This window comes from Triticum aestivum, chromosome 6D (genome assembly GCF_018294505.1).
Source record: "Triticum aestivum cultivar Chinese Spring chromosome 6D, IWGSC CS RefSeq v2.1, whole genome shotgun sequence".
Classification (NCBI taxonomy): Eukaryota; Viridiplantae; Streptophyta; class Magnoliopsida; order Poales; family Poaceae; genus Triticum; species Triticum aestivum.
Window position 1 is genome coordinate 291,524,158 of NC_057811.1, and position 72,089 is coordinate 291,596,246.

The 72,089-nt window shown below is 45.4% G+C and overlaps 1 protein-coding gene across 1 annotated transcript; it reads left to right on the plus strand.

Moving 5' to 3' along the window:
* The first annotated feature begins 24,913 nt into the window (after positions 1-24,913).
* On the plus strand, positions 24,914-26,832 carry LOC123141498 (BAG family molecular chaperone regulator 1-like). Its single transcript, XM_044560623.1, has 2 exons — positions 24,914-25,190; positions 26,192-26,832. Exons 1-2 carry the CDS (start codon positions 24,932-24,934, stop codon positions 26,416-26,418), a joined length of 486 nt encoding a protein of 161 aa, XP_044416558.1. The 5' UTR covers positions 24,914-24,931; the 3' UTR covers positions 26,419-26,832.
* Positions 26,833-72,089: the final 45,257 nt, after the last annotated feature.

Sequence of the window (72,089 nt, forward strand, 5' to 3'; positions counted from 1 at the left end):
AAATATGTGAATAATGAGCATGATTGCAATGTAGTTAGTATGAATTCTTTGAATACCCATGATGCTAATGATATGCAAAGCCACAAGCTTGGGGAAGCTATGTTTGATGAAGATGATATTTTTTGCCCCCCAAGCTTTCATGAGAAAATTTACTATGATGAAAGCATGCCTCCTATCTATGATGATTATTGTGATGACACGTATGCTTTAAAGAATAATGATAACCATGAAACTTGTCATCTTGATCTTAATTTTCAATCACATGATAGTTATTTTGTTGAGTTTGCTCCCACTACTATTGATGAGAATAAATTTGCTTACGTGGAGAGTAGGAAAATTTCTATGCAAGTAGATCATGAAAAGAATGCTTTAGGTGCTGGTTATATTGTTGAATTCATTCATGATGCTACTGAAAATTATTATGAGAGAGGAATATATGCTTGTAGGAATTGCAATAATATCAAGTTTCCTCTCTATGTGCTTAAAGTTTTAAAGTTATGCTTGTTTTGCCTTCCTATGCTAGTTGATTATTGTTCCCATAAGTTGTTTGCTCACAAAATACCTATGCATAGGAAGTGGGTTAGACTTAAATGTGCTAGTCATATTCTTCATGATGCTCTCTTTATGTTTCAATTCTTATCTTTTTTGTGAGCATCATTGAAATCATCATGCCTAGCTAGGGGCGTTAAACGTTAGCACTTGTTGGGAGGCAACCCAATTTTATTTTAGTCTCTTGCTTTTTGGTTCTGTTTAGTAATAAATATTTGATCTAGCCTCTGGTTAGATGTAGTTTTATGTTTTAATTAGTGTTTGTGCCAAGTAAGACCTATAGGATCTTCTTGGATGATAGTTATTTGATCTTGCTGAAAATTCCATAAACTTTTTGTTCACGAAAACAATTGTTTGAAATCACCAGAACATGATAAAATACTGATTCCAATTTCAGCAGATCAATAAACAAATTATCTAGGTCGTCCTATTTTGGTAGATTTTTCTGAGTTCCAGAAGTTTGCTTTAGTTACAGATTACTACAGACTGTTCTGTTTTTGACAGATTCTGTTTTTCGTGTGTTGTTTGCTTATTTTGATGAATCTATGGCTAGTAAAATAGTTTATAAAACATAGAGAAGTTGGAATACAGTATATTTAACACCAATACAAATAAAGAATGAGTTCATTACAGTACCTTGAAGTGGTGTTTTGTTTTCTTTCGCTAACGGAGCTCACGAGATTTTCTGCTAAGTTTTGTGTTGTGAAGTTTTCAAGTTTTGGGTAAAGATTCGATGGACTATGGAATAAGGAGTGGCAAGAGCCTAAGCTTGGGGATGCCCAAGGCACCCCAAGGTAATATTCAAGGACAACCAAGAGCCTAAGTTTGGGGATGCCCCGAAAGGCATCCCCTCTTTCGTCTTCGTTCAACGGTAACTTTACTTGGAGCTATATTTTTATTCACCACATGATATGTGTTTTGCTTGGAGCGTCAATTTATTTTATTTTGTTTTGCTTGCTGTTTGAATAAAATATCAAGATCTGAAATTCTTAAATGTTAGAGAGTCTTCACATAGTTACATAATTATACAACTACTCATTGACCTTCACTCATACCTTTTGGAGTAGTTTGTTGTTTGCTCTAGTGCTTCACTTATATCTTTTAGAGCACGATGGTAGTTTTATTTTGAAGAAATAGATGAACTCTCATGCTTCACTTATATTATTTTGAGAGTCTTAAACAGCATGGTAATTTGCTTAAATTGGGAAATTAATCCTAATATGTTTGGTATTCAAGACTAGTAAAAACTTTCTTATGATTGTGCTGAATACTAAGAGAAGTTTGATGCTTGATGATTGTTTTGAGATATGGAGGTAGTGATATTAAAGTTGTGCTAGTTGAGTAGTTGTGAAATTGAGAAATACTTGTGTTCAAGTTTGCAAGTCCCGTAGCATGCACGTATGGTAAACGTTATGCAACAAATTTGAAACATGAGGTGTTCTTTGATTGTCATCCTTATGAGTGGCGGTCAGGGACGAGCGATGGTCTTTTCCTATCAATCTATCCTCCTAGGAGCATGCGCGTAGTGCTTGGTTTTTGATGACTTGTAGATTTTTGCAATAAGTACGTGAGTTCTTTATGACTAATGTTGAGTCCATGGATTATACGCACTCTCAACCTTCCATCATTGCTAGCCTCTTCGGTACCGTGCATTGCCCTTTCTCACCTTGAGAGTTGGTGCAAACTTCGCCGGTGCATCCAAACCCCGTGATACGATATGCTCTATCACACATAAACCTCCTTATATCTTCCTCAAAACAGCCACCATACCTACCTATTATGGCATTTCCATAGCCATTCCGAGATATATTGCCATGCAACTTTCCACCGTTCCGTTTATTATGACACGCTCCATCATTGTCATATTGCTTTGCATGATCATGTAGTTGACATCATATTTGTGGCAAATCCACCGTTCATAATTCTTTCATACATGTCACTCTTGATTCATTGCATATCCCGGTACACCGCCGGAGGAATTCATATAGAGTCATACTCTGTTCTAGTATCGAGTTGTAATCATTGAGTTGTAAATAAATAGAAGTGTGATGATCATAATTTTATAGAGCATTGTCCCAAGTGAGGGAAAAATAAAAAAAATAAAAAGGAAAAAAATCCATAAAAAAAGAAGGCCCAAAAAAAATGAGAGAAAAAGAGAGAAGGGACAATGTTACTATCCTTTTTACCACACTTGTGCTTCAAAGTAGCACCATAATCTTCATGATAGAGAGTCTCTAGTTTTGTCACTTTCATATACTATTGGGAACTTTTCATTATAGAACTTGGCTTGTATATTCCAACAATGGGCCTCCTCAAATGCCCTAGGTCTTCGTGAGCAAGCAAGTTGGATGCACACCCACTTAGTTTATTTTGTTGAGATTTCATACATTTATAGCTCTAGTGCATCCATTGCATGGCAATCCCTACTCCTTGCATTGACATCAATTGATGGGCATCTCCCTAGCTCGTTGATTAGCCGCGTCAATGTGAGACTTTCTCCTTTTTTGTCTTCTCCACATAACCCCCATCATCATATTCTATTCCACCCATAGTGCTATATCCATGGCTCACGCTCATGTATTGCATGAAAGTTGAAAAAAGTTTGAGATTACTAAAGTATGAAACAATTGCTTGGCTTGTCATCGGGGTTGTGCATGATGAGAGCATTCTTGTGTGACGAAAATGGAGCATGACAAACTGTATGATTTTGTAGGGATGAACTTTCTTTGGCCATGTTATTTTGAGAAGACATGATTGCTTAGTTAGTATGCTTGAAGTATTATTATTTTTATGTCAATATTAAACTTTTGTCTTGAATCTTATGGATCTGAATATTCTTGCCACAATAAAGAGAATTACATGGATAAATATGTTAGGTAGCATTCCACATCAAAAGTTCTGTTTTTAACATTTACCTACTCGAGGACGAGCAGGAATTAAGCTTGGGGATGCTTGATACATCTCCAACGTATCTATAATTTTTGATTGTTCCATGCTATTATATTATCTGTTTTGGATGTTCATGGGCTTTATTAAACACTTTTATATTACTTTTGGGACTAACCTATTAACCCAGAGCCCAGTGCAAGTTTCTGTTTTTTCCCCTTGTTTCAGTGTTTCGCAGAAAAGAAATATCAAACGGAGTCCAAACGGAATGAAACCTTCGGAAAAGTTATTTTTGGAAAGAAAGCAATACGGGAGACTTGGAGTGCACGTCAGGGGATCAATGAGGAGGGCACGAGGTAGGGGGGCGCGCCCACCCCCTGGGCGCGCCCTCCACCCTCATGGGGCCGTCGTGGCTCCCCTTACCGACTTCTTTCGCCTATATATTCCCATATACCCTAAAACCTCCGGAGAACAGAATAGATCAGGAGTTCTGCCGCCGCAAGCCTCTGTAGCCACCAAAACCAATCGGGACCCTGTTCTGGCACCCTGCCGGAGGGGGAATCCCTCTCCGGTGGCCATGTTCATTATCCCGGCGCTCTCCATGACGAGGAGGGAGTAGTTCACCCTCGGGGCTGAGGGTATGTACCAGTAGCTATGTGTTTGATCTCTCTCTCTCTCTCGTGTTCTTGAGGTGATACGATCTTGATGTATCGCGAGCTTTGCTATTATAGTTGGATCCTATGATGTTTCTACCCCTCTACTCTCTTGTAATGGATTGAGTTTCCCCTTTGAAGTTATCTTATCGGATTGAATCTTTTAATGATTTGAGAACACTTGATGTATGTCTTGCGTGGGATACTTGTGGTGACAATGGGGTATTCTATTGATCCACTTGATGTATGTTTTGGTGATCAACTTGCGGGTTCCGCCCATGAACCTATGCATAAGGGTTGGCACACGTTTTCGTCTTGATTCTCCGGTAGAAACTTTGGGGCACTCTTTGAGGTTCTATGTGTTGGTTGAATAGATGAATCTGAGATTGTGTGATGCATATCGTATAATCATACCCACGGATACTTGAGGTGACATTGGAGTATCTAGGTGACATTAGGGTTTTGGTTGATGTGTGTCTTAAGGTGTTATTTTACTACGAACTCTAGGGCTGTTTGTGACACTTATAGGAATAGCCCAATGGATTGATCGGAAAGAATAAATTTGAGGTGGTTTCGTACCCTACCATAATCTCTTCGTTTGTTCTCCGCTATTAGTGACTTTGGAGTGACTCTTTGTTGCATGTTGAGGGATAGTTATATGATCCGATTATGTTATTATTGTTGAGAGAACTTGCACTAGTGAAAGTATGAACCCTAGGCCTTGTTTCCGAGCATTGCAATACCGTTTACGCTCACTTTTATCATTAGTTACCTTGCTGTTTTTATAATTTCAGATTACAAAAATCTATATCTACCATCCTATCGCACTTGTATCACCATCTCTTCGCCGAATTAGTGCACCTATACAATTTACCAATTTATTGGGTGTGTTGGGGACACAAGAGACTCTTTGTTATTTGGTTGCAGGGTTGCTTGAGAGAGACCATCTTCATCCTACACCTCCCACGGATTGATAAACCTTAGGTCATCCACTTGAGGGAAATTTGCTACTGTCCTACAAACCTCTGCACTTGGAGGCCCAACAACGTCTACAAGAAGAAGGTTGTGTAGTAGACATCAAATGGCGGCTCTCTCTCTCTCTCTCTCTCTCTCTCTCTTCTCTATTTCCCTTTCTTCTCCCACAAGATCATAGTGTATCTGAGACTAGTGCTTGTGATTTCTATGAAATAGTGAGTGTAATAGATCAGGAATGTAACATCCAAATAAAATGGTACGACACGAGCAACACAACTACGTTTCACATTAAAAAAAGGTATCAAGATCTTTTGAAGTTGTCATCTCTGAGTCTAGATGTGCCTACCAATATTCATTGAAAAAAAACTATGAAGCTAAACAAGTTAGACTAACATCAAAGATTTTGAATAACGACATGAAATGTTTACTATAGTCAATGGTGGAGCCAATCTATTCTTAAAGCATGGGCAAGACCTAGCCAAGTTGATCAACATTTACACAAACTGTTTCTTAGTTTAACCAAAATATTATCTATAGACTTCCAAGGGGACGTATCGACGGTCACCGAATGTTGGCTTTGCTACATACCCCACATGGAAACCTAAGATAGTTGGACATACCATGCAAGGTAAGATGTCGCACCACTACTTACTTGTTAGATTTCTTGGGTTCCATGCGGGGTCAAGTAGGGTAGGAAAAAATGAGAGAAACACTAACCCTCAAACAACCTATTCACAGGGAAAAAAACTCAAACAACCTTGGCACCACCATTACCAACCGAGGCTAGAAAAAGGGAACAACAATACATTGGAGTCAAAGTTGTGATCTAATGGATCAAAACACCGTTGACTCCCTGGTGCAGGCATCGGCCGCAATGGCCACACCCGAGCAGAGATAGATCCTGACATGGGTGAAATATAATCTAGGCTCCAAGAACTGATCCAGGTTTCTCTCGCCTCCTGCCACTGGATGAGCTGTTGGAGTGAGAAGAATCACCTGAAATTTAAAGAACAATGAAGACGATGCTTCAATGGCTAGGATTTCATGACTCACCCTGGCTCCAAGAGTTCATCCATGCTTTCTTCGCTTCCGTCACTGGGTGAGCCGCTAGTGGTTAAGGAGAATCATTTGAAACTTAGAGGACAATGGAAACAACACTTCAACTACTAGGATTTCATGCCTCGTTTTTTTTACCACAAAACATGATGATTTTCTTCCTTTAATACGTTAAGCCATTTCTTAGGAAATAGTTAATAATTAAAATTAAAATTTGAATCCGTGAGGATTTGAACCTGGTGCTAGAGTTGTGCATTCACTCTCACACTTAGATGAGCCAAGCTCGTCTCTTAACTGAATCGATTCATGCCGTCCTTCGTACGAGAAGAGCGAAGGGGAGTGGGGGATGAAGAAATTCAGGATGGGAATGGGTCGGCCTGCTCCATCTTGGGCATGGTCCTTGTCTGCGCCTCTGTTCTCTTCAGGGACATGGACCCGACCTAATGGTCCAATGCGGAGTGGTCTCACGTCCCATTAGGCAGCATGGTCTGACCCATTTTAATACTTGTTTACACAAGAACAAGGAGCATTTACACGGCAACATTATTTCAACTAGCATCATTTAGATGTAAGGATTTTTAGTAAGTTAAGATATCTAGAATTTATTTGTTCAAAGAATAAAAAGGAACATATGTAGCTTAGTTTTTATTTCCCCCATTAAACATCTGCATCATAAGTTAACATACTTGTAACTCTGAATAAAAGCAGTCTTGGTCAATAGGTTGAATATTTCCTATAAGCACAAGGGGCAAAGGCATGTGCATTGTAATGGGCAGATGCTGACTGGCTCCCCAAGCCCAAGTATCTTTCCCATCGTGAGAAGAAATCGCCCGATCCAAAATATACAGAGGGACCATTATCCCCTTCCTCAACACTTTCCCCGTGATGCTCCTGGCGACTCTGGGGCTTTGCTGCATGTCCCTCCCCGCCTCTCTCCTCACCCCTCTCCTTGGCCCTTTTGTCGGTAGTGGCAGTGAGGTCCTCGATGATGTCCAGGAACACTCCAAGGGAAGAAGAACAACCCACCATAGTGTTTTTTTCAAAAAGGCAAGCCTAGTGATGCTACCAACAAGGACAGGGTCCTTCGGCCATATAACTCCATGAGATTCTCCCTAGGAAGTGCCAAGTCTTTCCGAAACCGAGCCCTGCTGCGACCAACGACATTTGTTGACGCGTCGAGTGCCTGCTAGCAATGTGCAGGAGCCATTGGGCCAGACCCGAGCCCCCATGGGCTTGCAGTTGGGTCGGGTCCGTGGCGAGCATTACAACGAAGCTCCCGTTGGGTAGTGCATTGCGGTGGGCTCCAATGTTCTCGAGTCCAATACAACGCACATGTTTGTTGTGAGCAGCAGCTCAGACGAGTCGAGATGTTGCGGTGGTGACAATAGTGGCCTTGTGTGTGGCAGATCTGACATCAGGCGGTTGCGTGACCATGTTTGGTGGGTGTGGGCGAACATGTGGCTTCCGGAGCAATCACCTAGTGCTGATGAGGATGGGATGCGTTAGAGGTCTCCCGTCTACATCAAACAGTATGGCATCTGCCTTTGTTCATATGGAGGATGATTGTGGCAACTACCATGAGGGCATGGTGGATGGTGCAGCTTGAGGCACGCCGGTGTGGAATGGTGGCAATCAGATCCGCATCGCGACATGACCGGTGATAGGGCAATGATGTTCCGATCTTTTGATGAGATGATAACTATCAATTTGCTGGGGGTCAACTTTGACGATCCGAGTACAAATGTGCACTGACGTTGCACCTTAGCAATCGCTAAACCAATCTCCTAGAGGTTACTAACGGTGCCGGGAGCATGACCACGAAGGTCTATTCCTTTAAGCAATTCAAGAACGAGCAACAATATGATAAAAAGCAATCTGAATATTGCAAATATAGATGAAGTATTGATTAAAGTGGGGTTCGAAAAGCGGTCTTGGCATGGTCGTTGAACACAAACGAAGTACACAAAGTTGCAATGGCTAACTTTTAACTAAACAAAAACCCAAAGAAAATGCTACTAGATTGATCAACTTATACAGGACTAAGGGATGATGACCAAGGGGGTGGAAGCACGTCCCAAGGAAACGAAAACCTAACCCTGTGTCATACAAGGCCCATGGGCCCACGTGGAGGTGATAGAATAACTGTTGACTTGAATTTTGTCTCGGATTTTGCAACAGCGTCGCATCATTTTTTTCTTAGCTCCACACCCGGAAGAATTTAAAGGTGAATGAAATTGTGTTGGAACATACACGAGATAAGCTTTCCAAAAAAAGTATTCACCCAGTCCGGATGCAAAAGTTCCAAGCGTTTGAAGTCGGTATGTCTGTGTAGTCCGAGTTTGAGTCCAGAATGTGGGGGATTTGTTCTGTAACTTCTCTTGAGCCAAAAGTGCGCAGGAGGACTTTTTGGAAAACACCTAATCATTTCATTTTCCTTTTGTCTTCACACGTGCTTTGTACAAGTGTCCAATAATTCTGTAATTAGGCATGAAATAAAAATAGATGAAGTACTTTTGTTCTGGATGAACTCAATAATTATTGCATATTTTTATTAGAAATCACCTCACAAATTAATATGGACATATGTAATATTTTTGGTCGTATCCATGGTAACCATGTCCTCATCAGCTGACCTTCCAATGGGCTTGGTGATGGTCTATGGTGGTATTACATTCCACCAATCCTTTAGCCCATTTGGGTTTTGCATGGAGTAGTAGCTGATGTGACTTCGAGAAAACCCTTCTTTTATGATGTTGATTGGAACACTGCTTTATATCTTCCTCTGTGTGTGTGTGTGTGGGGGGGGGGGGGGGGGGTTGAAAACCGTTGGTCGGGCCCAACAGACAAACTTATGCTATTACCCTATTGAAGGTGTTGTATCTTTACTGGTGTGCTGGCCTTCAATGGTTGATCTTGGCAACCAACATGAAAATCCTTGTCCTGGTCGTATCCCTCCGAACGCAACAACGGTGACTCGAGGGTGTTTATCCCTTTTTGAGGCGTGTCGTTGAAAAAGTCTGACTTAGTCGTAGGTGTTAAATTCATTTCTTGTAATGGTTTTGTCATAGGTGTTATGTCTTGTTTTTTGATAAAGGTGTAACACCCCGGATGTAACTTTCCATATTTGTAACTCCAACTCTTGCCATTTTCGGCTATGTGTTATGATATTCCCTCCGTGGTCGGGTTTTGTCTTTCGTTTTGCATTTTGTTCATGTCATGCATTTCATATCATGTCATCATGTGCATCGCTTTTGCATACGTGTTCGTCTCATGCATCCGAGCATTTTCCCCGTTGTCCGTTTTGCAATCCGGCACTCCCACCTCCTCCGGCGCACCCCTCTTGTTTCTTTTCGTGAGCGGGTGTTAAACGTTCTCGGAATGGACCGAGGTTTGCCAAGTGGCCTTGGTATACCACCGATAGACCACCTGTCAAGTTTCGTTCCATTTGGAGGTCGTTTGACGCTCCAACGGTTAACCGCAAAGTCCTTTTGTGTGTTGCAGCAAACCTCCCTTCAAACAGCCCAAAACTCCTCTAAGTCACTTCCATGCTCTAGGTCATTCGATCACGATCGTGTGGGCGAAAACCGCGCTCCATTTGGACTCTCCTAGCTCCCTCTATCTATTTAAACACCTCCCCCCTCCAAAATCTCGGGCAAAAACCACCCTAACCCTAGCCCCGCTCCCTCCGCGCCGCCGGACGTGTCCGCCCGGCGCCGGACGAACCAGCCGCCGCCGCCCGCAGCCAGCCGCAGCGCGCCACGTGGCCCCGCGCCGTTCCCCACGCCGCCGGCCCGCCGGGCCCGTACGCCGCCCCCGCGGGCCCGTGCCTCCTCGCCCGCGGCCCGAGCCGCGCGCCCGCGCTGCCCGCGCGCCCCGCCGCCGTTCCATATCTGCCGCCGTTCGCCGCCATCCGGCACCCCGAGCCGGCGCAGCCCCGGCCACCCGTCGCCGGCGCCGCCCGTGCCCGCACCCGAGACGCCGGCGCCTCCCTCCTCCGCCGCCCGTGGACGCCGTCGCCCCCTCCAACCCCGGCGGCCTCCTCCTTCCTCTCCACTCCCGCTCCGGCCACAGCAGCTCTGGCGAGCTGAGCCCGTGCCGACCTCGATCCGATCTGGATCCAACGAACCCTAGGGTTGACCTCTCCCCCTCTGTTTTTTTCTCCAAGTCCCGACTAATTTCATATTCTGTTGCATAATTCATCATGGCATAATTCTCTGCATATAGCTTTATTTCATGAGTGTAATATATAGAAATGTTTGTCTCTAGATGCTCTTCATTTTGTTCCATTGTGCCATGTTCATTTGAGTCCATCTTGATGCCCAAATCTCTGGTGCAAGAGTGCTAGTTGCTGTGACTGCTGTTACTTATCAGAACTTGAGGATTTGTTATTTTTGTTGCATTTAATGTGTGCATCTTATGGGCATGAGCTCTACATGTGTTTTGATTTATGCCATGTCATCTTTACAGAGGTATATGCCATGTATTTTTGTGATCTCTGTGGTGACTAGCACAAGCATGCAAACTAGGCTTCGTAATGTTTCTGTTTTCAGGGACTTGGTAATTTTACTGTCTGTGACTGCTGTTATTTTGTTGCTATGTATCCATGCGGCTACAGAGAGATCCATGCTCCTTTTGGAGATGCTCAGTAAGGATGTTTTGTAGATATTGTTGTAGATGATCCATTCATGCCCTTGTTTGCAATTATGGAGTGCATAGCATGACTTAATCTTGCTCTACTTTTGCTATAAAATATTTCTGGCAGATTGTTAACATGATATTCAATATTGCCAAGCTTGTTGTAGTTGTTTCATACATGCTATGTATTTGCTCTTGCCATGGATAGCTTCATAAACATGCCATCTTGCCGCAGGTATGCTTGTTTTGTCGTGCATTGCTTTGTGGTGAGTGAATCAATCTCACCAAGTTGCCCTCATAATTTCTGTTTCTGCCATGCTCTGTTTTCTGCTAAGTCTGAAACCTGTTAACGAAACTTGCTATGTTTACATGGTTGCCATCATATCTTCTGGTCCTTTTTGGTTTATGGTCAGTAAGGGACTTTTGTACTATACATTTAGTAGATTCATTCCATGCTTTGTTTTGCCATGTTAAGTTCCTGTAGCATATTGATTTCGTGCTCTGAACATTGTTACCTGATGATGTTTCAGCCATGTCCAGTAATTTCACCAAGTCTGTGAACCTGTTATCTTTTGCACTTTTGCCATGCTTGTTTGAGCCTGTTGTGGTGTGATCTAGCCATAGCTCAGTGTTCATCTTTTGTCAAGCATCTCCTGTATATTACTGACATATGTTTTGTTGCTATGTTGGAGTGCTGTAGCACAGTTTCTTGATGTATTCTAAGTGCTATCATGCTGTTAATCGCAGATTCGTGTCATTCTTGTTTTGCTTGCCATTTGCAAACCGTGCATCCGTTTCCGGTGATCTTTATATCGTTTTCAACCGAAATCATCTCATCTTTCCAGTGGCATGCTTGGTTTGCCAAGTTACTGCCTTGTTCATCATTGTTCTTCCGGAGCACGGATATGCATCGCATATCATATCTCGCATATCATACATGTTTTGCATCATGTTGCTTGTGCTTTTCTCATGATTGATTGTGGTTCCGTTGCTTGTGTTCTTGTTTTGGGTAGAGCCGGGAGACGAGTTCTTGAACGAGGAACCTGTTGAGTACGCTTACGAGGATCAAGCTTTCGACAACTCTGAGAACCTTGCAGGCAAGATGACCATGCCCTTGAAATCACTTCTATCTTTGCTTTGCTAGTTGTTCGCTCTATTGCCATGCTGCGCTACCTATCACTTGCTATATCATGCCTCCCATATTGCCATGTCAAGCCTCTAACCATCCTTTCCTAGCAAACCGTTGTTTGGCTAAGTTACCGCTTTTGCTCAGCCCTTCTTATAGCGTTGCTAGTTGCAGGTGAAGTTGAAGTTGGTTCCATGTTGGAACATGGATATTCTTGGAATATCACAATATCTCTTATTTAATTAATGCATCTATATATTTGGTAAAGGGTGGAAGGCTCGGCCTTATGCCTGGTGTTTTGTTCCACTCTTGCCGCCCTAGTTTCCGTCATACCGGTATTATGTTCCTTGAGTTTGCGTTCCTTACGCGGTTGGGTGATTTATGGGACCCCCTTGACAGTTCGCCTTGAATAAAAATCCTCCAGCAAGGCCCAACCTTGGTTTTACCATTTGCCACCTAAGCCTTTTTCCCTTGGGTTTTCGCGAGCCCGAGGGTCATCTTTATTTAAACCCCCGGGCCAGTGTTCCTCTGAGTGCTGGTCCAAACTAGAGCACCGTGCGGGACCGTCCCTTGGCAACTTGGGTTATGTTGGTACCTATACGCTTCGCTTATCCGGTGTGCCCTGAGAACGAGATATGTGCAGCTCCTATCGGGATTTATCGGCACATTCGGGCGGCTTTGCTGGTCTTGTTTTACCATTGTCGAAATGTCTTGTAAACCGGGATTCCGAGACTGATCGGGTCTTCCTGGGAGAAGGTTTATCCTTCGTTGACCATGAGAGCTTATAATGGGCTAAGTTGGGACACCCCTGCAGGGTATTATCTTTCGAAAGCCGTGCCCGCGGTTATGAGGCAGATGGGAATTTGTTAATGTCCGGTTGTAGAGAATTTGTCACTTGACTTAATTAAAATACATCAACCGCGTGTGTAGCCGTGATGGTCTCTTCTCGGCGGAGTCCGGGAAGTGAACACGGTTTCTGGGTTATGTTTGACGTAAGTAGGAGTTCAGGATCACTTCTTTGTTATTACTAGTTGACGACCGTTCCGCTGTTTCTCTTCTCGCTCTCATTTGCGTATGTTAGCCACCATATATGCTTAGTGCTTGCTGCAGCTCCACCTCATTACACCATCCTTTCCTATAAGCTTAAATAGTCTTGATCTCGCGGGTGTGAGATTGCTGAGTCCTCGTGACTCACAGATTCTACCAAACAGTTGCAGGTGCCGACGATGCCAGTGCAGATGACGCAACCGAGCTCAAGTGGGAGTTCGATGAGGAACGTGGTCGTTACGATGTGTCTTTTCCTGATGATCAGTAGTGGAGCCCAGTTGGGACGATCGGGGATCTAGCATTTGGGATTATCTTATTTTCATTTGGATTTGACCGTAGTCGGTCTATATGTGTGGATTTTGGATGATGTTTGAATTATATTTATGTATTGTGTGAAGTGGCGATTGTAAGCCAACTCTGATTATCCCATTCTTGTTCATTACATGGGATTGTGTGAAGATGACCCTTCTTGCGACAAAACCACAATGCGGTTATGCCTCTAAGTCGTGCCTCGACACGTGGGAGATATAGCCGCATCGTGGGCGTTACAAAAGGGCGCTTTTATTAACTCAAAATGTAGCATCAAGCGTGTACAAAGCATAATGGGTAACACATGACCTCTGCATAATTAGGATGCACACAACCAATGGGGGACAGTCTCACACAAGAAAGAAAAAAACCAACATATTGGCACAAATAAAGTCATAAAAGACCAACATTATGCCTATGTCTAAGGAGGTGGTGGACCGTCCGGAGATTATGATGTCACCCATGTTGGGTGAAAACCTCCCTGACCATCCGCTCCGGCCGCATACACACCACCTTGAATAACGGTTGATACTCCATTCAGTGTAGCATAAACCATGTACGAAGCAGTGTGTACAACGGAAATTACCTGCAAAGGAGCAGAGCTTTTGCCATTGAAAAACAAATCATTTCTACATAGTCACAACGACCATAATAAGGCATACGCACTCCCACCCTTATTAGCATTCTGAACCTATTTGGAATACTGTCCAACCAATGACCAAAAATATTGACAACACTTGTGGGTGGATACAATTGGACACTATTTGGATGATTGATCATGTAGAACGCACAAACTTGCACTGAAAAAAGAGGTGTTTGATTGTCTGGTCGTGAGTACAAAAACTACACTTCTTGCTTCCTTGCTAGTTGCGGCAGGCGATGTTGCCTTTCGTTAGCACAAGTCCCCTTCGAAGATACCACATGAAAAATTTAAATTTTAGTGGAATATTGGACTTGCAAACTTTCATGTTATTATCCACTAGGACCTCTGACTGCATGGCGCATGCACTAGTAGAAAAAGGGTCATCTGTCCCGGTTGGTAAGGGCCTTTTGTCCCGGTTGTTGAACCGGGACTAAAGGGTCGTTACTAATGCCCTAGCCCTTTAGTCCCGGTTCTTACACGAACCGGGACAGATGGGCCTCCACGTGGCCGGTGTGGCGAGCCTAGGCAGGAGGGCCTTTGGTCCCGGTTGGTGGCACTAACCGGGACCAATAGGCATCCACGCGTCAGCATTTCAGGGGCTGGGGTTTTTTTTGAAAGGGGGGGCGGTTTTGGGGGGTTAATTTAGGTGTTTCATATATTGTGTTAGCTAGCTAATTAATAGAGAGAAGTGTCCTCTCTTATCTCGGTGCTTGGTTGACGCTACGTACTATATACGTATAGAGAGGACTAGACACACTAGCTAGTAAGCAAATGAAGGAAACAGAAGATCGTCATGAACATATATATGCATACAAAGAGAAGTGATATCGACCACCTCTCCTTCTCCGAGAGATTGGTCGAACAACAAGTTCTCGTATATCTATCTGACACTACCGGCTACATATATACAATAATTATCTCTTACAAGATAATCTCCTAATTATATATGTACACAGGGTCCACATAGTATTCTCCGTTTTCAGCGATCACGTGCTCAAGGAAGAATGCCGCCAATTCCTCTTGAATTGCTCGCATACGATCTGGTGGTAGGAGTTCATCCCGCATCCGAAAGATCTAATTTGAAGAAGGGGTCAATACATATATATATATATATGAATAAATGAAACTCAACACAAATGATGGTAATAAAATAAAATTGTGAATATTATTGCTTACGCACTTCATATTGTTCGTCAGAGTAACCCCGCTCACAGGTCGTGTAGTGGATGGACTTGCAAACGTAGTATCCACAGTAATTATTCCCGGCTTCCTGCCACAACCACTTTACAAGAAATAGAGGTCAATCAAACTGATAAGCAAGTATGCTAAATGGTATTGATGAAACTAGCGCTTGAATCACTAGGAGATGCGCGGAACATGCTACTATAGTACTTACTTTCGGGTGTCTAAATTGCAGCTTCTACGGCAGTCCCGGAGCTTTTTTGGTGAATTTTCTCCAAACCCTGCCAGACAAAGAAAACAATTACTTGATATCAGGAAATGAACAAAGTTGCTGATATGGTGGATAATGATCGATTTAACTTACTTCTCGAGCATTTGAGTCATGTCCGCATAGTCCTGGGGATCTTTTCGTCTCGAGTCTAAGACGGTTACTAGTCCCTGCTCAAGCTTAATCTCTAGGAGAATATAGTGGAAGCTGCGCACGCATGCATAAGTCATCAAATACATTACTATAACCTGGACTAATAAGGGAAACCGAATATGCACAAGACAGTAACACTCACTTGAAGTTGTAAGGAAAGAGTATTATATCTTTGTTTTCATTTATTACCAACGATCGTAGCAAGTTGGCCTCGGTATTTTCGGCATGATATTTAACCTCAGTTGCATCTATGAGATTTGTGTTAATGAATCCCATATTACCGATTTGTCTTTTCTTCAATTCGGCGATCTTCAATCTGCATAATATAGTGAGGATAATTATAAATACATGCAATGAAAGAGCTGACCTATATAGAGAGACTTAATGACAGAAGTAGTACTACTTACAGACAGTAGCAAGTGATCGTTGATTTATCGAGGGCCTTTTGATTGAAAAACTGGAAGAACTCCTCAAATGGAACATTCAACATTTCAATTCCAACGAGGTCATGCTCCTCTTTAACTCTCAGCGTCAAAGTATTCCTCCCCCCAGACTCTCTGCAGGTTTTCATGTACCAATCATGTAATCTTCGCATCATCGTTGTTAGAGATCTTTCATCTTTGACGAGAGGCTTCCCGTAATGGTATTTGTGTTCGTCCACCTCCAAGAAATCATAATGTACATCGTCGGGCAGGTAATCTCCAAGATTGCTATAACCGGGCACCATCCTTGGATCATTAGCGACGATGTCGCTAGACAACTTGAGCGGGGGGCACGATTGGTTCGCTTGTTCGCCGAGTTGGGCAATTTTTTCCCAGCTCGTCGTTCTTTTAACCTTTGATCACTGACAGTACTTCCCGACCGCTCCGCTTCGACAAATTTCTTTGCAATAATGCGCTCATAGTTGCCTTTCGGCGGAGACTTTGGTGGTTTTGTCAGGGCAGCCAGAGTGCGCTTCGCTTTCACCAGATCTACCTTCTCCTCCGGAGGTGGATGTTTCTTTGCTTTCACCCCTTCAAAGAAGTTCGTCACTTCGGCTCGCACGATCTTCGTGGTTTCCTCCTCGGTCCTCTCGTATGGTAACTTCTCTGGAGTCTTCACAGAAGGACCGAATCTGTATTGCCTCCCGCCTCTAGCTGTACTGCTAGACGCAGGCAGAGCAGACGGAGCGGCTGCGGCTGTCTTCTTTCCTTGCTTACGAGGCGGAGGAGAAGGACTACGACGCGCCGGAGCAGCCTGAGCGGCGGCGGGTCTCTTCCGCCCTTGCTGACAAGGCGGAGAAGGAGGAGGCTGGCTGCTCGGGCGCGCCGGCGCAGGCGGAGAAGGAGGCGGAGTGCCGCCAAGCGCCGGAGAAGGAGGCTGAGTGCCCTGATCACTCTCCGGAGGAGGAGGCGGAGTGCCGCCACGCGCCGGAGAAGGAGGCTGAGTGCCCTGATCACTCACCGGAGGAGGAGGCGGAGGAGGAGGCGGAGTGCCCTTACTCGCCGGAGGAGGAGGAGGAGGCGGAGGCGTCCAGTTCGGAAGGTTGATGAGCTGCTTCCGCCATAGGCATGGAGTCTTCAGAGCAGAACCCAGCCGAGTCTCCCCTTCACCGGTAGGGTGGTCAAGCTGGAGGTCCTCAAATCCCTCCGTTATTTCGTCCACCATCACCCTAGCATATCCTTCTGGAATCGGACGACAGTGAAAAGTTGCGCCGGGTTCAGGAGGTCGAACAGAGCCGACAACCGCCTTGACTTTGAAGTTCTGCCATTGCGTCATAAGGTGGCAATGTTGAGACTCCGTGATAGCATCCACGGGGTAGCTAGCAGGAGTCATCAAGACATGCTCCGGCTGAAGCAGCTCGGTGGAAGCCACGCTGCTTCTCAGCTGAGATGGCGGGGTAGCTTCGGAGGTAGTTTCGGCAGGTCGCTTGCTGTGAGCTACGTCTCGTTCCTCTAGCGATTAAACCCTTTCGTGCAGCTTCTGAATTTGGGTCTGCTCCACTTATTCCTCCTCTCCTGGCATTTGTAATCGCCTGCGTCTGGAAAACCAGCCTTCCACGGAACGGAGCCTGGCGTGCCTCGTGTCCGTCCAGGTGCTCAGGATTCCCGAAGGCCATTGTGAGCTCGTCGTTCTCTCTGTCTGGAACGAACGTCCCTTGCTGCGCTGAATCGATATAGTGCTGAATCCTCTTGACTGGTATTCTCAAAAGCTCATCCGTCCAAACGCACTTCCCTGATACAGGGTCCAAGGTTCCGCCAGCCCCGAAGAACTAAGTCCGGCAACGGTCTGGCCAGTTCATTGTCTCTGGTTCGATCCCTTTATCAAGCAGATCATTCTCAGCCCTGGCCCACTTAGGCCGGGCTTTGAGGTAGCCACCTGACCCCGTGTGATGGTGAAGCTTCTTCTTCGCAGCATTTTTCTTGTTTGTCGCTGACAACTTCTTACTCTTTTCCGATGTCTTGTGGGCCACAAATGCGGGCCAGTGATCTCTGATATGTGCCCTTTCCCCTCTCGGTTGCTGCATCAAAGTGGACACTGCTGTTTTGGTTGGTGCTCTTTTGATCTTGGGCGATCGTGTAAAATGTATTCCCATTTATCTCGTATCCTTTGTAAGTCAATACAGTCAAAGATGGTCCCCTGGACAACGAGTACAACTTATCACAAACAGTGTTGTCACCTCTGAGACGTGTTTCCAACCAATTGCTGAAAGTCCTGATGTGTTCACATGTAATCCAGTCGTCGCACTGCTCCGGGTGTTTGGAGCGCAAACTGTTCTTGTGTTCATCGACATACGGGGTCACCAAGGTAGAGTTCTGTAGAACTGTGTAGTGTGCTTGAGACCAAGAATGCCCGTCCCTGCATATTATTGAGTCCGCTCCTAGCGTGCCTTTTCCAGTCAGTCTCCCCTCATACCGCGATTTAGGGAGACCTATCTTCTTAAGGCCAGGAATGAAGTCAACACAAAACCCAATGACATCCTCTGTTTGATGGCCCATGGAGATGCTTCCTTCTGGACTAGCGCGGTTACGGACATATTTCTTTAGGACTCCCATGAACCTCTCAAAGGGGAACATATTGTGTAGAAATACGGGCCCCAGAATGACAATCTCGTCGACTAGATGAACTAGGACGTGCGTCATGATATTGAAGCAGGATGGTGGGAACGCCAGCTCGAAACTGACAAGACATTGCGCCACATCACTCCTTAGCCTTGGTATGATTTCTGGATCGATCACCTTCTGAGAGATTGCATTGAGGAATGCACATAGCTTCACAATGGTTAATCGGACGTTTTCCGGTAGAAGCCCCCTCAATGCAACCGGAAGCAGTTGCGTCATAATCACGTGGCAGTCATGAGACTTTAGGTTCTGGAACTTTTTCTCTGGCATATTTATTATTCCCTTTATATTTGACGAGAAGCTAGTCGGGACCTTCATACTGAGCAGGCATTCAAAGAAGATTTCTTTCTCTTCTTTCGTAAGAGCATAGCTGGCAGGACCTTCATACTGCTTCGGAGGTATGCCGTCTTTTTCATGCAAATGTTGTAGGTCCTCCCGTGCCTCAGGTGTATCTTTTGTCTTCCCATACACGCCCAAGAAGCCTAGCAGGTTCACGCAAAGGTTCTTCGTCACGTGCATCACGTCGATTGAAGAGTGGACCTCTAGGTCTTTCCAGTAGGGTAGGTCCCAAAATATAGATTTCTTCTTCCACATGGGTGCGTGTCCCTGAGCGTCATTCGGAACAGCTAGTCCGCCGGGACCCTTTCCAAAGATTACGTGTAAATCATTAACCATAGCAAGTACGTGATCACCGGTACGCATGGCGGGCTTCTTCCGGTGGTCTGCCTCGCCTTTGAAATGCTTGCCTTTCTTTCGACATTGATGGTTGGTCGGAAGAAATCGACGATGGCCCAGGTACACATTCTTCCTGCATTTGTCCAGGTATATACTTTCAGTGTCATCTAAACAGTGCGTGCATGCATGGTATCCCTTGTTTGTCTGTCCTGAAAGGTTACTGAGAGCGGGCCAATCGTTGATGGTTATAAACAACAACGCGTGCATGTTAAATTCCTCCTGTTTGTGCTCATCCCACGTACGTACACCGTTTCCATTCCATAGCTGTAAAAGTTCTTCAACTAATGGCCTTAGGTACACATCAATGTCGTTGCCGGGTTGCTTAGGGCCTTGGATGAGAACTGTCATCATAATGATCTTCCACTTCATGCACATCCAAGGAGGAAGGTTATACATACATAGAGTCACGGGCCAGGTGCTGTGATTGCTGCTCTGCTCCCCGAAAGGATTAATGCCATCCGCGCTTAAACCAAACCATACGTTCCTTGGGTCAGCTGCAAACTCAGCCCAGTACTTTCTCTCGATTTTTCTCCACTGCGACCCGTCAGCGGGTGCTCTCAACTTCCCGTCTTTCTTACGGTCCTCACTGTGCCATCGCATCAACTTGGCATGCTCTTCGTTTCTGAACAGACGTTTCAACCGTGGTATTATAGGAGCATACCACATCACCTTCGCAGGAACCCTCTTCCTGGGGGGCTCGCCGTCAACATCACCAGGGTCATCTCGTCTGATCTTATACCGCAATGCACCACATACCGGGCATGCGTTCATATCCTTGTATGCACCGCGGTAGAGGATGCAGTCATTTGGGCATGCATGTATCTTCTACACCTCCAATCCTAGAGGGCATACGACCTTCTTTGCTGCGTATGTACTGTCGGGCAATTCATTATCCTTTGGAAGCTTCTTCTTCAATATTTTCAATAGCTTCTCAAATCCTTTGTCAAGCACAGCATTCTCTGCCTTCGACTGCATCAATTCCAGTACGGTACCGAGTTTTGTGTTGCCATCTTCGCAATTGGGGTACAACCCTTTTTTGTGATCCTCTAACATGCGATCGAACTTCAGCTTCTCCTTTTGACTTTCGCATTGCGTCCTTGCATCGACAATGACCCGGCGGAGATCATCATCATCGGGCAATGGTTCCTCTTGATCTTCAGCAGCTTCCCCCGTTGCAGCATCATTGGGCACATCGTCTGGTTCCTCTTGATCTTCAGCAGCTTCCCCCGTTGCAGCATCACCGTATTCAGGGGGCACATAGTTGTCATCGTCCTCTTCTTCTTCGCCGTCTTCCATCATAACCCCTATTTCTCTGTGCCTCATCCAAACATTATAGTGTGGCATGAAACCCTTGTAAATCAGGTGGGTGTGAAGGATTTTCCGGTCAGAGTAAGACTTCGTATTCCCACATTTAGGGCATGGACAACACATAAAACCATTCTGCTTGTTTGCCTCAGCCACTTCGAGAAAATCATGCACGCCCTTAATGTACTCGGAGGTGTGTCTGTCACCGTACATCCATTGCCGGTTCATCTGCGTGCATTATATAAAATTTAGTGTGTCAAAAACCATTACCGAACATCATGAATAGATAATTAAGTGACCAAATTAATAGAAGTTCATCATCACATTAAAACCAAAGTACATACATAGTTCTCATCTAACAACATATAGCTCTCCAGAGCATCTAATTAATTAAACCATACATTGAAACTATGTAAAACATTTCAATGCGAAAACAAATGCGATCATAATCGCAACCAAGGTAACAATTGATCCAACGGCATAATGATACCAAGCCTCGGTATGAATGGCATATTTTCTAATCTTTCTAATCTTCAAGCGCATTGCATCCATCTTGATCTTGTGATCATCGACGACATCCGCAACATGCAACTCCAATATCATCTTCTCCTCCTCATTTTTTTATTTTTTCCTTCAAGAAATTGTTTTCTTCTTCAACTAAATTTAACCTCTCGACAATAGGGTCGGTTGGAATTTCCGGTTCACATACCTCCTAGATAAATAAAATCTATGTCACGTTGGTCGGCATAATTTTCATAAACAATAAATGAACCAATAGTTATAAAGATAATATATACCACATCCGAATCATAGACAGGACGAGGGCCGATGGGGGCAGATACCAAAACCATCGCACTATATAATAAAAAGCAATAAAATAGTAAGAAAATTAGACAAGTATCTATCTAAAGTAAGAATTTTTTTTTCTTTCAGAAAGAAGATAAGAACAAGAGGCTCACCACGGTGGTGCCGGCGACGAGATCGGCGCGGGCGATCGACGGCGGTGAAGACGGGAATGGGACGTGACGGGCCGCTAAACCTAGACAAATCTCGAGGAAAATGGAGCTTTGAGGTCGAGCTTCGAGACGAGAAAGCTTAACTAGTGTGGCTTGGGCATTTCATCGAACACCTCATGTGCATAGGAGGTGAGGTAGAGCACCACAAAGCCCTCCCCTCGTCGGTCAGAGAAAAACAGAGCACTGGAGTGCTCTGCTCGCGGGCGAGGGGTATATATAGGCACCTCATTGGTCCCGGTTCATGGTATGAACCGGGACTAAAGGGCAGCCTGTGGTCCCGGTTCAAGCCACCAACCGGGACCAATGGTGGTGGGCCAGGAGCGAGGCCTATTGGTCCCGGTTCGTCCCACCAACCAGGACCAAAGGGGCCAGACGAACCGGGACCAATGCCCCCACGAGGCCCGGCATGCCCCTGGCCTCACGAACCGGGACCAGTGCCCCCATGGGTCCCGGTTCAGGACTGAACCGGGACTAATGGGCTGACCCGGCCTGAACCAAAGCCCTCTTTTCTACTAGTGGTGGTACATAGAGTCGACTATGAAGGATCTAGATGTAGTGAGGTTCCAGCGAGAAACATCCCGCCCTTGTGTCAGGTTAATCGAAATCAATCGGGAAGGAGATTTTGCCATGACATAAGACGGCGGCCAATTAAATCCCGCCTAAAAGAAATATCCGCCGGTAAAGAATTGAGCACCTGCGCAAGAGTATCATTCTTATCACAAACAATGCGGCACAAAGATGGATATTATTCCTGGAGGATGGCATTGCCTAACTAGTTTTCCTCCCAGAAATGAACCTCTGATTCGTCTTTTATCGTGAAGGATCCAAAGGGGAAAAGATCTTTCTTTGCCGCCATTAGACCATCCCAAAAGTGTGAGTCACCATGTTTTCAATAGGCCTGTAACACAACTTTTTGGCCACTTATTATGTACGCAACAAGATTTGCCAAACGCCATCCTATGTAAGAAGTTTGAACAATCATTTACTAAGGCATCATTCTTGACTTGAAGGTCATGAATACCAAGACCACCTTGGTCTTTTGGTCTACAAACCACACTCCATTTGATCGGCCTGTATTTTTCTTTTCACCGTCTCCTTGCTAAAAGAATCTAGATCTGAAATAATCCATCATTTGCAAGACCTCTTTAGGGAGTTGGTAAAAATAAAGCATACAGAGAACCATATTTGTGAGGACAGAATTTATCAAGACCAATCGTTTTCCAGTAGAGAGTAACTTGCCTTGCCAGCTGCTCAACCGTTTCTCTAAGTGTTCCTCTGCATGTTCCCACTCCGCGTTAGTGAGACGCCGAGAATGAATCAGGATTCCCAAATATTTAATAGGAGACTGGCCTTGCGCACAACCAAATAGGTCAGAATAATCAGCGCCGCCTCACTGGCTTCTGCAAAGCAGTGCAGTTCATTTTTATGGAAGTTAATTTTAAGACCAGACAATTCCTCAAACGCTGAAAGCAAAAGCTTTAGGTTTAGAGCCTTATCCAGGTCATGTTACATAAAAAGAATCGTATCATCAGCATATTGCAAAATGGAGAGGCCACCATCCACAAGGTGTGTCACTAATCCTGCAATCTAATTGTCCTATTTGACAGGTTCAATCACAATAGCCAACATGTCAACAATAATGTTAAATGACACTGGAGACATGGGGTCACCCTAACGTTGTCCTTTTTGTTTGTCTGAAAGTAATGGCCTATGCCATCATTGATTTTGACAGCCACACTACCTCCAATAAAAAATTGGATCCACTCCGCCATTTATCGGAGAAACCTTTCATTCTCAGGGCTTGTTGAAGAAACGACCATTTGACCTTGTCATAGTCCTTTTCAAAGTCAATCTTGAATACTACTCCACTCATGTTTCTTCGGTGCATCTCGTGAACGGTCTCATGTAGGATTACTACCCTTTCGAGTATATTTCTTTCTTGCATGGAAGCTGTTTGAGATGGCCAGATGACATGGTCGGCAACCGCGATGAGCCTATTAGTAGCCATTTAGAAGCTAGCATTAAGGAGACATATGGGTCTATATTGTTGGATCCATGCAACCTCCTTAAATTTTGTCAACAAAACAATCTCATCAAAATTAAGCCTGAGTAGCTCAAGTTGGCTGGCATGAAGACAATTGAACAATCCCAAAAGATCAGTCTTGATGACATCCTAGAAGTTCTGATAGAATTCTGCGGGGAAACCATCAGGACCTGGAGCTTTGTTATGTTCCATTTGAAACACCGCGGCTCTCACCTCCTCTTCCTAGAAAGGTGCCGTGAGGATATCGTTCTCTTCTGTCGTGACTTGTGGAATATTATTTGTTCTAGTCTCATCAAGGGTGAAATTCCCTTCTTCCTATGCCCCGAACAGAGATTTGCAGTATTTGGTAATATAACTCTTGAGCTCTTCCCGACCTTCGATCCGTCCTTCATCTTGTTGGAGACCAAAAAATGCACGTCTTCCTATGCCGACCATTGGTGACCAATTGGAAGTATCGTGTCTTACTGTCTCCCTTCAAGATGAAGTCAGCTTTGGATCTTGTACTTCACCTTTATAATGCAGAAGGCGAGGGTTTCATCCTTCTTTTATTTTTTTAACTGTGCTCTGAAATCTTTGACTTTCTCGTCTAGATACATCCGTTTGACCCTTAACTAATTCCCGATGGAGAAAGTATATCCCAAAAGGGTTCAAGGGCCTCGCTAAAACCACCTTAACAACCCCTAAAGCGTCACTAGAAGCTGAGATCACACATACCTTTGGGGCTACTCAAAACACGCACACTGTGCACGTACACCGCTCGCCATCATCATCACCATCTTTCCTTGCGTTCCAAACAACGGCAACCAAGCGAGCACGGCCCCTTAAACTATCCAACTTGTGGTGGCCAGCCATGCATGATGGGCAATACTGTAATCAAGAAAGGCTTATGCCTAGCTACCTAAGCTAAACCGACCACCCCAATTATCATGTCATTGCCCCGGTCGTGTCATCAAAAGCTCATCATTTTTGGCGCCAACCCTCCCATGTGCAGCCCTTTCCATGCAAAACACATCGCAAGAACTGTAACATGGGTCCTCCTTTGCCTGTTCATCGGGTCCCACTCTGGACTTCCCAAAGATTGCCTGCATCCTCCTCGTTGTCCGGCCTCTTTGCGCAGACGCACGCTTCCAAAGCCTCGCCCTCGCCCTTTTGCAAGCCTGGCTCCTCGTCCTCATCCTATATATACACACACATGCCTTGGCACCATGACTACCACTACGACCACACGCAGCTTTAATCGATTGCTGCATGATACAGAAAGTTAAGGCAACCATGATCAAGCTGAGGTACTCCAAGAGGCTGTTCAAGAGGAGCTCCTGGTCGAAGGCGAGTGCTGGCGGCGGCCATGGCAGTGTCGGCGGCGGTGGGGAGATAGAGTGGGAGGTGAGACCGGGAGGGATGCTGGTGCAGAAGAGGGACGGGGGGCGGGCGGAGGAGGTGATCATGGTGAGGGTGTCCACTGGATTCTCATGGCATGATGTCTCCATTGGGGCCACACGCACTTTTGGTGAGTATACATAATCTGTTTTCTTGAGAGAACTCTTTTCTATTTATTTTTCTTGTATTCTATTCTATTTGGGTTTTAACTGTTTTCTTGTTATGCGAGTAGCTCCTATAACTGATAGGTTCTTTTTTTCCTTTTGGGTATTTTTGAAACTTATAACTGATAGGTTTCAGATACCTTTCATTTTTGTCCTGCTCCGTATTTTGGAGAGTATGAACAAATCAAACAACGTCGCAGCCCTTTTTTTCTCATTCTCTTGCATCAGTGAGTGTTGTTGTTTGGTAGATGTTGGACGATGCAGTTGAGAAGAACCCATCACCCATAAATAGTAGTTTGGTGTGAAGTAAATGTCAATACAGTAGCATGCACCACTCAATTTTTACTTCACATCTTCACTTGCAAAATGCTTCTGTAGATCGACGTAATTCGACAAATAAAAGATCGTTTTACTCCCAGATGTGTTGCTCATGAATACGCTGCAGAGTCCTGATGTTTCCCTCTAAAATAAAATAAAAAGTAGTGTGAGATTGAAGCGAAACTCATAACGTTACCTTTCCTTCTTTTTTTATTCTACTCTAAAAATACCAACAGTTGACATCTCAGAATGCAAGGTTGCCCTGCTCTAGATAATAAAAGGACACTTGCCATCGCCCAGTCCGTCTTCTTCAGAAGTCAGGACTAGTACACTACACTACTCCTGCGGAACTACGCAATGTTGATGCAGAAGAGACTAAAAAAATGCATACAACTGACATGCACGCACATTTAGTTCACCATACTGAAGACAATGTATGGCATCACATGCTCACCTAGGTATTGTATGCATCTGCCGGTGGCTGATAACACGCATGAGAGGCAGACAGAACCTTCCTACTGCATTTTTGTTTCCTAGCAAGCAAACGGTTTATGCCTTATCTAGGATACAGTTTTTTTGTGTGTGTGCAAAGCCTAGGATATATTTTGGGTTTCACAATGTAACAGGAAGCTTGTTCATCAAATTGCAGGGGAACTGAAGGTTATGTTGTCCATGGTGACCGGGCTGGAGCCGAGGGAGCAGAGGCTGTTGTTCAAGGGGAAGGAGAGGGAGGACACTGACCACCTCCACATGGTTGGGGTGAGGGACAAGGACAAGGTCCTCCTTCTCGAGGACCCTGCCCTCAAGGATATGAAGCTCCGTGCGGCGAGAGCGGTCGCGGCACAGGTCCCGCGTCAGCCTTTTATCCAGGTGTAGGATGCGGTCCGCCATATCGCCGCCCTAACTAGTAGAGCAGGAATGGTTTTACCGTTTATTAATTTTCGTTGCGGAACACTAATTTTCCGGAAGGTTTTATATCTGGAATGGTCCGAGTGGGGGTGTGTTTTTTTGGCTCCTTGCTTTGGTTAATGTTTGTGCCGCTCCATGGCAGGGCAAAATAAGGGTCCCTCAAGTATGAGAGTGAGAGAGCTTTCTTGATCATGTTAGTAGTTGCTAGTGTCAGCCATGGTGGTTGTGACGATGTGATGTTAAGCCTGACGTTGGGCTCATGTTGTCCCTTGTTACGTGGTCTTGTCCCATTTTGTTGCATGGCTTATGGATGGGAGTGGGACAAAGTCAAAGATGTATGTGCCTTGTGTTCTCATGAATGAAATGAACTATCACCTCTGTTTCAAACTATAATGTTTTGGATATTAAAATATGAAATACATACAGACCGAAATGAAACCCACAAGGAGGCAATATCTCTCTCCCTCTTCTCAATGTTAATTTCCTTCTTTGGGGCAATGGAGGGACAAACTTGTGTTGGGAGCTTGATCAATATCTACATGAGAAAGAGGATGCTTGGGCACATCTTCAATCGCCATCCTAGAAAATCCTATCTCCAAGCTCTTCGATCTCCTGCAATTTTCATCGATCCTCGCAATTCTGATCCTAGATCTTCGCAAAATCACCATGATCATGCTACCAGGACACCATCAACGGGAGCAGACCTTCACTCGGGCATTAATGCCCACAATGTTGTCGTTTCTGATCGGAGGGCGGGATCTACGCGAATTCAAACAGGCCCACATGAATCATTCTATGTGCGATGTCTCCTCATGGGCCATAGCAGGCCCAATTGCACGAATCGGATCAAATGTCGAAAATGTACGAGATGGGGCCATATTGAACGGGTCTGTTTCCCACGGGCCCAATCCAGCCCAGTCAATGAGCCCAATCTACAGCGCCGCCCGAGGGTCGACATTCCGAGGCAACCCTCCACTGTTCCCGCGATTAAGACTAATTGTGTAGTCACCCAGCCGACCAATCAGGCGAATCCAGTTAATGCCTCTCCGCAATTGCTCCGGGTTGGTAGCCTTCATCACAGCCCGCTCCATACATCGATTTCTCATCGGCTACAAGCTGCCATAATCCGCCCCAATCCATCCACCTCTGCAATCTCTACACCACCCGCTCCGACCACTCGCTCTGCTACAATGGCTGCCTTCCCTTTCGATCTCACTCATTTTCTTCCACCAAATCACCACAACATTGAGGTGGAAGGCAGACGGCAAGAATCAAGGTCATCAATGGTGCGGCGCCGACAACTCATGGGGAGTGGGCGATTGCATCTATAGTTCTGATGCCCAATCTCCCGGTGGCATTCAACACAATCAGAGAGGTACTTTCGGACTTCCTCACCGATAAGCATCTTGGTTTCTCAGAGATTGAGCCCTGTCCATTTGGTCAAGCATACGTCAAGTTAAACAGCGTATTTGATAGAGATGATCTGGTATCCAATAGCCCACACTACTTTATAGATGTGCATGTTATCTTCCAACAGCACAATAAGGGACTGAATTGGAGAAGGTTAGTGATGAATAGAGATGTGTGGATTTTATTGTGTGGCTATCCGTTTGATAGGAGATGCATCTAGGAAGTTAGTAATGCGGTCAGCAAATTTAGCAAATTCTTGAGTTGGGACGGAGTTAGAAGTACAAGAGCTAATCTCATGGTTAAAGTGAGGGTTGAGGAATTAAGAGACATTCCAGCAAGCATTGTTTTTGGAGAAGGATATGACTTCCAAACAAACTCTCTTACTGTCCCAGTGGTTATCCTTCAGCAGCAGATTCTGGGCAATGAAGTACCTGATGAATATCCTATTAATCCACATGGTAATCCTCTCCCTGTCCCACCACAGGTAAATTTTCACCCAAATCAACACAACCACTTTCTAGGACCTCTGCCACAGCATGAACATGATGATCTTCATGCTCCAATTTAGCAGCCAAGCCCTCAACTGAATCTACAACTTGCCCTCAATGTTGTGGCTAATGAGGAGCAGCCCCTTGGGGAGAATGACAATGTATAGGAAGAAGAGGAACAAGAAGATATGCTAGGCCAGGGACACTGTGCAATGCCTCAGGATGCAGATATGGAACTCCATGCTAGAGAATTCCTAGCACCTATGGAGGAACAGATCAATCATGCCCCTGAAGCTAACAGTAGCATCACTGTATCTATGGTGCCACCTGATAATAGTGTCAGTACTGATGCCTCTGCAAATGGCCCTTTGGCGCCAACAACACATATTATCCCACATGTGAACCTTGTACTGCAGCCCAATGGGCCTGATCCAATTCCTCAACAAGCCCAACAAGTAATTCATGCAGCAGAGGACCACCCACCACAGCTCAATATAAAGATACAGGCTGTAGCTCCCACTTTGCAGGACCAACTTTGTAACACCCCGAGAATCATGCTACAGTAACTCCATGTGATTAAGCTAATCATGTTGCTAAACAGGGCTTGATCACAAATGCATCAAATTTCTTTTCAAACTCCTAGTTCAAACTTCAATTAAAATCAAAGTGGAAAATAAAAGTTTTCAAAAATTTGAACAAAAATGTTCGGTGGGTGCCAAATAATACACTGGTAATTATGGTGGAGAAAACACATTTTTATAAAATACCTAAATACTTTTAAATGAAATAAAACAGAAAAGAAAATAAACAAATAAAAAGAAAAGGCAAAAGAAACAGAACAGGCAGAGAAAAAAAGAAAAAAGGGAGAAGGCCCTCCCCCCCACTGGACCCCTGGCCAACTGGGCCGACCCCCGGCCCAGCCCACCTCTCCCCCTCGCCCCCTTCCCTGTTCCCCCGACCGGGGTCGGAACAGGGGCCGTCCCCGCCGCACCCCCTCGCCGGCGACGGGGAGGATAAGGGCGCCAGCTCCCCCCCGCCTCCTCGGGCCTCTCTCCCACTCACCCCGCTCACCTCTCGGCCCCTGCGCCTCCCTCTCCCCCCCCAGATCCGCGCCGCTCTCTTCTTCCCCACGCCCGACGCGCTCGCCGCCGTTCCCGTCGTTCACACGGCCACCGTGGCCCAATCGCCACCTCGCCGTGTCATACGCCGTCGCCGCCCTCGACTACACCACCTCCGCCTCTCCGTTGAAGCTCGGAGCCACTGCAACGGCCTCCCCGAGCTCGTCTTCAACTTCGGACGCCGGCGACCCCCTTCTTCCCCGGCGCCGACCTGCTGCTCCTAAGCTCTCACCGGCCTCCGTGTGCCGCGCGGTGAGCCTCTCCCCCCTCCTCCCCTGTCCTTTCTCCCTCGCGCGCCCCCTAGCTTCTTCCCCGCGCGCGCCCGAACGCCGCGCCGCGGAGCTCGCCGCCGGCGGGTCTCCGGTGACCTTATGGTCACGGGCTCAAGCCCGTTGCACTCCCCACCTCGCGTAGATGCCCCCCCAGCCCCTCCGCTTGCTCGATAGCCCGCCGTAGCCTCGTTTCCGTTGGGCACCCGTGCGCGCCGCCGCCTCCGCCGCTCGCCGGCGCCGATTCCGGCCAAGTCCGGCGAAGCCCCGGCCACCCCTGGATGCGGCGCTGCGAGCCCTTTCGAATGGGTCTAGCCCCGCTCCTCCCCGAGCCCCGTAGCGCGATTCCGGCCAACTCCGGCGAGGGGCCGCCGCTGTTTTGGTCGCCGGAGTTGCTCCGGCGCCGGCCGCCGACGTGGCTGGCCTGGGCCCCCCCCAGTGCCACTGCTAGTGGGCCTGTGGGCCCCGTTGACTGGGTCCACCCAGTCAACGTGCTGACTGGGCAGGCCCAGCCACTGACATGCGGGCCCCGCCGCAAAAATAAAAAAAAAGAAAAGAAAAGGAAAATGTTTTATAAATAAAAATAATTAATTAATCTAATCACTCACTGACAGGTGGGCCCAGTAGTAATTAACTAAAAATTAATTAGTTTAATCTTCTGTTAACCCACTGTCTATGACAGGTGGGTCCCCCGTGTCAGTTTTGACCAGTCAACCGGACTGTTGACCGCTGACGTCACTCATACGTCATGCTGACGTCATATCCCTTTTCTGTTAATTAAATAATTCCAGAAATTCTAATAATCTTTGAAAATTCATATCTTTTAAACCGTAACTCGGATGAAAATGTTTTCTATATGAAAGTTGCTCAGAACGACGAGACAAATCCGAATACGCAGTCCGTTCATCCACCACACCTCCCTAACCTATCGAACTAGCAAATTTCCCCCTCCGGTCCGTCTGTCCGAAAACGCGAAACATCGGGAATACCTCCCGGATGTTCCCCCCCTTCGCCGGTACCACCTACTGTCGCGTTAGGGCACACCTAGCACCGCTCATTGTCATGTCACGCATCGTCATGCTTATGTTTGCATTGTATTTACTGTTTCTTCCCCCCTCTTCTCTCCGGTAGACTACGAGACCGACACTACTGCTGTCCAGTTCGACTACGGAGTTGACGACCCCTCCTACTTGCCAGAGCAACCAGGCAAGCCCCCCCCCTTGATCACCAGATATCGCCTATTCTTCTCTATACTGCTTGCATTAGAGTAGTGTAGCATGTTACTGCTTTTCGATATCCTATCCTGATGCATAGCCTATCCTTGCTACTACTGTTGATACCTTTACCTGCAATCCTACATGCTTAGTATAGGATGCTAGATTTCCATCAGTGGCCCTACATTCTTGTCCGTCTGCTGTGCTATACTATCGGGCCGTGATCACCTGGGCGGTGATCACGGGTATATACTTATATACTACATACATGACACATGTGATGACTAAAGTCGGGTCGGCTCGTAGGAGTACCCGCAAGTGGATCTTTGTGGCGGAGCGACAGGGCAGGTTGAGACCGCCTAGGTGAGAGGTGGATCTGGCCCTGGTCGGCATTCGCGGATACTTAATACGCTTAACGAGATCTTGGTATTTGATCTGAGTCTGGCCATTTGGTCTATACGCACTAGCCATCTACGCGGGAGTAGTTATGGGTATCCCGGCGTCGTGGTATCAGCCGAAGCCTTCTTGACGTCAGCGACTGAGTGGCGCGCGCCGGATTGGACTGGAACGCCACTAGGCTAGGTCTGCTTCCGGCCGCGTACGCAACGTGCAGGTGTGCATAGGGCGATGGGCCCAGACCCCTGCGCGCATAGGGTTAGACCGGCGTGCTGACCGCTCTGTTGTGCTTAGGTGGGGCTGCGACGCGTTGATCTTACGAGGCCGGGCATGACCCAGGAAAGTGTGTCCGGCCAAATGGGATCGAGCGTGTTGGGTTATGTGGTGCACCCCTGCAGGGAAGTTTATCTATTCGAATAGCCGTGACCCTCGGTAAAAGGACGACCCGGAGTTGTACCTTGACCTTATGACAACTAGAACTGGATACTGAATAAAATACACCCTTCCAAGTGCCAGCTACAACCCGGTGATCGCTCTCTAACAGGGCGACGAGGAGGGGATCGCCGGGTAGGATTATGCTATGCGATGCTACTTGGAGGACTTCAATCTACTCTCTTCTACCTGCTACAAGATGGAGATGGCAAGAAGCGTAGTCTTCGACAGGACTAGCTATTCCCCCTTTTATTCTGGCATTCTGCAGTTCAGTCCACTGATATGCCCCTTTACACATATACCCATGCATATGTAGTGTAGCTCCTTGCTTGCGAGTACTTTGGATGAGTACTCACGGTTGCTTCTCTCCCTCTTTTCCCCCTTTTCTTTTCTATCTGGTTGTCACAACCAGATGCTGGAGTCCAGGAGCCAGACGCCACCGTCGACGACGACACCTACGACACTGGAGGTGCCTACTACTACGTGCAGGCCGCTGACGACGACCAGGAGTAGTTAGGAGGATCCCAGGCAGGAGGCCTGCGCCTTGTTCGATCTGTATCCCAGTTTGTGCTAGCCTTCTTCAGGCAAACTTGTTTAACTTATGTCTGTACTCAGATATTGTTGCTTCCGCTGACTCGTCTGTGATCGAGCAATTGTATTCGAGCCCTCGAGGCCCCTGGCTTGTATTATGATGCTTGTATGACTTATTTATGTTGTAGAGTTGTGTTGTGATATCTTCCCGTGAGTCCCTGACCTTGATCGTACACATTTGCGTGCATGATTAGTGTACGGTCAAATCGGGGGCGTCAAAAACTTGTACCTGACCCACATCTTGAAGCTATCAATATGCAAATAGAAACTCACCACAAAGACACTCAGGGATCCTATGATATCAGAATTTCTCACTAATGTGGAAAAGTCTGCCAGAGTAGCACAGTTGGAAATAGTAAACTTCCCCCTAGCACATACAAATCAAATCATGGCTCTAGAGGAAGCAGAGAAAACTGATAATAAGGAAAACAAGGAAAAGAATGCAGAGGATGATTATGCAAACTTCAATGTCAATGTTGTCCAGAATGTATTAGCTGAGAGAGGTGAAGATTCACTATTAGACATGTCAACTCCACCTGGTTTCCCTATACCTGTATTTGCTAACCAGGCTCACACTGTCTGCCCAGGTACACAGAACAATGTGGAGGAGTAGGATCATATCATTAAAGATGTCACCACTGGCCATATGAGCAATGAAGAGGATCTTATTGGAAAAGAAGGAGCAATGATCTGTAAGAAACATTTTGCTTCCACCCAGGACAGCACTAATGTTATCCAGGTACCTACTGAATGGATTAATTTTCTGTCTATGAATTTCCTCTCATCAGGAAAAATTTATATGGGAACAAATTTCATATCATCTAATGTGTGGGAAATCATCAGTCAAGCCTCTACTTGTCGCTGGTGGGCGTCGGTCCTAAACAAACGGTTTTTAACCCCTTTCCGCGACGGCATTTGGAACTGTCACCAAGTGAGTGTGGGCGATAGGGGGCTCCTTTCCACACGACCCAGAAACCGTCGGGGATAGGGCCCCTACAGTACTCCTACTCGTTTCTGCTCACATTGCCATCGCAGTCGGTATTCTGTGGTGCTACGTTTACGATGCGTGGCCCATCACAAACGGTTCACTATTATAGAACGTGTATGATGCGCGGCCCATCACAAATGGTTCACCAATAAGAAGACTAGCTAATCATCATACGAGTGTCGGACATGATTACGAAACATCGGACTGTCGTTGTACACGACAACTATCGCACACGCTATTCTGTGGTGCAACATTTACGATGCATACTTCATCTGAAACAGTTCATGGTTGCGAATCATGTACGATAAGGCAACTAACACAAATGTTTAGTTTGCCCGCACCGTTTGTGATATTGTCTGACATCGCACACGCTTTGCAAACGGCAACTGTGTGCATGCTTGCACATGTTTCCTCTCTGTGAACCGTCTCGGATTATGGTGCATATCGCAAATGTTTGTGTTTTACCAACCGTGTGTGCCGTAACAACCTGGAGAGCGTAATTTAATTGCTGCTTTTCCAAATTGTACCGGATTTGGATTTGAATTTGAATTTTAATGTATGCTATAGCTTTATTCATATCCATCAGGTTCAAACAACCAAAGCATTATTCGATTCATAGGTACATATGTTCAAGAATTACATAAGAACCAAATAAAGAATGATGAACCACAGTTGTATACTTGTACTATTAAAGATGGTAAAGAAAGAGGCGAAATATATTCTGGTTGCTAAACAAGGTGAAGCGGAATGCCTATATTGTGCCCTCCTCCATGCAGAAGGCACGCACGACTCTAGTCCAACCCCTTGTGATGGCCGACCGCCCATCCTTCACGGTCTTCATGAAAACATCTAGATAATCATCGTGTTCTGGTAGAAATACTTTAACCTTTGCATGCCCACCAATCATGTAGTTTGAGAGGTAATCTTGAGTAAACTGCTTTGGCAACCACTGCAAAGGAAAAAGATTCAGACATTGTCATCTAACACAACTCATTATGGGCAGTAAAAGGAAGGCTGCAGAGTTCTTACTTACCATCCTGCAGTTCGCTGTTGTCTTGGATAAAGTGTAAACAAATAGTTTAATTGCCATCTTTGGACCCATTTTACTAACAATCTTTATCAGCTTCCTCACTTGATGCTGGTTCATCGATATCTCATTGCCCCATACGCAGAAAGGGTCGAAACGCGGATCTTTACCAATGACACATGTACCTAAAAGCACCAAGTTAATATTAGAAGCTAAACAGCAATTGCCAATGATGTAGTACAACATTCTTTTATAATATGTCTATATACATCCGTATGTGGTAGTCCATTTGAAATCTCTAAAAAGACAAATATTTAGGAACGGAGGGAGTATCTTATAACATCCAATATACTCACATATTAGATGAATTAACATCTTATATTATGGGCCGGAAGGAGTTTAGTTCATTCTTACAAATTATCGGCTGATTAACTGCTGCTGTATCCATGGGTTACAGTTAGTTTGAGCTAGTTCGGGCTCAAATAGCCCTAAAGTATATCTAAACATGAGGGCTAGTTTGAGCTAGTTGCATCTATAACCCACCCAAAAAAACTATCCAACCCAAGAGGTGCTAATTGGAGCTAGTTCTCCTAGTGCATTTATTGTCAATCTAACCCTGCCATCCAAACAACTCTTTGGATGGAGTTAGTTCAGGGTTAGTAATGAGCTAGAAACTAACTCTAACCTCTAGCTAAGTTGAGTATCCAAACAGGGTTGTGTTGTTGCTGTTGCTGCTGCTGCTCTTCTACGTATATCTAGACATCATTAGAACATTAATGTAACACTCTTCCTTGTTGCTATGTAGCCTAGGATTGCATATTTAGACATTAAGTACAGTGCATGTTGCTATGTAGCCTCAGATATATTACATATGGCCCTAGTTAACCTAACGAAAAATGGGTTGCAGATATATTCAGTTAAAAGTCCGATTCACCGATTAGTCCCTTATCAGCCGCCGGCCTATATGGTACCAGCTACCGATATCCTGAACAGTGAGCAGATATAAGCCATGGGATGAAACTAACCTCGATGGAAAACAACAGTCGTTCCCAAAATTGTCCTGTGTAGGTACATCGAGAAGCATGTTAAGCACAACAGGCTAAACATCAACCAAAATTATACATGGCAGACAAAATAATCTCCAAAAGATAGCTTCAGTGTGCAGGTTTAAGCACGCTAGTAAAGCAAAACAAGTGGAAAGGTGTGCTAACTGCAACAGGCCTAACATTTAACAACAAGCAAACATAGTCATTCAAACTGGTATTGTGCCGGTCTAAGTACACTGGTTATGGTTAAATAAAAATGGAAAGGCGTGTTAACTACAAGATGCAGCAACCAAATGTAGTCATTCATAGTGGTATTGTTGAATCTGGTACTGATGAAATTGAACTGCACAGTTCATACTTGCACATATAGAACATCACGTTGTGAATAACTGGAATAAACAAGGCATACTACGAACAACCAAAGATAGCATTTGAAACTGAACATATGCTAACTACAAACAACCGAACAATCAAAAAACTTTAAAAGAGGCATATGCTAGCTATAACTGGCTTAACAACAAGCAAATATATGCATTCCTATCGGTATGTTTAAAACTGGATTGATGAAATGTACTGCACAGTAAATAATTGCACATATAGAGCATCACATTGTGAACAACTGAAATAAACAAATCATGGGTTTCCTCACTTGTCACAGATGGGCTCGTTCCCGTGGGAAGAGCACAGACCCTGGATGCACTCCATGTTGTCGCAGATGGGCTCCTTCCCCTTGGAAGAGCATGGCTGTAGGGTGCCCTCCCTGATGTCGAAGACGGGCGCTTTCCCCTTGGAAGAGCAGATGGGCTCTTTCCCCTTGGAAGAGCCGGAGAGGGTGCCCTTCTCATGGTCGCTGTCGATGAGGTCTGACTTGGAAGCTGTGGATCCCAAGCCAGTGTCGCAGAACATATCCTTCAGAAATGACAAAAGGGGCTCCATGGCGATGTAGAATGGCAAATTGTTGATAGCTAGCCAGAGGAGATCAGCGGCGGGGCCATGGATGACATCGACGGCGGTTGAACACGAGGGGTTGGGGGTGGGCCACTTAACCTGTGACACAGCCCGCCTCAGGGCGTCGCTGTCGATGACCTCGATGTTGTAGCCGGCGGACGAGGCATGCCCGCATACTCTAGCCCGCTGCTTGAGTGTCTGCCGCTAGTAATGGTCGTCAGCTTCCTCGGCGACGTCGGGCGAAGAGACCGCTATACACCTCTTTTGGGCCAGTCGCTCCTCGAGCTCCACGAGAAGCGTAGCTGGGCTTAGGCTGCGATGCTCCGGAGTGGGGGATGGGGATCTATGGGAAAGGGGGCATTTGGCAGGCGTCATCTAAGAAACTCAGGGCAGCCTGGGTATGAGATCGGTGGGTAAGCTACACGGGCAAACCGGCAGATGTTGACAATGGAGCCCTTGCGGCGGCGGCGGCAGTGGCGGCGGGGACCTTGCTAGGGTTTCGAGCGAGGGAAGGGGTGTGTGTGTGTGCGCGCGCCCGAGGAGGTTTTGGTGTGTGTGTGTGTGTGTGTGGAGGGGGGGTGTTTGTGGAAATGATGTGGTACTGAAAATTTTACTACGCGGGAGTGAAATGCCGGGCTATTGCAAATTTTGATGATAGTGCATCGCACACGGTTCGGAGATAACAACCGTGTGTTATGAAACGGAAAAACCCTTGAAGCGGGCATATATTTTCTAGGGATGCATTCGGGATTGGGAACAAGAAACATCGCACACGGTCCGGAGATAACAACCTTGTGTTATGAAACAGAAAAACCCTCGAGGCGGGCAGATATTTTCTAGGGGTGCGGGCGGGATTGGGAACAAGAAACATTGCACACGGTCCGGAGATAACAACCGTGTGTTATGAAACAGAAAAACCCTCGAGGCGGGCAGATATTTTTGAGAGGGGGGGACTCGTGGAGCCCAATGTACTGTGCGGATGTGTGCGTGACAGGTGCACCGGCGTGCCACACGGTTAGTTTGAGTGAACCGTGTCTCTTGCGTCATCCGACTTGTCTAATGTGCATAAATTTGGCGAAAAATGACGCGGGAGAGGGTCAGAACACGAACACACTTGCATGTGGACCAAATTTATGTATCAAAAGGGTGGTTTGATTTTCAAATACCAAATGCAACTTCGATGTGGCACCTCTCTCGCAAAGCGCACGGTATTGCTTGCCCCACCCCCTCGTGTCGGCACGAAGGGAATCCTAAGCTATGAATGCATGCCCCCTCCCCCCAACCGAGGTTCACCTAGCAAAGTGCGAAGTAGCTAGCAGCCCCCCTCCTCCCTCGTGTCGGCACGAAGGGAATCCTAAGCTATGAATGCATGCCCCCCCCAACCGAGGTTCATTCACCTAGCAAAGTGTGAAGTAGCTAGCAGCCCCCCTCCCTCATGTCGGCACGAAGGGAATCCTAAGCTATGAATGCATGCCCCCCAACCGAGGTTCACCCTAGCAAAGTGCGAAGTAGCTAGCAGCCCCCTCCCTCGTGTCGGCACGAAGGGAATCCTAAGCTATGAATGCATGCCCCCCCAACCGAGGTTCACCCTAGCAAAGTGCGAAGTAGCTAGCAGCCCCCCTCCCTCGTGTCGGCACGAAGGGAATCCTAAGCTATGAATGCATGCCCCCCAACCGAGGTTCACCTAGCAAAGTGCGAAGTAGCTAGCAGCCCCCCTCCCTCGTGTCGGCACGAAGGGATTCCTAAGCTATGAATGCATGCCCCCCCCAACCGAGGTTCACCTAGCAAAGTGCGAAGTAGCTAGCAGCCCCCCTCCCTCGTGTCGGCACGAAGGGAATCCTAAGCTATGAATGCATGCCCCCCCCCCCAACCGAGGTTCACCTAGCAAAGTGCGAAGTAGCTAGCAGCCCCCTCCCTCGTGTCCGCACGAAGGGAATCCTAAGATATGAATGCATGCCCCCCCCCAACCGAGGTTCACCCTAGCAAAGTGCTAAGTAGCTAGCAGCCACCCCTCCCTCGTGTCGACACGAAGGGAATCGTAAGCTATGAATGCATGCCCCTCCCCCCAACCGAGGTTCACCTAGCAAAGTGCGAAGTAGCTAGCAACCCTCCCTCGTGTTGGCACGAAGGGAACCCTAAGCTATGAATGCATGCCCCCTCCCCCCAACCGAGGTTCACCTAGCAAAGTGCAAAGTAGCTAGCAGCCCCCACCCCCCTCGTGTCGCCACGAAGGGAATCCTAAGCTATGAATGCATGCCCCCCCAACCAAGGTTCACCTAGCAAAGTGCGAAGTAGCAACCCCCCCCCCCACACACACACTTTCAGTCGGCGGCCAGAGAGGCATATATCTCACCAAGATGGATCGTAAAACGGACCAAGAATAATCCACCTTGGTCATACAACCTCTCTCTTGTTGTTGGTCAAACTGATGGTCGTCCATGCGACCCCGGAGATGGGCTAGCTCGCCAATAATCATGCAAGTAGCTAGTCCCCGAAGACAACCACTGCATGCGTGTGGCCCAAACATATGTATGGAGAGGTGTGTTTTTGAGTAACAATGGAACAACTTTGATGTGGCACCGTGATTTCGAACTAGAAATCCACACACTGAGTGAGGGTTAGGTTGACGATGCATATGTATGTTACACCACACTTCAAGCCAACGACGGGGATTCATGCATGCATGCGTGCATAGTATATGCGCTCAAACTTAATTAGGTCTGAATCTCACCATGACCTATACTACGATAACACGAACCAAATGAAGAATCCGCCATGGTAACCTATCTTGTTGTTGGTCAAGGTGATCATGGATGTCCACGCGGGCCCACGAATATATAGGCTTGTCGCCGATAACCACGCGAGGGAGTGTATCGTTCGAAGGCAACCACTACATGCATATGTATGGAGGTGATGCGTGCATGCATGTTTGAATACACAACATTGATGTGGCGCGTGTGTCAAAAATCGTACACTAGCTCCCCACACAGAGCGAGATCGGTTCATGATGTGTCATTGTACTAGCCACTTCGACTCGATGGGAGGGATTCATGCGTACACATGCATGTGTGTGTGTGCTCAAACTGTATCATGCATGTCATCCCAGAGCAAAAATAATAATCCCCTCCTAATTCAAATTAACCTCTCTTGTTGTCAGGCAAAAAGTAGTGACGGACCAAGCGAGCCCACAGGTGAAAAGCATCGATATCGCTGATAGCCGCTTAAGTGGGTGCGAGAGGACAACCACCACCGCTTTGCATGTGGGCCAAACATATATATATATTGTTAATACCCAAAATGCACAACTTTGATGTGCCACATGCCTCAAAAACCGTAAACCATGCACCCACACGGAGTGAGGTTCATATCAAGCGTACTACATATGATGGTCCCCTTCCCTCCTCTTCACCGCATACTATATGCTCTTGTCGTAATATATGTACAACCCAAAAGAATCCTCATCGATGGTGAAATTAATTAACCTCTCCCGATGTAGGTCAAAGTGATGCATGCATGCATCGACGATGTCCTCGTGGGCCCACAAATGGAAGCGTCACACGTGAGTGTCCTAGCTAGGATATGCATGTGGCCCAAAAAGGTGTTGTGTGATGTTAGAATAATCCATTTCACAATTTTGATGTGGCACGTGCCTCGGTAACCAAAAATTGCCGACACTGAGTGAGGTGTACTTGTTCACGGACGCGTACATATAGTATATATGCTAGTCCCCCCCACCTCTTCGACACGTACTATATACCACCATAACACAAACAAAAAAGATTCTACCTTGCTGGTCAAATTAACCTCACTGCCGGCTGTTCATCAAAGTGATGGACGACGACCTCGCGGGCCCACAGAAAGCATCACATGCGAGTATCGAGTGTCGTGTAGGACAGCCATCGACTGCATGTGGACAAAACATTTATGTATGAAAGGGTTCTGTAATGTTTTAAGTAATGATGTTCACGACTCTGATGTGGCACCGGCCTGCCTTAACAAAACGGCCAACCCACACGGTGGCTCACAACTCGTAGTGTACTGCGAGCCACCTGCCACCCCCAGACGCACACACCCACACACACACCGCGAATCCACCGCAACTACGATGCATGTTAAATTAATTATCCCGTGGTTAACATACATGTTACCAAAGGAGGGACGTTTTAATTTAAAAAATATCACACAGATCATTAAGACGTTTTAGTACATTGATTGATTGATTTTCTATGGGTATAATGTGCAAAAATCAAATTTGAGCTACATGCACACGTGACAGTGCACCTAAATGGATTGCAAAAACACATGTGTTTCACTAGGTGCATGTTTACTCCCCTTTCAACAAATTTCAAACATTGAGAATCTTGATTTTTAAATTCTAGTACATCCAAAACTTATTTGAAGTTCATGAAACTTATCGTGTTGTCATATGGACACCAATACAAAGTGGCATTGTACTTTTTTGTTGTCAAATTTGAGACCAGTTTTGATGTAATCTTTATCTAATTACAAACAGGAGATTATTAATAATTGGGAACCAATATCCCAAACGATTTATTTATTCGAACCGTGAGCGTTAGACCAACAATGGATACGTGCCATGGTTCGGCTAAGGAATAAAGCGGCAACATTAATCATCCAAATAGAAAAACAATATACATGCCGCCGCGCGACCCGTATGACGTGCGAGCAGGCGTGAGTTGACGGGACGCATGCAAGCAGTCCGCCGCGCAGGCAGACGGGGAGGCGTGTGATACGTCTCCAATGTATCTATAATTTATGAAGTATTCATGCCATGTTTAGAATAGTTTTATATGGTTTTGGTATGATTTGATTAGAACTAACCCGGACTGACGCTGTTTTCAGCAGAACTACCGTGGTGTTGTTTTTGTGCAGAAATAAAAGTTCTCGGAATGCGATGAAAATCAACGAAGAATTTTTCTGGAAAATATAAAAAATACTGGAACAAAGAGTTACCGGAGGGGAGGCCCGTGGGCCCCACGAGGGTGGAGGGCACGCCCACCCCCTAGTACGCACCCCTGTGCCTCGTGGACTTCCCGTGGGCCCCCTGACTTATTCTCGACGCCAACCTCTCCTATAAATACCCAAACCTCCAGAAAATAACCTAGATCGGAAGTTCCGCCGCCGCAAGCCTCTGTAGCCACGAGAAATCAATCTAGGCCCTCTCTGGCACCCTGCCGGAGGGGGCCATCATCACCGGAGGCCATGGAGGAGGATCCCGGAGGGGCCATCATCGCCATGAAGGCCAAGATCCAGAGGGAGAACCTCTCCCCATCCAGGGGGGCATGGAGGAGGAAGCACAAGGGGGAGAACTTCCCCTCCTCTCTCTCGGTGGCACCGGAGTGCCATCGGGAGGGGAATCATCGCCGCGGTGATCGTCTTCATCAACATCACCATCCTCATCTCTTTTACGCGGTCCACTCTCCCGCACCCCGCTGTAATCCCTACTTGAACATGGTGCTTTATGCCACATTTTATGATCCAATGATGTGTTGCCATCCTATGATGTTTTGAGTAGACATCCTTTGTCTTTGGGTTGATTGATGATCTAGATTGGTATGAGTTGTATGTTTTATTTTGGTGCTGTCCTATTGTGCCCTCCGTGTCGCACAAGCATGAGGGATTCCCGTTGTAGGGTGTTGCAATACGTTCATGATTCGCTTATAGTAGGTTGCTTGAGTGACAGAAGCATAAACCCGAGTAAGGGGGTTGTTGCGTATGGGATAAAGGGGACTTGATATGTTAATGCTATGGTTGGGTTTTACCTTAATGATCTTTAGTAGTTGCGGATGCTTGCTAGAGTTCCAATCATAAGTGCATATGATCCAAGAAGAGAAAGTATGTTAGCTTATGCCTCTCCCTCATATGAAATTGCAATGACAACTACCGGTCTTGTTAACGATCGCCTAGGATAATTCCGCACACCGACCCATCATTATTCCACACTCGCTATTTATAATATTTAGTAATATATTCTAACTTTATGATAACAGCACCTACTTATATATTTTAGCTCTCCGATACCATGCAAAGTTATCCTCTTCATACCCACAACGTAGTTTTATTTTTCGTTTCTAGTTGGAAGCAAACGTTCGGTGTACGTAGAGTCGTATCAGTGGCAGATAGGACTTGAGAGAATATTGATCTTACCTTTAGCTCCTTGTGGGTTCGACACTCCATACTTATCACTTCCACCTTTGGGAATTGCTACGATGATTCCCTGCACTTGGGGATTATCAGCGTGTGTGCAGGTGTGTGAATTGACGGAGGCGTGCTAGCTGCACAGTGTCATCGGGAGGCGTGCGAGTAGCTGTGTGAAACTTTGGTAGGCATGCCACCAATCGAGTGCGCAGGCTCACCGGGAGGCGAGCCATCGGTTTGACCGTCGCCCGCCTCTCTCCCACAACTCCCACTACTCCATATTAATGTGGTGCCCAAGCGGCCGCACCCCCCATCTTCGCTACGCACACACAATCCTCTCTCTCTGCTTGCATCCTCGACGCCGCTCTCAGTCCTCAAAGCCGTCAGTGTATGAGGATGCTGCCGAAGCGCCCCATCGGAGGGAGTGGCAACGCCGGGGCTGCTAAAGCACTGGAGCACGGCGTGGAGATGGAGACGGAGGTTGCCGTCATCGCCGACGAGTTATCGCTGCACCCTGACGTCGTCGAGCTTCCACAGCCGGAGGCGGAGTTCCACACCGACTCCGACAACCATTCCGGCGATGACTCCGAAGACCACTTCGGCGACGACTCCGACGATGACGGACAACTGCTTAGTCATCTATACCCATTTATGTGTCAAATAGATCATAGGGTTTCTCTGGTTACTCCTGCCTCCCCCTTTTTGGAATAGAAATCCTGTGGTTATGTTCTCCCAATCCATGAAATCTGAGTAAGTTTTGTTAGATCCGTGTAGTGTATTGATTGTTTGAATGGTACATGTGATAAGTGATTAGTTGTTTCATCTGTGCAAATGATTTCTGCTAGTAATCCGACTAGGGTTAGTGTTCGTGCTAATAATTCCTAGCCAGGACTTGACAATTGATTTTGAATGACCTACATATGTTTGTGCCATTATTTTCTTCAAGATTGGTCTGTACATAGACGACTGTGCTTAAAAATCGAACCATAATCTCTGGATATGTATAAATAAATAGCCATAAATTCCTAATCCTACTTCACGGCATGTAATCAGTGATTTGATGCCAAATTTGTTTTACTATTTGTATAGGTGTTGTCTGACGATGTGGACAGCGAGGATGAAGATGCCCAGAGGGGGTACAAGAGGCGAATCCTGAGGGAGCTTTATGCGGGAATGCATAACAGGCGTATTAGGACCTGGAACGATGACTATGGATGCCCATTTTGCAACCAAAAGATTCATGACGCGTATCTAAGTGTTCTGGCGCATGCAAGAGGACGGGCCGTTGGCTCCTTCAAGCAGACTCGCAGGGTGGCGCACGGCGCGTACGCCGAGTACCTGGAGAAGCTTCAGGATCGTGCCGGCCGCATGTGAGATGAGATGTGGGATGGATCGAACTTTGTACGCTTGAGTATATTTAATGATGGTTGAACTATGTACTTATGGTTGAACTATGCTTATGTACGTGTACACTTATTATCTATGTCTGAGTATGTTAAATATTTCGTCAAATTTTGGTAAAAATTACAACGGGGGACCAATAAACCAGGACAGAGGTAGTACGTCAATCACACACGGTTCCCAAAATTGGAACCGTGTGCAATGACTTTCATTTTGCCTGCTGCTTCAATCACACACGGTTCGCTCTAGCAAACCGTCACCCCCAAAATTCTTTGTGGGACAGAAAACCCTCACCACCCAATTCAAAAAACAAAAAATAAAACCCTCACCATCCCCACGTCACAAAAACCCTTACCCCGCCCGCCACCCCCTCCGGTACGGTCCCCATTCACACCTGCACAAGCTCCTCCGCGTCTATGCCATGGCACCGCCTATCGCTGCGGTAAACACTTACCTCGACGCCTGCCGCCACCGCCAGGTTGCCGGCAAAGTCCACCGCATTTCGCCACTTCCGCTTGCCGCCGCCTATCGGCATCGACTTTCTCGACGCTGCTCGTGGTCGACCCAGCTCCGCTCGGTTGGGGAATCTTCCGTACTGAGGGTTCTTTCTCATGGACGACGAGGTAACTAATTTAATGAGATATTATCTCATCTCTTATCCCAGTTCATCTGCCTCCTTTAATCACCCGATGTAAATCGCCGTGAATTCATTTTTATTCGAGCTGATTTGAGGGTTTTCTTTCATTCATAGAATGTACAGTGCGCCGACACTTCAGGACTTGGCGACCGCCGCCAGAGATTCCATCTCATTGTACCAGATAAATTGAGGACGCGCGCGGTATGTTCAATCTCACCCTAAATCGGTTGGCATGGCCTACTTTCCTGAACATATTCTAAATATTGCTACATTTGGATAAAAGGTGCCACATGCACCATATACGTCAAAGGGGATTTTCCCCTCTTCTTTCTATATTAGGAAAATTAATGATGTATTGTTCTTTCGATTACTCTCATTTTTCCATGACATCATGTTTACCCTATCTGTTTAATTATAGATTTTTGTCCTTCGATTTCAACTGCTGTACAGTTCTTTCAATTTGGGCCCATATTTTCATGTTACCATATTTTCTTTAACAATCCTACCATTTTTGTAGGACATCCCTCGCTATGCAACAGATTATGTAGTGCACAATTTTTCCCTTTACATAGATCAAGGCTCCACGGATGTCATACTACACACAAACCATGGATTTACAATCGTTGCTACTGTAAGACTTGATGAACGTGGTGACTCCTCTTTTGCCACTGGCTTTTCGAATGAATTGCAATGTTTTATGTATTGAAAGCTGGCACTAAAATTGCACTGCACATAGAAGGGCCTGGTATGAGATATATGCTAACTTCCCCAACAAAATCATCCGTCCAGACTTTGTTCGAAGTAAGTTTTCTTTTCAACTATCTGCATATGTTGACTTACCCAGCAATGTCAAATGAATTGTGTAGTATTTAAGAAACCAATTGTTATTCCCTTTTCTTACTATATTCCTACCTAATAACTTCTAGTTACCAATACACTTTTCTATTGCCCTGTTTTAACTAAATATTCCATGTACTCCCATTTCTATCAGAAAGCGCCGCTGACAAGGAGACTCTGGAGGTGGAGAACGGGGCTGCCAACAAGCGGAGGCGGGGCAAGCTAGAACCGAAAGCGATTCCAGCAGGCCTAGACTTAATCAGCAGCCTCCCTGATGATATGTTGAGAGTCATCATCTCCCTCCTCCCAATCAAATATGGGGCGCGGACAACCCTCCTTTCCCGGTGGTGGCGCCCCCTATGGAACTCCAACCCTCTCGACATCGACACCCACGAGCTCTGCCATGGCTATCGCAAAAGCTTGGATGCGTTCTCCAAGATCCTCGACAGTCACCTTGGCCCAACCAAAGGCCATAGAATGGGCAAGTTCCATTCGAGACGACTGGTTCCGATCCCCCGCCCTAGATCAGCTCGAGGAGCTCACTTTTGATGATGGGCATATGCGGTCGCTGCCAACGTCCGCACTCCACCTCGCGCCCACGCTGCGCGTCGCCAAGTTCAGGAACTGCCATTTCTTGCCCCTTAATGACGCGCCCGCTCTTATTCTACCACGACTGAAGCACCTCGAGCTCGTCGTTGTCTGCATCTCAAAGGGTGATAAGGAGTGCCTGCTCTGTGGCCGTACTGCACTCGAATACCTTCGTCTTCAGGCGATCAATGGGTTGAGTGCCTTCCACATCACCTCCATTACTCTCTGGACTATTTATGTGTGTTGCTAGTGCGGTAGGAAGACTTCACAAAAGGTGGACCACGGTATGGTCATCCAGGACACACCTGCACTTGAGAGATTACTTGTAGTTGATCAAGAAGGTCCAACAAGAATCAATGTCATTTCTGCGCCGAAATTGACAGTGGTGGGCTACTCGTCTGACAAATACTCCGAACTTGTTATTGGATCCACACCCGTTCAGGTACAACAACCGCCTTCTACCTCTCCTTCTACAAATTAACGTTATTTCTAATTTTGAAGATGTTTGTTCGTCTGTCATTCAGAAAATGATTCTGACAAGCTTGACCTTGAAACTGCGCACAGTGAAGGTCTTGGCACTAGAATTTATCGGCCCCGACCTGGAGCAAGTTGTCAGTTTCCTGAGATGCTTTCCATGCATGGAGAAGCTATATATCGAGGTGATGTTCCTTCCCTGTTAAATGTTAACCATAAGGGAGTTCAATTTGTGACACCTTTTTCCAAGTTTACAATGACAATGTACTGCGATTTCTGAAGGTTCTTTTGGAGGATTTAAGTACATACATTTGCCCCCCATATTGGTTGCTTGATCCATATGGTTACAATCAATAAGCATTTCTCCTTTGGATTCATCTGTACTAGTTTTCTTAGGGAACTTTTCATCCACTCCAACCTCTTGTGAAGAAGGATACATTTTTCTAGAATGTAATCAAATGCCCATGTTAATCATGTCAGATCAAAGATGGCATGTTAGTGCATTTTACAAATCCTACAAGCCAAACAGCTAGGCCTGTAGTAATGTTCAAAACTGCATGTAGGCACTAACACGTTTTCTTCTTTTGCAGATAAGATTAGGCCCAGTGGTGGATAATGTGATACAATATAACAATCACGTCAAATGCCTAGATCTGCATCTCTCAGAAATTACTTTGAACTCCTATCGAGGGACCTTACCGGAGATTATATTCGCCAGGTTCTTTGTTCTCAGAGCAAGGGTGCTAAAGGCAATGAGGTTTGCCCTACATTTATTTCGCAAAAATGAATGGTTTGTTGATCAGCCCGGCGCCTGCAGTAGAATGGAGTAGGCTCCAAAAATGCTGAATTTCATTTTGGAACTTCACATGATAGAGTAATTGGAAGTCATCATGTCAACCCCATACATGACTTCTCAGTGGCTGGCCCCTTTGCAAAAATTGTGAGGTTTCGAAGCCAGACTTAGAAGCGGTGATATTAGTTTGAACCTCTCTGATGTCCATGTTCAGCGGATCAGCACGAGTGTTTGCAGCTGATGAGCCGAATTTCATTTCTAATATCAGTTTGAACCTTGTAATCTTCGAATTTAAGCCATATAACTCTGGAATTTGAACCTTGTAACATTTTGAGCTTTTGTGGTACAATCATTGAAATGGCATCGTATGAGACTCGTATATTGCTAGCACTATTTTGACCTTAATATGCAATGGTCTTAGATTTTATTAACCATTCTCGAATTAGTTTACCTTGTCGATCTCACAGCACACGATCTGTATAGCTAACTCGACTGCGATCTTCGACATTATTGCACACAGTTGGTTTCTTCCATCGTGTGCATTGTAGAGCGCAGAATTAATTATCGCACTCGAGTTTCCATCATCACCCTTCTGTGTAACTTAGACCTCATCACCCAAGGGTAAACTCATGACTGAAGTCATTGCACACACTTCGTTTTTACAAAGCTTTTTGCCAATAAACGCCCACGATTTGTCCCTCTTCTAGCCGACGCGTGGCCAAACTAGCCGGGCGGGAAGCGTGCGCGGTAAACAGCGCGGGAACAGGCTCACCGACGATACATTTGGCGCCTCTTCGAGCCCACGCGTGCGGTGCGGTGTTGTCAAGCGTGCACTGGAATCCTCTGCTATGAACGTCGTGACACGACGTGACGATTACAGGCCGGCCGGCCCACATTTATTACAGCGGCCATTTAACCTACCCTTGTGTCTCTTCAACCTTTCGATCGCGCCCCACCATTGCAAGAAGCACACCCACCACAAGAAATTCTTAGAGGGTATCCTGCGCGGCTCCAATGGCGCTCCGAGCGGCTACCGACGACGAGCAGCAGTTCACCAGGCGTGCCATGGTGGACACCCACAGAAGGTTCATGGACCTCTCGGTGGTGTACACCAACGATCCGGTCTGGGTGGAGCACTCCATCCACATCATGGAGCTGTTTCTTGCCGAGGAGAAGTACAAGGTGGTCGGGTTCGACCTCGAGTACACCCGCGCTCGTGCCGGGTCTCGTCCCAAGGTCGCCGTCACCCAGATGTGCGTGCGCCACCACGTCCTCATCTACCACTACTGCCTGGCCACAAGGCCTTGCGAGCGTTTCGCCAGGTTTGTCAACAGCCCCCACTACATGTTCGCTACGGGACATCACCAACGATGTAAAGGCGCTCGAGAATTCGGGCATCGCCTGCTAGAATCTTGTCGACATCCAGGGCCAATACAAGATCTAGGGCAGCAAGGAGCATGAGAAGGACTCACTAGTTCACCTCGCCGAGGCCGTCATCGACCCCTACTACAGAGACATGAAGGATTCGTGCAACAAAGACAAGCGTGCCTGGCACTCAGCCTGGATCGAGAAACTCGACAAAGCTCACGTCGTGTACGCGGCCAAGGAGGCGTACACGAGCTACGACATGTATGGGCGGATCGTTGACATGCGGAAGTGCCTCCTTCCCAAAACGGCCAGGGATCCAGCGGAAGCAGAGCAATGGCAAGCGTCATCGCAACAATAAGTAGATGATTAGATCCTCGTTTCTCCTACTTTAGTATGCATGTAATTGCTTACTTTGTTGTGTGCAAATGTTATGTGTGTTGTCACTTGTGTGATTGTATGCTTAATTTGGTTATGCAATGCTGCCTTTTAAGTATATATGTCGATGCTCTGTAGACAGAGCGTAGATGGTGTGCGGACAAAGAAAATCACATCGCACACGGACTAAACAATGGAACCCGTCGGTGATGTTTTCATCAATCACTCACAATTGTATACCAGCAATCGTTTGCTCACAACACACACGGCTTGTTAGCAGTAATCGTCTATGTTCTTATCGATCTTTGCACACGTTTTCGATTACAGACATGTTTGCCTCGTATCACACACATCTTGTTCATTTGAACCGTTTCTGTTCTCATGTCTCAACGCAAACAGTTCATCCGAGTGAACAGCATGTCGTATATCGCACACACCTTTGATCTGGCTGACCGTTTTGTTTGTGTTGCCTAATCACAAACAGTTCATCCGAGTGAACCGTATGCTATACATCGCACACACCTTCATCTGGCTGCCCGTTTCTTTTGTTCCTCCTCATCGCAAATAGTTAATTGAGCTGAACCGTATGCCCTGCATCGCCCACGCAACTAAAATCTGAACCGTGTTTGATGCATCCTCCATCACAAACGTTGTGCACCTTTTTGACGGTTTTTTACACCACTGTTTGCGATTATGGCATCGCACACAGTTTCGTCGAAGGGTCTCTGATCGTCGTGTCGCGTTAGCAGCATCCTGCAGTAGTGTGTACTACTACTCTGCCATTTGCTATCTCATACAAATGCCCTGTTGACAACTTACTTGCATGTCTACTATCCTCTCCCTCCAAGGATACTCAAGAGAAAGTGAATTCTTCACCTGTTGAGCAGAACAGTATTGAGGCCATGTCAGCATCATCCACCTCTACCCTGCACAAGACCAGAAATAGGAAGTACAATATTCCCCTAGTGGAATCAGGGGTAAGGAGAAGTTGCATATTACAGAAATTATCCAAAGGTTCTAAGAAAGTTGTGTGTAGAGACAAAGACTATTTAGCATGTCATGCTGCCCCACCTGTTCTCACAACCAAAATTATTAAGAGCTTAAATACCTCATTTTGCAAGGTATCTGGCAAAGAAACTACTGAAGAGATTTTGGGCAAGAGGGCCAAGAAGAACAAGGGAGACATCATTGCACTGGAGGGCATCAAGACTGCTAAAGAGAAGAGCAACAAGTGGCTGTAGTTTAGCTGATGTTTACGAGAAAGAATCTTTTGTGTCAGAAAGTTATATCTTTGTATGATATGTGGCAGTTAGACTATGAGAACATGTTGTACTTAAGCTACTTTGCCTCCCTTTTTGTTGCCCTGTGTTATGCACTCAGTTATGTTTTAAAGTTGTCTCTCAATGAGTTCTTAGACTGGGATAAAATGTATGCAGTATGTATTGATCTGTCCAGTACCAACATTAAACTTCCATATGAACAGAGCTTGGAACATTAGAGGTCTAAACGACCCCAAGAAATGGACAGATATTGCCAACAAAGTTAAAGAATCTAGATGCTCTATTATATGTCTGCAAGAAACTAAGAAGGAATCCATTGACTCTGCTTTCCTCAAGAACATCTGTCCCAGGAGATTCTCCAAATTTGAATTTCTACCCTCTATAGGTGCTTCAGGGGGCTTCTAGTAGCATGCAATGAACAAGTTTTCACAGGGCAAATGTGGCATATCAATGATTTCTCTATATATATATCCAATTTACTTCTAAACATAATGGGGATACCTAGATCCTCACCAATGTTTATGGGCTATGTCAACAATCTAAACGACTATATTCTTGAACTGGTTTCAGAACTTTCCTATATGCAAGATGATGCTGACTGGATTCTTGTGGGGAATTTTAATTATATCAGATATCCACACAATGGAAGCAGTGATGGAGGAAACATTAATGATATGCTCTCTTTCAATGAAGCAATCAGTAAACAAGCACTTATTGAAGTTCCCCTCAAAGGCAGAAAGTTTACATGGAGTAATTTGCAAGATGCTCCATTACTTGAAAAACTTGATTGGTGCTTCACCTCAGAAGCCTAGACACTCAAATACCCAGCCACCTTTGCACACCCACTTGCTCAAACCACTTCAGATCATGTTCCAATCAAGATTAGTATTGGCTTTGCTATCCCCAAATCTAATGTTTTCAGATTTGAAAATTTCTAGTTAGAGCACCATCAATTCAGGGATGTAGTCAAGAACATTTGGTCACAAGAATTGAATGAGAAGGACAGTGCCAGAGTTATTGCCACAAAGTTTAAGAGGTTGAGGAAGAGGCTTCAAAATTGGGCCAAAGAGATTGAAGGAAATTGGGCCTAGAGGCAATAATAAAGTTATTATTTATTTCCTTATATCATGATAAATGTTTATTATTCATGCTAGAATTGTATTAACCGGAAACATAATACATGTGTGAATACATAGACAAACAAAGTGTCACTAGTATGCCTCTACTTGACTAGCTCGTTGATCAAAGATGGTTGTGTTTCCTGGCCATAGACATGAGTTGTCATTTGATTAACGGGATCACATCATTAGGAGAATGATGTGATTGACTTGACCCATTCCGTTAGCTTAGCACTCGATCGTTTAGTATGTTGCTATTGCTTTCTTCATGACTTATACATGTTCCTATGACTATGAGATTATGCAACTCCCGTTTACCGGAGGAACACTTTGTGTGCTACCAAACGTCACAACGTAACTGGGTGATTATAAAGGTGCTCTACAGGTGTCTCCAAAGGTACTTGTTGGGTTGGCGTATTTCGAGATTAGGATTTGTCACTCCGATTGTCGGAGAGGTATCTCTGGGCCCACTCAGTAATACACATCACTATAAGCCTTGCAAGCATTGTGACTAATGAGTTAGTTGCGGGATGATGTATTACGGAACGAGTAAAGAGACTTGCCGATAACGAGATTGAACTAGGTATCGAGATACCGACGATCGAATCTCGGGCAAGTAACATACCGATGACAAAGGGAACAACGTATGTTGTTATGCGGTCTGACCGATAAAGATCTTCATAGAATATGTAGGAACCAATATGAGCATCCAGGTACCGCTATTGGTTATTGACCGGAGAGGTGTCTCGGTCATGTCTACATAGTTCTCGAACCCGTAGGGTCCGCACGCTTAACGTTACGATGACAGTTATATTATGAGTTTATATGTTTTGATGTACCGAAGGTTGTTCGGAGTCCCGGATGTGATCACGGACATGACGAGGAGTCTCAAAATGGTCGAGACATAAAGATTGATATATTGGAAGACTATGTTTGGACATCGGAAGTGTTCCGGGTGAAATCGGGATTTTTCCGGAGTACCGGGAGGTTACCGGAACCCCCCGGTAACTTAATGGGCCTTATTGGGCCTAGGTGGAAGAGAGGAGAGGAGGCCAGGGCAGGGCCGCGAGCCCCTCCCCCCCAGTCCAACTAGGACAAGGAGAGGGGGGCGGCGCCCCCCCTTCCTTCCTCCCCTCCACCTTTTCCCCCTTCCTCTCCTAGTCCAACATGAAAAGGGGGGAGTCCTACTCCCGGTAGGAGTAGGACTCCTCCTGGCGCGCCACTTCTCCTTAGGCCGGCGGCCTCCCCCTTGCTCCTTTACACACGGGGGCAGGGGGCACCTCTCGACACACAATTGATAAACGATCTTTTAGCCGTGTGCGGTGCCCCCCTCCACCATATTACACCTCGATAATATCGTAGCGGAGCTTAGGCGAAGCCCTGCATCGGTAGAACATCATCATCGTCACCACACCGTCGTGCTGACGAAACTCTCCCTCAACACTCGGCTGGATCGGAGTTCGACGGACGTCATCGAGCTGAACGTGTGCTGAACTCGGAGGTGCCATGCGTTCGGTACTTGATCGGTCGGATCGTGAAGACGTACGACTACATCAACCGCGTTGTGTTAACGCTTCCGCTTTCGGTCTACGAGGGTACGTGGACAACACTCTCCCCTCTCGTTGCTATGCATCACCATGATCTTGCGTGTGCGTAGAATTTTTTTGAAATTACTACGTTCCCCAACAGTGGCATCCGAGCCTGGTTTTATGCGTTGATGTTATGCACGAGTAGAACACAAGTGAGTTGTGGGCGATATAAGTCATACTGCTTACCAGCATGTCATACTTTGGTTCAGCGGTATTGTGAGATGAAGCGGCCCGGACCGACATTACGCGTACGCTTACGCGAGACTGGTTTCACCGTTGCGAGCACTCGTTGCTTAAAGGTGACTGGCGGGTGTCTGTCTCTCTCACTTTAGTTGAACCGAGTGTGGCTACGCCCGGTCCTTGCGAAGGTTAAAACAGCACCAACTTGACAAACTATCGTTGTGGTTTTGATGCGTAGGTAAGAACGGTTCTTGCTAAGCCCGTAGCAGCCACGTAAAACTTGCAACAACAAAGTAGAGGACGTCTAACTTGTTTTTGCAGGGCATGTTGTGATGTGATATGGTCAAGACATGATGCTATATTTTATTGTATGAGATGATCATGTTTTGTAACCGAGTTATCGGCAACTGGCAGGAGCCATATGGTTGTCGCTTTATTGTATGCAATGCAATCGCCATGTAATTGTTTTACTTTATCACTAAGCGGTAGCGATAGTCGTAAAAGCAATAGTTGGCGACGACAACGATGCTACGATGGAGATCAAGGTGTCGCGCCGGTGACGATGGTGATCATGACGGTGCTTCGGAGATGGAGATCACAAGCACAAGATGATGATGGCCATATCATATCACTTATATTGATTGCATGTGATGTTTATCTTTTATGCATCTTATCTTGCTTTGATTGACGGTAGCATTATAAGATGATCTCTCACTAAAATTTCAAGATAAAAGTGTTCTCCCTGAGTATGCACCGTTGCGAAAGTTCTTCGTGCTGAGACACCACGTGATGATCGGGTGTGATAGGCTCTACGTTCAAATACAACGGGTGCAAAACAGTTGCACACGCGGAATACTCAGGTTAAACTTGACGAGCCTAGCATATGCAGATATGGCCTCGGAACACGGAGACCGAAAGGTCGAGCGTGAATCATATAGTAGATATGATCAACATAGTGATGTTCACCATTGAAACTACTCCATCTCACGTGATGATCGGACATGGTTTAGTTGATTTGGATCACGTAATCACTTAGATGATTAGAGGGATGTCTATCTAAGTGGGAGTTCTTAAGTAATATGATTAATAGAACTTAAATTTATCATGAACTTAGTACCTGATAGTATCTTGCTTGTCTATGTTAATTGTAGATAAATGGCCCGTGCTGTTGTTCCGTTGAATTTTAATGCGTTCCTTGAGAAAGCAAAGTTGAAAGATGATGGTAGCAATTACACGGACTGGGTCCGTAACTTGAGGATTATCCTCATTGCTGCACAGAAGAATTACGTCCTGGAAGCACCGCTGGGTGCCAGGCCTCCTGCAAGAGCAACACCAGAAGTTATGAACGTCTGGCAGAGCAAAGCTGATGACTACTCGATAGTTCAGTGTGCCATGCTTTACGGCTTAGAACCGGGTCTTCAACGACGTTTTGAACGTCATGGAGCATATGAGATGTTCCAGGAGTTGAAGTTAATATTTCAAGCAAATGCCCGGATTGAGAGATATGAAGTCTCCAATAAGTTCTACAGCTGCAAGATGGAAGAGAATAGTTCTGTCAGTGAGCATATACTCAAAATGTCTGGGTATAATAATCACTTGATTCAACTGGGAGTTAATCTTCCGGATGATAGCGTCATTGACAGAATTCTTCAATCACTGCCACCAAGCTACAAGAGCTTCGTGATGAACTATAACATGCAAGGGATGAATAAGACAATTCCCGAGCTCTTCGCAATGCTAAAGGCAGCGGAGGTAGAAATCAAAAAGGAGCATCAAGTGTTGATGGTCAATAAGACCACTAGTTTCAAGAAAAAGGGCAAAGGGAAGAAGAAGGGGAACTTCAAGAAGAACAGCAAGCAAGTTGCTGTTCAGGAGAAGAAACCCAAGTCTGGACCTAAGCCTGAAACTGAGTGCTTCTACTGCAAGCAGACTGGTCACTGGAAGCGGAACTGCCCCAAGTATTTGGCGGATAAGAAGGATGGCAAGGTTAACAAAGGTATATGTGATATACATGTTATTGATGTGTACCTTACTAATGCTCGCAGTAGCACCTGGGTATTTGATACTGGTTCTGTTGCTAATATTTGCAACTCGAAACAGGGGCTACGGATTAAGCGAAGATTGGCTAAGGACGAGGTGACGATGCGCGTGGGAAATGGTTCCAAAGTCGATGTGATCGCGGTCGGCACGCTACCTCTACATCTACCTTCGGGATTAGTATTAGACCTAAATAATTGTTATTTGGTGCCAGCGTTGAGCATGAACATTATATCTGGATCTTGTTTGATGCGAGACGGTTATTCATTTAAATCAGAGAATAATGGTTGTTCTATTTATATGAATAATATCTTTTATGGTCATGCACCCTTGAAGAGTGGTCTATTTTTGTTGAATCTCGATAGTAGTGATACACATATTCATAATATTGAAGCCAAAAGATGCAGAGTTGATAATGATAGTGCAACTTATTTGTGGCACTGCCGTTTAGGTCATATCGGTGTAAAGCGCATGAAGAAACTCCATACTGATGGACTTTTGGAATCACTTGATTATGAATCACTTGGTACTTGCGAACCGTGTCTCATGGGCAAGATGACTAAAACACCGTTCTCCGGAACTATGGAGAGAGCAACTGATTTGTTGGAAATCATACATACAGATGTATGTGGTCCGATGAATATTGAGGCTCGTGGCGGATATCGTTATTTTCTCACCTTCACAGATGATTTGAGCAGATATGGGTATATCTACTTAATGAAACATAAGTCTGAAACATTTGAAAAGTTCAAAGAATTTCAGAGCGAAGTTGAAAATCATCGTAACAAGAAAATAAAGTTTCTACGATCAGATCGTGGAGGAGAATATTTGAGTTACGAGTTTGGCCTACATTTGAAACAATGCGGAATAGTTTCGCAACTCACGCCACCCGGAACACCACAACGTAATGGTGTGTCCGAACGTCGTAATCGTACTTTACTAGATATGGTGCGATCTATGATGTCTCTTACTGATTTACCGCTATCGTTTTGGGGTTATGCTTTAGAGACGGCTGCATTCACTCTAAATAGGGCACCATCGAAATCCGTTGAGACGACGCCTTATGAACTATGGTTTGGCAAGAAACCAAAGTTGTCGTATCTTAAAGTTTGGGGTTGCGATGCTTATGTGAAGAAACTTCAACCTGATAAGCTCGAACCTAAATCGGAGAAATGTGTCTTCATAGGATACCCAAAGGAGACTGTTGGGTACACCTTCTATCACAGATCCGAAGGCAAGACATTCGTTGCTAAGAATGGATCCTTTCTAGAGAAGGAGTTTCTCTCGAAAGAAGTGAGTGGGAGGAAAGTAGAACTTGATGAGGTAACTGTACCTGCTCCCTTATTGGAAAGTAGATCATCACAGAAATCAGTTTCTGCGACACCTACACCAATTAGTGAGGAAGTTAATGATAATGATCATGAAACTTCAGATCAAGTTATTACTGAACCTCGTAGGTCAACCAGATCAAGATCCGCACCAGAGTGGTACGGTAATCCTGTTCTGGAGGTTATGTTACTAGACCATGACGAACCTACGAACTATGAAGAAGCGATGGTGAGCCCAGATTCCGCAAAATGGCTTGAAGCCATGAAATCCGAGATGGGATCCATGTATGAGAACAAAGTATGGACTTTGGTTGACTTGCCCGATGATCGGCAAGCCATTGAAAATAAATGGATCTTCAAGAAGAAGACTGACGCTGACGGTAATGTTACTGTCTATAAAGCTCGACTTGTTGCGAAAGGTTTTCGACAAGTTCAAGGGATTGACTACGATGAGACCTTCTCACCCGTAGCGATGCTTAAGTCTGTCCGAATCATGTTAGCAATTGCCGCATTTTATGATTATGAAATTTGGCAAATGGATGTCAAAACTGCATTCCTGAATGGATTTCTGGAAGAAGAGTTGTATATGATGCAACCGGAAGGTTTTGTCGATCCAAAGGGAGCTAACAAAGTGTGCAAGCTCCAGCGATCCATTTATGGACTGGTGCAAGCCTCTCGGAGTTGGAATAAACGCTTTGATAGTGTGATCAAAGCATTTGGTTTTATACAGACTTTTGGAGAAGCCTGTATTTACAAGAAAGTGAGTGGGAGCTCAGTAGCATTTCTGATATTATATGTGGATGACATATTGCTGATTGGAAATGATATAGAATTTCTGGATAGCATAAAGGGATACTTGAATAAGAGTTTTTCAATGAAAGACCTCGGTGAAGCTGCATATATATTGGGCATCAAGATCTATAGAGATAGATCAAGACGCTTAATTGGACTTTCACAAAGCACATACCTTGACAAAGTTTTGAAGAAGTTCAAAATGGATCAAGCAAAGAAAGGGTTCTTGCCTGTACTACAAGGTGTGAGATTGAGTAAGACTCAATGCCCGACCACTGCAGAAGATAGAGAGAAGATGAAAGATGTTCCCTATGCTTCAGCCATAGGCTCTATCATGTATGCAATGCTGTGTACCAGACCTGATGTGTGCCTTGCTATAAGTTTAGCAGGGAGGTACCAAAGTAATCCAGGAGTGGATCACTGGACAGCGGTCAAGAACATCCTGAAATACCTGAAAAGGACTAAGGATATGTTTCTCGTTTATGGAGGTGACAAAGAGCTCATCGTAAATGGTTACGTTGATGCAAGCTTTGACACTGATCCGGACGATTCTAAATCGCAAACCGGATACGTATTTACATTGAACGGTGGAGCTGTCAGTTGGTGCAGTTCTAAGCAAAGTGTCGTGGCGGGATCTACGTGTGAAGCGGAGTACATAGCTGCTTCGGAAGCAGCAAATGAAGGAGTCTGGATGAAGGAGTTCATATCCGATCTAGGTGTCATACCTAGTGCATCGGGACCAATGAAAATCTTTTGTGACAATACTGGTGCAATTGCCTTAGCAAAGGAATCCAGATTTCACAAGAGAACCAAGCACATCAAAAGACGCTTCAATTCCATCCGGGATTTAGTCCAGGTGGGAGACATAGAAATTTGCAAGATACATACGGATCTGAATGTTGCAGACCCGTTGACTAAGCCTCTTCCACGAGCAAAACATGATCAGCACCAAGACTCCATGGGTGTAAGAATCATTACTGTGTAATCTAGATTATTGACTCTAGTGCAAGTGGGAGACTGAAGGAAATATGCCCTAGAGGCAATAATAAAGTTATTATTTATTTCCTTATATCATGATAAATGTTTATTATTCATGCTAGAATTGTATTAACCGAAAACATAATACATGTGTGAATACATAGACAAACAAAGTGTCACTAGTATGCCTCTACTTGACTAGCTCGTTGATCAAAGATGGTTATGTTTCCTAGCCATAGACATGAGTTGTCATTTGATTAACGGGATCACATCATTAGGAGAATGATGTGATTGACTTGACCCATTCCGTTAGCTTAGCACTCGATCGTTTAGTATGTTGCTATTGCTTTCTTCATGACTTATACATGTTCCTATGACTATGAGATTATGCAACTCCCGTTTACCGGAGGAACACTTTGTGTGCTACCAAACGTCACAACGTAACTGGGTGATTATAAAGGTGCTCTACAGGTGTCTCCAAAGGTACTTGTTGGGTTGGCGTATTTCGAGATTAGGATTTGTCACTCCGATTGTCGGAGAGGTATCTCTGGGCCCACTCAGTAATACACATCACTATAAGCCTTGCAAGCATTGTGACTAATGAGTTAGTTGCGGGATGATGTATTACGGAACGAGTAAAGAGACTTGCCGGTAACGAGATTGAACTAGGTATCGAGATACCGACGATCGAATCTCGGGCAAGTAACATACCGATGACAAAGGGAACAACGTATGTTGTTATGCGGTCTGACCGATAAAGATCTTCGTAGAATATGTAGGAACCAATATGAGCATCCAGGTTCCGCTATTGGTTATTGACCGGAGAGGTGTCTCGGTCATGTCTACATAGTTCTCGAACCCGTAGGGTCCGCACGCTTAACGTTACGATGACAGTTATATTATGAGTTTATATGTTTTGATGTACCGAAGGTTGTTCGGAGTCCCGGATGTGATCACGGACATGACGAGGAGTCTCGAAATGGTCGAGACATAAAGATTGATATATTGGAAGCCTATATTTGGACGTCAGAAGAGTTCCGGGTGAAATCTAGATTTTACTGGAGTGCCGGAGGTGTTACCGGAACCCCTCGGGGGTTAATGGGCCTAGTTGGGCCCTAGTGGAGAGAGAGAGGGGCCGGCCAGGGCAGGGCCGCGCGCCCCTCCCCCCCAGTCCGAATAGGACAAGGAGAGGGGGGCGGCGCCCCCCTTCCTTCCTCCCCTCCACCTTTTCCCCCTTCGTCTCCTAGTCCAACATGAAAAGGGGGGGAGTCCTACTCCCGGTAGGAGTAGGACTCCTCCTGGCGCACCACTCCTCCCTTGGCCGGCGGCCTCCCCCTTGCTCCTTTATATACGGGGGCAGGGGGGCACCTCTCGACACACAATTGATAAACGATCTTTTAGCCGTGTGCGGTGCCCCCTCCACCATATTACACCTCGATAATATCGTAGCGGAGCTTAGGCGAAGCCCTGCGTCGGTAGAACATCATCATCGTCACCACGCCGTCGTGCTGACAAAACTCTTCCTCAACACTCGGCTGGATTGGAGTTCGAGGGACGTCATCAAGCTGAACGTGTGCTGAACTTGGAGGTGCCGTGCATTCGGTACTTGATCGGTCGGATCGTGAAGACGTACGACTACATCAACCGCGTTGTGTTAACGCTTCCGCTTTCGGTCTACGAGGGTACGTGGACAACACTCTCCCCTCTCGTTGCTATGCATCACCATGATCTTGCGTGTGCGTAGAATTTTTTTGAAATTACTACGTTCCCCAACAGAGATTACTGGGGTGAACATTACTGGGGTGAACATTATTTGGGAAACATACTATCAAGATAGTGTGCCAGGAGACAAATTGTTTGGATCATTCTGGTGGAAAGCCATTCGGAAGATTCTCCCAACCTTTAAATAGTTAACAGTATGCAAATCAAGAAAAGGAGATACCATAAAATTCTGGTCTGATAGATGGCAAGATATCCCTCTGCAGGTTCACTACCCTGAACTATACTCATATGCAATCAATAGAGAAATCACACTAGATAAAGTACAGCAGCAGGAAGACTTCAGCCAACATTTCCATAGAACCCTCTCACTGCAAGCTTTCAATCAGTACAAGGCTCTCCAAGAGACCCTCGGCAACTGAACGAAGTGGATTGAAAGAGATATTTGGTCCATTGGAAGATCCTCTCAGAAATTTCCTCTATGAAGCTATACAAAGTAATCACAGGAGTAAGCACAACACATAACATCTTCCATCTGCTATGGAAATCTTCCTGTAGACTCAGACACAAGATCTTCTTCTAGCTACTTTTGCATGACAGAATAAGCACACGAAACATGTTACATCGCAAGAACATGTACCCGGAAGACTACAACTGTGCCTTATGTGCAGAAGCTACAGAAGAAACAATTTCTCACTTATTCTGGGACTGCCAATTTGCTTGGTCATGTTGGAACTTGCTCATCCCCACCAAACACAGAGGAATATCCTCATATGATGAAATGCATCTCACTATGAACAAGTTACCATAAGGTATTGCGATGGAGATTGTTATCATGGGCTGCTGGAGTATCTGGATGACCAGAAATGACAAGATCTTCAGAAGGCTGATACGTCTCCAACGTATCTACTTCTACTAATGCTTTTCCTCTTGTTTTGGACTCTAATTTCCATGATTTGAATGAAACTAACCCCGGACTGACGATGTTTTCAGCAGAACTACCATGGTGTTGTTTTTGTGCAGAAAGAAAAGTTCTCGGAATGGAACGAAACTTTGCGAGGAATTTTATATCAATAAAGAGAATTTCTGGAGCCAAGATCCACCAGACGGGGGCACCTGGGTGGGCACAACCCACCAGGTGGTCCCGCAGACCCTGAAACAGACACTATAAAATCCTATTTTTCAGAGAAAAAAAATCAGGGAGAAAGAATTACCGCTATCCACGAGACGGAGCCGCTGTCACCTCCTGTTCTTCATCGGGAGGCCATATCTGGAGTCAGTTTGGGGCTCCGGAGAGGGGGATCTTCGTTCTTCGTCATCACCAACCCTTCTCCATCGCCAATTCCATGATGCTCCCCACAGGGAGTGAGTAATTCCTTCGTAGGCTCGCTGGTCGGTGAGGAGTTGGATGAGATTCATCATGTAATCAAGTTAGTTTTGTTAGGGCCTAATCCCTAGTATCCACTATGTTCTAAGATTGATGTTGCTATGACTTTGCCATGCTTAATGCTTGTCACTTTGGGCCCGGGTGCCATGATTTCAGATCTGAACCATTTATGTTATCACCATTATATCCATCTTCTAGATACGATCTTGCAAGTTATAGTCACCTACTACGTGTTATGATCCGGCAACGCCGAAGTGACAATAGTCGGGACCACTCCCGGTGATGACCGTAGTTTGAGGAGTTCATGTATTCACTATGTGTTAATGCTTTGTTCCAGTTCTCTATTAAAAGGAGGCCTTAATATCCCTTAGTTTCCAATTAGACCCCGCTGCCACGGGAGGGTAGGACAAAAGAAGTCATGCAAGTTCTTTCCATAAGCACGTATGACTATTTACGGAATACATGCCTACATTATACTGATGAACTGGAGCTAGTGTCGTATTGCCCTAGGTTATAATTGTCTCATGATGAATATCATCCAACAAGTCACCGATCCAATGCCTACGAATTTATCTTATATTGTTCTTGCTAAGTTACTACTGCTATCGTTACTGTTGCACTTGTTACAAAACTACTGCTATCATTGTTACCGTCACTATTGCTGTTGTCGCTACTATCAAAACTATCATATTACTTTACTACTGATCTCGTTGCTGCGGATAATTAATCTCCAGGTGTGGTTGAATTGACAACTCAGCTGCTAATACCTTCAAATATTCTTTGGCTCCCCTTGTGTCGAATCTATAAATTTGGGTTGAATACTCTACCCTCGAAAACGGTTGCGATCCCCTATAATTGTGGGTTATCAAGACCTTTTTCTGGCGCCGTTGCCGGGGAGCATAGCTATATTTGTTGAGTCACTTGGGATTATTATCGATTTATCACTATGAAGAATCTGAAGGATGCTAAGACTAAGGTATTTCCCTCTAAGATGAGGGGAGGTAAGGAACTGCCATCCAGTTCTGCTTTAGATTCACCTTCTGTTATAAGTAAACTTCCAACACCACCACATGCTATTAATCCTGATATGTCGCAAATTATTGATGATGCTACTTCTGCTATGAATGATACTTATGATGATGCTAGTAACTTGCTTGATGATAATGATGTGTGATTCATCTCCAACGTATCTATAATTTTTTATTGTTCCATGCTATTATATTATCTATTTTGGATGTTTAATGGTATTTACTAAGCACTTTTATATTATTTTTGGGACTAACCTGCTAACCCAAGGCCCAGTGCAAATTGCTGTTTTTTTGCCTATTTCAGTGTTTCGCAGAAAAGGAATAGCAAACGAATGAAACCTTCGGGAGAGTTATTTTTGGAACAAACGTGATCCAGAGGACTTGGAGTGGATGTCAAGAAATCAACGAGGAGGCCACGAGGCAGGGAGGCGCGCCTGCCCCCTGGGCACGCCCCCCACCCTCGTGGGCCCCTCGTAGCTCCACCGACCTACTTCTTCCTCCTATATATACCCATATACCCCGAAACCAACCAGGAGCACCACGAAACCCTATTTCCACCGCCGCAACCTTCTGTACCCGTGAGATCGCATCTTGGGGCCTTTTCCGGCGCTCCGCTGGAGGGGGAATCGATCACGGAGGGCTTCTACATCAACACCATAGCCTCTCCGATGATGTGTGAGTAGTTTACCACAGACCTTCGGGTCCATAGTTATTAGCTAGATGGCTTCTTCTCTCTCTTTGGATCTCAATACAAAGTTCTCCTCGATCTTCTTGGAGATCTATTCGACATAACTGTTTGTCGAGATCTGATGAATTGTGGGTTTATGATCAAGATTATCTATGAACAATATTTGAATCTTCTCTGAATTCTTTTATGTATGATTTGTTATCTTTGCAAGTCTCTTCGAATTATCAGTTTGGTTTGGCCTACTAGATTGATCTTTCTTGCAATGGGAGAAGTGCTTAGCTTTGGGTTCAATCTTGCGTTTCTCGATCCCAGTGACAGGAGGGGAAACGACACGTATTGTATTGTTGCCATCGAGGATAAAAAGATGGGGTTTATATCATATTGCTTGATTTTATCCCTCTACATCATGTCATCTTGCCTAATGCGTTACTCTGTTCTTATGAACTTAATACTCTAGATGCACGCTGGATAGCGGTCGATGTGTGGAGTAATAGTAGTAGATGCAGAATCGTTTCGGTCTACTTGTCGCGGACGTGATGCCTATATACATGATCATGCCTAGATATTCTCATAACTATGCACTTTTCTATCAATTGCTCGATAGTAATTTGTTCACCCACCGTAATAATGATGCTATCTTGAGAGAAGCCACTAGTGAAACCTATGGCCCCGGGTCTATTTTCCATCATATAAGTTTCCAATCTATTTTTACTTTGCAATCTTTACTTTCAATCTTTATCATAAAAATACCAAAAATATTATCTTATCATCTCTATCAGATCTCACTTTTGCAAGTGGCCGTGAAGGGATTTACAACCCCTTTATCGCGTTGGTTGCAAGGTTCTTATTTGTTTGTGTAGGTACGAGGGACTTGCGTGTGGCCTCCTACTGGATTGATACCTCAAAAACTGAGGCAAATACTTATGCTACTTTGCTGCATCACCATTTCCTCTTCAAGGGAAAACCAACGCATGCTCAAGAGGTAGCAAGAAGGATTTCTGGCGCCGTTGCCGGGGAGTCTACGCACAAGTCAAGACATACCAAGTACCCATCACAAACTCTTATCCCTCGCATTACACTATTTGCCATTTGCCTCTCGTTTTCCTCTCCCCCACTTCACCCCTGCCGTTTTATTCGCACTCTCTTTCCGTTCGCCTCTTTTTTGCTTGCTTCTTGTTTGCTTGTGTGTTGGATTACTTTCTTGTCACGATGGCTCAAGATAAAACTAAATTGTATGACTTTGCCAATACCAACAACAATGATTTTCTTAGCACTCCGATTGCTCCTCTTACCGATGCTGAATCTTGTGAAATTAATGCTGCTTTACTGAATCTTGTCATGAAAGATCAATTCGCCGGCCTTCCTAGTGAAGATGCCGCTACCCATCTAAACAGCTTTGTTGATTTGTGTGATATGCAAAAGAAGAAAGATGTGGATAATGATATTGTTAAATTGAAGCTATTTCCTTTCTCGCTTAGAGATCGTGCTAAAACTTGGTTTTCATCTTTGCCTAAAAATAGTATCGATTCATGGAATAAGTGCAAAGATGCTTTTATCTCTAAGTATTTTCCTCCCGCTAAGATCATCTCTATTAGAAATGATATTATGAATTTTAATCAACTTGATCATGAACATGTTGCACAAGCTTGGGAGAGAATGAAATTAATGATACGTAATTTCCCCACACATGGTTTGAACTTATGGATGATTATAGAAAAAATTATGCCGGATTGAATTGAATTTTGCTTCTAGAAATCTTTTAGATTTGGCCGCGGGAGGCACTTTTATGGAAATCACTTTAGGATAAGCTACTAAACTCCTAGATAATATTATGGTTAATTATTCTCAATGGCACACTGAAAGATCTACTAGTAAAAAGGTGCATGCAATTGAAGAGATTAATGTTTTGAGTGGAAAGATGGATGAACTTATGAAATTGTTTTCTAATAAGAGTGTTTCTTCTGATCCAAATGATATGCCTTTGTCTACTTTGATTGAGAATAATAATTAATCTATGGATGTGAATTTTGTTGGTAGGAACAATTTTGGTAACAACGCTTATAGAGGAAACTTTAATACTAGGCCATATCCTAGTAATTCCTCTAATAATTATGGTAATTCCTACAACAAATCTTATGGAAATTTTAATAAGATGCCCTCTGATTTTGAGACTAGTGTTAAAGAATTTATGATTTCTCAAAAGAATTTCAATGCTTTGCTTGAAGAAAAATTCCCTAAGATTGATGAGTTGGCTAGGAACGTGGATAGAATTTCTCTTGATGTTGATTCTTTGAAACTTAGATCTATTCCACCTAAGCATGATATCAATGAGTCTCTCAAAGCTATGAGAATTTCCATTGATGAGTGCAAAGAAAGAACCGCTAGGATGCGTGCTAAAAAAGATTGCTTTGTGAAAGCGTGTTCTTCTAGTTTTCATGATAATAAGGATGAAGATCTAAAAGTGATTGATGTGTCCCCTATTAAATCTTTGTTTTGCAATATGAATCTTGATAATGATGGGACTGGAGATGAGTCAACTTTAGTTAAAAGGCGTCCCAATGATTCGAAGTTTTTAGATCTTGATGCAAAAATTGGTAAAAGTGGGATTGAAGTGGTCAAAACTTTACATAGCAATGAACCCACTATTTTGGATTTCAAGGAATTTAATTATGATAATTGTTCTTTAATAGATTGTATTTCCTTGTTGCAATCCGTGCTAAATTCTCCGCATGCTTATAGTCAAAATAAGGCTTTTACTAAACATATCGTTGATGCTTTAATGCAATCTTATGAAGAAAAGCTTGAATTGGAAGTTTCTATACCTAGAAAACTTTATGATGAGTGGGAACCTACTATTAAAATTAAAATTAAAGATCATGAATGCTATGCTTTGTGTGATTTGGGTGCTAGTGTTTCCACGATTCCAAAAACTTTGTGTGATATGTTAGGTTTCCGTGAATTTGATGATTGTTCTTTAAACTTGCACCTTGCGGATTCCACCATTAAGAAACCTATGGGAAGAATTAATGATGTTCTTATTGTTGCAAATAGGAATTATGTGCCTGTAGATTTCATTGTCCTTTATATAGATTGCAATCCTTCATGTCCTATTATTCTTGGTAGACCTTTCCTTAGAACGATTGGTGCAATTATTGATATGAAAGATGGGAATATTAGATTCCAATTTCCGTTAAGGAAAGGCATGGAACACTTTCCTAGAAAGAAAACAAAATTACCTTATGAATCTATTATGAGAGCCACTTATGGATTGCATGCCAAAGATGATAATACCTAGATCTATCATTGCCTTTATGCCTAGCTAGGGGCGTTAAACGATAGCGCTTGTTGGGAGACAACCCAATTTTATTTTTGTTTCTTGCTTTTTGGTTCTTTTTAGTAATAAATAATTCATCTAGCCTCTGGTTAGATGTGTTTTCATGTTTTAATTAGTGTTTGTGCCAAGTAGAACCTTTGGGAAGACTTGGGAGAAGTCTTTTTGATCTTGCTGTAAAAAACAGAAACTTTAGTGCTCACGAGATTAGCTACAACTTTTTACTGGAGAGTGATATTTAGTTGATTCTTTTTGCAGAAGATTAATAGATAAATTCCTCACTTCCAGCAAGTTATTTTAGAATTTTTTGAGTTCCAGAAGTATGTGTTTGATATATATTACTACAGACTGTTCTGTTTTTGACAGATTCTGTTTTTCGTGTGTTGTTTGCTTATTTTGATGAATCTATGGCTAGTATCGGAGGTTATGAACGATAGAGAAGTTGGAATACAGTAGGTTTAACACCAATATAAATAAATAATGAGTTCATTACAGTACCTTGAAGTGGTGGTTTGTTTTCTTTCACTAACGGTGCTCATGAGATTTTCTGTTAAGTTTTGTGTTGTGAAGTTTTCAAGTTTTGGGTAAAGATTTGATGGATTATGGAACAAGGAGTGGCAAGAGCATAAGCTTGGGGATTCCCAAGGCACCCCAAGGTAATATCCAAGGACAACCAAAAGCCTAAGCCTGGGGATGCCCCGGAAGGCATCCCCTCTTCTGTCTTCGTCCATCGGTAACTTTACTTGGAGCTATATTTTTATTCACCACATGATATGTGTTTTGCTTGGAGCGTCTTGTATGATTTGAGTCTTTGCTTTTTTAGTTCACCACAATCATACTTTCTGTACACACCTGTCGGTGGGAAGGATACCTATGGGATCGCTGGGATCCCTTCTATGGTCGGCGGGCGCGGGGTCGTGAGAAGAGCAGGTTTGGGAGCAAGCACATGGATCGTTTACCCAGGTTCGGGCCGCGAGGATGCGTAAAACCCTAGTCCTGCTTTGGTGGATGTATTGAGTGTTCTTGAGCTTTCGAACTAGCTACAGTGGATGTGTAGTTCGAAAAAGGCGAATCCCTCTCCTGGTCGCATCGGGCCTCCTTTTATAGGAAAAAGGGGTCGCCACAATGCACACAGGAGGTGGAAAGGCCTACGGTGCGCGAGCTTATCGCACGGCATTACGGGACAAAGTGCATTAAATGCGCTACTTAGGTGTCCATTAGCTTTATCGGGGACGGGAACGAGGCCCGTCCCGTCCGTCGCCTCCCCGTCTCGCTTCGACACGCGCCCAGGCCAGCAATGCATGCGGCGCCATGCAGGCAGGCAGGCAGCTGAGGTGGCGCGGTGGTAGGGCCTTCATGAAGATCTGCATGCCACCACACAGGTGCTTGCTGATTTGGCCTGGAAGCTGCATGTTGCCACGAAGGTGCCTGCCGAGCTGGTTGGGCTGGCAGCTGCATGCGAACGGCGACGGAGTCTTGGCTGGTGCGGGCCTGGCAGTGGCCCTGCTGGCGCCCTCGGCAAGGGTCTTGCCGTGGTGTCGCGGTCGTCCCCGGCAAGATGCTTGCCGGGGGTCTTGTGGATTTTCTTGGCGAGGACCCTGCCGAGGGTCGTCGTCTTCTGATCCTCATCTGATCTCATATATCTATGGTCTTGACAAAGATCTACATGCCACCACGGAGGTGCCTCCCGAGCCCTGGTCCCAACGTAGTTGGTTGGGTCGGAACCCGTGGGCTCAAGGGAGGCTCGCTCTATTGGTGTTGGGCAAGTTGCCCCCGCAAGGCTCTTGCCGGGCCGCGGAGGCTGCCCCGGCAAGGATCTTGCCGGGGGAGTCCACCTCGCCCCTTTGCTCTCCTGCGTTTCTGGCATTGGCGTCGCCTCTGGTCGCCTTGTGCCTTCGGCTTCTCCCCGGCTTCCCTCTTTTGCCCTGCTTAGGGTGGCCGTGGGCGCGGCTCCGACTGTCCGTGCACAAGTAAAGGGGTAAAAAGGAGCGCCCCTACTTTTGTACACCGACAGGAGCCCCCGGGCCTGGGCCACACATATGCGCGACACGTTGTTGGGCCAGGCCCAAAACGGTGCGCGGGCAGTCGGGGCGGGATTTTACCGCAGTAATTTTCCGTCCGCCACGCTTCCCCACAACCTGCGCGCAACGTGGAGGGTCGTGCGTGACGTGGGGGTCATGCGTGGGGCGGTTTCCGCACGCATGCGTCACATCGTCGTTAAGAGGCGGCCCGCGCCTTCCCCATAAAAAGAGGGAGGCGTGGAGGCGCGGCTCATTTACTAGGTGGACTTGGGTCGCAGTCTTCAAGGCGCCCACGCCCCATGATCACGGGGCGGGGAACGGTCGCCTCACCCGTCCTTTCGATCCTGCTCGCTCGCCACGCGTCCTCCATGCAAGTGGCAAGCGGTGGAGGCGGGAAACCGGGCCGTCGCTGATTGGGGCAGCGGGTCGGTCCTGATTTCCTGCGCCTCTGATGGCTGGATTGGCTGAGTGGGGCGGCCGAGCCTCAACCCCGCCCCTTTATAAGGAGGGGAGGGGGCGTCATCTCACATTCCTTCAGTATCCATCCTCCTCCACCTTTGCTCCTTTCTTCCACCTTCCATGGCGAGAGGAGGTGTTGGGCCTTTAACGGTGGCGGCGAGGGTAGCTGCTCATCAGTGCGTCCCTCCTTCCCACGAGCCAGCGGCGGCAGAGCCGGCCACGAGAGGAAGGGGGAGGGGGCGTGGCCGAGGTCGCCGCGGCGGTCGGGGGAGAGGGGGACGAGGCGGCGTGATGGCCGTGCCTCTGCTAGCGGTGCCTCCCGCGACGGAGGGTCACGTCGGGGACCAGCCCCGCGAGTTCTTCATCAGGCTGCGCCGGCCACCGCGTCGTCGTCTTCGTCTCCCCACCACCTTCGCTCGGGAGATGGAGCTCAATCCGCCCCAGACCCTCAGATTGCACATGAGGGGCTGCGGGACCGGCGGCACGCGGGTCGACGTCGACTTCCCCGCTCCTCATGTTATGTATCCCCGTCGCGGACGGAAGACATTTGCTCACATCCATAGCCTGACGGCAGGGCTCGTCCTCTACTTCAAGTTAATGGAGGGCGGACTGCTCTCCGTCAAGGTCTTCGGAGATCTTGGAACTCGCCTGAAGTGCTGCGTGGAGAGCTCCTCCGACGATGAAGATTCCTCCTCAAGCGGGAGTGACGAGGAGGATAGCGACAGCGACGACAAGGGAGTCGAGCGGCAGGATGCCAACTCCGACTTCGACTGACCGCGCTGCCCCTCCCTCGGCCACGCGCCCTGCCGAGGGAACCTACTATTAAAATTAAAATTAAAGATCATGAGTGCTATGCTTTATGTGATTTGGGTGCTAGTGTTTCCACGATCCCAAAAACTTTGTGCGATTTGCTAAGTTTTCGTGATTTTGATGATTGCTCTTTAAACTTGCACCTTGCGGATTCCACCATTAAGAAACCTATGGGAAGAATTAATGATGTTCTTATTATTGCAAATAGGAATTATGTGCCCGTAGATTTTATTGTTCTTGATATAGATTGCAATCCTTCATGTCCTATTATTCTTGGTAGACCTTTCCTTAGAAGGATTGGTGCAATTATTGATATGAAGGAAGGAAATATTAGATTCCAATTTCCGTTAAGGAAAGGCATGGAACACTTTCTTAGAAAGAAAATAAAATTACCATATGAATCTATCATGAGAGCCACTTATGGATTGCCTCCCAAAGATGGCAATACCAAGATTTGTCCTTGCTATTATGGCTAGCTAGGGGCGTTAAACGATAGCGCTTGTTGGGAGGCAACCCAATTTTATTTTTATTTTTTTGCTTTTTGCTTCTGTTTAGGAATAAATATTTGATCTAGCCTCTGGTTAGATTTGTTTTTATGTTTTAATTAGTGTTTGTGCCAGGTTTAACCTATAGGATCTTCTTGGATGATAGTTATTTGATCTTGCTGAAAATTGCAGAAACTTTCTGTTCACAAAACTAATTGTTAAAAATCACCAGAACGTGATAAAATATTTATTCCAATTGCTGCTGATCAATAAACAAATTTTCTAGGTCGTCCTATTTTTGCTGAATTTTTTGAGTTCCATAAGTTTGCGTTAGTTACAGATTACCACAGACTGTTCTGTTTTTGACAGATTCTGATTTTCGTGTGTTGTTTGCTTATTTTGATGAATCTATGGCTAGTAAAATAGTTTATAATCCATAGAGAAGTTGGAATACAGTAGGTTTAACACCAATATAAATAAAGAATGAGTTAATTACAGTACCTTGAAGTGGTGTTTTGTTTTCTTTCGCTAACGGAGCTCACGAGATTTTCTGTTAAGTTTTGTGTTGTGAAGTTTTCAAGTTTTGGGTAAAAGATTTGATGGATTATGGAACAAGGAGTGGAAAGAGCCTAAGCTTGGGGATGCCAATGGCACCCCAAGATAATATAAGGATACCAAAAAGCCAAAGCTTGGGGATGCCCCGGAAGGCATCCCCTCTTTCGTCTACTTCCATCGGTAACTTTACTTGGAGCTATATTTTTATTCACCACATGATATGTGTTTTGCTTGGAGTGTCTTGTATGATTTGAGCCTTTGTTTGGTAGTTTTCCACAATCATCCTTGCTGTACACACCTTTTGAGAGAGATACATGATTCGGAAATTGTTAGAATACTCTATGTGCGTCACTTATATCTTTTGAGTTATATAGTTTTTGCTCTAGTGCTTCACTTATATCTTTTAGAGCACGGTGGTGGTTTTGTTTTATAGAAACTATTGTTCTCTCATGCTTCACTTAGATTATTTTGAGAGTCCTACAAAACAACATGGTAATTTTCTTTAATTATGATAGGCATTCAAAAAAAATCTTATGAGTGTGTTGAATACTATGAGAAGTTAGATGCTTGATAATTGTTTTGAGATATGGAGATGATGATATTAGAGTCATGCTAGTTGAGTAGTTGTGAATTTGAGAAATACTTGTGTTAAAGTTTGTGATTCCCGTAGCATGCACGTATGGTGAACCGTTATGTGATGAAGTCGGAGCATGATTTATTTATTTATTGTCTTCCTTATGAGTGGCGGTCGGGGACGAGCGATGGTCTTTTCCTACCAATCTATCCCCCTAGGAGCATGCGCGTAATACTTTGCTTTGATAACTTGTAGATTTTTGCAATAAGTATATGAGTTCTTTATGACTAATGTTGAGTCCATGGATTATACGCACTCTTACCCTTCCACCATTGCTAGCCTCTCTAATACCGCGCACCTTTCGCCGGTATCATACACCTAACATATAACTTCCTCAAAATAGCCACCATACCTACCTATTATGGCATTTCCATAGCCATTCCGAGATATATTGCCATGCAACTTACCACCGTTCCATTTATTATGACACGTTTCATCATTGTCATATTGCTTTGCATGATCATGTAGTTGATATCGTATTTAATTTGTGGCAAAGCCACCTTTATAATTCTTTCATACATGTCACTCTTGATTCATTGCATATCCCGGTACACCGCCGGAGGCATTCACATAGAGTCATATTTTGTTCTAAGTATTGAGTTGTAATCTTTGAGTTGTAAGTAAATAAAAGTGTGATGATCATCATTATTAGAGCATTGT

What these genes read in the sequence shown, in the direction of transcription:
- LOC123141498 (XM_044560623.1), top strand. Translation starts at nt 24,932, where the DNA reads ATGATACAGAAAGTTAAGGCAACCATGATCAAGCTGAGGTACTCCAAG. An exon ending in TGGGGCCACACGCACTTTTG is followed by an intron (nt 25,191 to 26,191) that starts GTGAGTATACAT and finishes ATCAAATTGCAG; the next exon opens with GGGAACTGAAGGTTATGTTG.